We start from the raw sequence: 60,948 nt of genomic DNA, 5'->3' as shown, positions 1-60,948 counted from the left end.
TGGAGAGGTGTGTTCTAGACATTCTGTGAGTTATGTAGGCTGTAACATGTTATGTGTTACACAGTAAGACACTACAAAGAATGATAGTTATTCAGGATTTTGGGAGAAAATAACGGCTGAACACAAAGCACAGGACAAACGGGGTTCAAAACCAAAAAGATTTTTGTAATATATCGCTCCTTTGCCTCTGTTACTACATTCTGTTTATTTGGGCATTTGTCTTTTATGCGTATTTTTTTACATTTCCGATGATGAAAGATTGACAGCGACAGATAATGACAGATCGTACTCCGTCCTCTAAAAATGGCGGATGATGCTCCGCCAGTCCCTTTCACGACAAAACGTTTCATGTTCAGTCTGGGGCTACGTCGGTTTTATGAAATCCTGTGGATAAGTGCATAAGACGCTCCAGTCCGTTTTAAGCCCAGGATAACATTAGCGTAACGTCCATACAAATACATCATTGAATGAACACACAAATCAAAAGAAATGTACCTTGAAAACACAATAAACATTACATTAATAACACACCGGCGTGTCAGTCGCTGATTACCTGTGAGGCTGAGGGGGCGGGGCAGGGTCTGCCCTGCCCATACAACTTTACGTCAGCCGCGTTGGCAGCTTTTAAGCGTGGCACCAACGTGCGTGCACGCGCTGCACGGTGACGCAATGACACGCCCTTCTTTTATGGGTTCCTCATGTTTCAGGCCCGGAAGCTCCGTCCACTCATTACGATGTCAGTGTAGGCGTTACCCCAACATTAAAACAGCTCTCTAACGATACTTTTTTTTTCTTGACGACACTTCGTCTCATTTGCTGTGTTTTCTAACATCACTGTGTACAAGGTAACTACTCTGGTTCTGTTTGGAAAACTGTACTGTACTGTGTACTGTTTTTCAGTGCTGTTGTCTGTCTGCCTGGCTCTGCTGTTACTTTACCTTGTAAGATATGTTTGTAGACAGTTTTCAAAATGGAGAAGTACAGCTCACAACCCTGTAATTAACAGACATGAATGCAGGCAACATGCCCGCAGAGCGTCACGCTGACAGTTTATGTCTTCTCTCAACAGTTGTTTACACAATGGACAAAGACGCTGTGCTGGCTCACATCTGGAAGTCAAAAGGCATGTCGACACTTCTTGGTGGAGAGCTGCCAGTCAGTGTGATACACAACAACAAGTACATATCCCCGCTGACTTCTGAAGCTCAGGTGACAGACAGAAATGCGGAGGAGAACTTGCGCTCCCTTGATCATGCCGTCCACACCGCTCTGTCTGGTGGAATCAAAAATGTGATACTGGTTGGTCCTGAAGGATCGGGTAAAACCACCGCTTTGGAGAAGCTTGTTGTGGACTGGGCCAAAGGAGACCACCTTGAAAACTTCTCTTACGTTTTCCATTTCCAGATCAGGGAGTTAAATTCTCTCAATGGGGCACTCTCCTTGGAGACACTCTTGCTACTCCATCACGGTCTTATCCCTCCTGAGGCCATGCCCCTTGTTATGCAGAAGCCTGAGGGTGTGTTGTTTGTTTTTGATGATTTGGATCACTGCAAACAGAGCGTGGACCCCTCCGTCCACACGCTTTGCTCTGACCCCAACCAGGCGGCCTCACTGTCCTGCATAGTGGCCAGCTTGCTTCATGGATCTCTGCTGAAAGGAGCTAGCTTTGTGGTGACCACCAGGTCGACAGCATGTGTGAAGTCTCTGAGTGGCACCCAGGTGGAAGTGTTGGGGTTTCAGAAGCCACAAAGAGAGGCCTACTTTAATGGGTTCTTTCCTGACCCAGCTGTTGCCAACAAAGCACTAATACACATGGAAAGGACTCTTGGCTTTTATAATATCAGCACCTCCCCAAGGTTTTGTTGGACGGTTTGTTCTATGTACAAGTCTCTGATGGATGCTGGAACAAAGCTTCCTGAGACGTTATCCCAGCTGTATGTAAACATCCTGGTCCACCTGATTCAGACGCTCTCCCTGAACGAGGCCTTCAACAGAGACCTAGTGTTGGCCTTCGGCAAGTTGGCATCTCACTGCTTCCTTGACCAGCGTTCGAGCTGCACTAAGGAGGAAATTGATTCCTTTGGTTTCCAACAGTTTCTTACCTCTCTCAGTGTTTTCTTGCAAGTAGACGGTGACCAGTCAGAAAGATGCGTCTTCTCCTTCCACTCCCAAATGATGCAGGAGTTCCTCTTGGCCGTGTCTTTCTTTTTGGACAAGTCGACGTCTGAGGGTGTGGAGAAGATGTTGGAAAAGCACAAAGACCATGCAGAGTTTGTAGATGTCTTCTTGTCAGCCCTCTCAGAGCCAGTTCAGCGCAGACCACTGGAGACCCTGCTGGGGGAGTTGAACTCGGGACGAATTGCAGATTTTAAGCGCTGGTTTAAAAGCACTTCAGAGACTGCAATGAAGGGACACTACAAAGAGAAGCACTTCCACTGCTACCATTTGCTTCAGCAAGCTCAAAATGAGAGTTTGGTGAGAGAGATCATCAACCCCTCAGCACGAATAGGCATCAGCTACGGAGCCCTGAGCCACAAGGACAGTGTAGCTCTGAATTATGTTTTCAGTCTCCTCGGAGAGATTGAGCAGTTGAATCTGTACAATTCAAACAATTTTTCTGAGGAGAAAGCAGAGGCGCTGCTTCCAACTATGAGCTTGTCACATAAGATAATGTAAGTCACGGTAAAAATCCATATGCCCTGCTATCTTTCAATTTGTCTTCAGTATGCTGTCAAATCTAAGATTACTCTCTTATGTCCACCAGCTTGTCAAGCAGTTTCTTGAGTACTGGTGCTGTTCTACATCTGGCTTCAGCCCTTAGAAGAGGATTCACCAAGGAGCTGGATCTTTATCACACGTACCTCGGAGATGACAAGTTAAAAATCCTCTGCACTGGACTCAGAGAGTCCAAGGTGTTGGACATAAAGTAAGATAAGCTCAAGCAATCTAGATTTAAAATCACTGAGTTCCATAAATTAGTCCTTGATATTTTGCTTTTGATTTACCCAGCCTTCGAGTATGCAAACTGACAGAGGCAAGCTGTGAAGAGCTGGTGTCTGTCCTGACCTCAGGCACCTCTCAGCTGCGTGTCTTACACATGAGCAGCAATGAGATCGGGGACCAGGGCTTCATTAAACTGTGCAAAGCACTGCACAGTCCTCATTGCAAACTACAGGAGCTCAAGTACGTACTTTATACAGAGTAGTATTGTTTTTTGTCAGAGCTGTTTATGTAAGTCTAAATAACTGTCTAAAAAATGACCTTATTTTGATTATCAACAGCCTTCGAGGCACCAAGTTGACTGCGCAATCCATGGAGGCTTTATCAGCAGCTTTGTGTTCTGGCCAATCAGAGCTGAGAAAAGTGGATCTGACACAAAACGTGATTGGTAACAGTGGAATGGAGGCTTTGTGTAAATCCCTAAAACACCCACTTTGTAAAATGCAGAGCCTCACGTAAGTGTGTGTTTCAAGATGATAAAACTGCTGTCAATGTTTTTCCTCTGACGTTCTGCAAGAGTGATTAGAGCATGTGAAAAGGATGCTCAGACGTCCCCATCTGAATGTCTCCCTTAACACTCAAAAACATGAACAGTGTCTGTGATGGCATATCTTTTATATTAGTGTTTTTCTGCCATCGGTGACCTTTTGTTTGTCTTTTATTTTAGTGTGTTTGACAATGAACTGACAGGTGACTGCTGTCCTCATTTGATGGAGGCCTTGATGTCAGAGCACTGTTCTCTGTCCGAGTTAGATCTGTCAGTAAATGAGTTGGGCCAGAAGGGGGCGCTGCTGCTCTGCCAAGCCCTCGCTCGACCTGGATGTCCAATAGAAACACTCCGGTAGGATCACCTGTTTTAGTCCTGCTTTGACTTTCCAGTGATAAAGTACCACCTTTCACAGATATCTGGTGAAATTCAGATAACTGTATTCTGCTCCACCCCACAGCATGAATCGATGCGAGTTAACGCAGCCAGTCTTCAAGGAACTGGGCTCATTGCTGAGAAGTGGGACCTCTAAACTCAAGTCGCTGTCTGTAGGTTTAAGTGAAGTTGGTGACCAAGGGGTTAAACATCTTTGGGATGCTATTGCACATCCAAACTGTCTGTTGGAGGAACTGGAGTGAGTTGAACACTCTCCCTATGCTTTTTTTAAATAACCACATTGTCGTGTGCACTTCATTTAAAATCATGTGCCTCTTTGTTATCATAGTGTTGAAATGACTCAGCTGACAGATGCCAGTGTTGACGACTTGTGTGCTGCCATAAAAGCCAGTAAGACCCTGAAGAGCCTGGAACTGAGAAACAATTTAATGACTGATGCCGCCGTCCCTGCCCTCGTCCAGGTCATGCAGGACAGCGAAACCATGCTGGAGATGAAGTGAGCCTGATCTCAGTTTATAATAAACTATCTTGAACCAGCGGACTACAGTTTAATCAAACATGTCACTTCTGCTTGTTTCTCAAACTCTTTCAGTCTGAAGTACAACGACTTCAGTGAGGATGTTTTTGAACTGCTGGAAGAGTGCGACAGAATAAGATACTGAAGAGGACAGAGGAGTCTATCATTTCACAGACCGCTCGAGGATCACCTACAGCACTGTATATACCGCTGCCATGTAATCATTAGTGGATCAGTCCGCTTGTTGCTTAACAGAAAATTAACACACTTTTAATACTCAGTTCATTGTTTAAGTCATTTTTCCAAAAAAAAAAAAAAATCTCAAAAATATGTTGCTTTTCTTACATGAGAGAAAATAAATATCTTTGGTTTTGGGCTGTTGGTCTGGTAAAACAAGCAATATGATAAGTTCACCTTTTAGGAAATTATGATTGTTATGTTTTTGCTATTTTCTGACATTTTATTGCTCAAACAGTTCATCAATGATTGCATCCTTACTCATTATCCAGTAAAGTTCACCATCATCACTGGATTTGACACAATGTTTAATTAAGAAACCTTTGGCATTTTAAGGGAGATCTTTGCAATATATTCAATAAGGCAGATGCAGTGACTTGTTTTACAGCTGTATCATATATTACCAGTTTCACTAATAAAGTCTATTTACATGCATAAAATGAGTTGTGACAGCAGTGTAGACACGCACTGCTATGCACTTGCTGCAATTTGTAACATTGAGAACCGACACACACACACACACACACACATACACACACACACAGCGTGGTGCAGACAGACCACACACACATTTCTCTGTCAGCTCCTGTAAGCAAAAAGCAGGTGTAAACCTTAAAGAGTAAACCTGACTCAGTAAGACAATGCCAAGTCTGTATTCCACATATGGACTCGCCCTGTATCCAAGTCCTCTCTCCATTTGAACAAGTCAGCACATCTAAGTGTAAAAAAAAAAAAAAAAGGTTTAAAGTCTCCTCAGTTGGTCAAAGTGACAAGGTGGGTCACACAGGCACAGGCGGTGAGTAAAAGCCACACTGGAGGTAAACACTCCTCATGGTACTCAGTGGTCATGAGTTTCTCCATTAAGGTTACCAGTGTGACTGTTCTTTGGTTTTAGGGTCTGACTGGGATTTTTACTGCTATTTGAATAAATCTCCTCGTCTGAGCTGCTTTCGATGTCACTGCGGTCATCTTTCGACACCTGTAAAATGAAAGCAAACAGAGATGGTTCAGTGGATCAGGTGATGAGAGACAGAGATAAGCCTTGTTAGCAAAATGACCAACATAACCCCCCCCCCCCCCCTTGTTAACCTGCTATCCCTCCCTCCCCCTCCAGTAGTATCACAGAGAGTCCAGGGGCAGAGGGGTAGTCTGACTGACTCATTGATCACACTGAGGTTTGTACAAGTTAGAATCTCTGGCACCGACCTTGGCTCTGAAATTTCAGTGGCCTAACTGGGCTGTGTATTGATAAATCCATGGCGCTGTCTGTGGTGCTGAAGAAGCAGGTGGTTTTGTAATTGCACCTTTTCGCTCAGTCCCTTTTAGCAGTTTCATCTTGGATCTACAATATTCTATGAACCATATACTATAAATACTCTATATTGTAGCCTATATACTCTACAGAGCACTGTCACCTTCGTGGCAAGACAGAGGGTCAGAGAGACACACTGCTGCTTGTAGGATTCTTAAAATATTTCTGAGATTATTCAGCAGCATCTGTGCTGCTGAAAATACACCCCCAGACCCACGAGGGTTAATGTTAACACAAAACCTATCCCTAACCTTCCCATTGGGTCATCACCACTGTAACAAATTAACAAATCACCAACAGGTGCTAGATGAAAAGTCAGCCTTTATCCCCTGGGAACCACTAATATCAAAATGTCACAGCAGCGTCTAATAGCTGTCAAATGTCAACCTTGGGGTGATGGCAGCAGAGAAAAAGTCAGAGGATCACAAAGGTCAGTCACAGACATTTTGTGGGGACCATGAACTTCATGGCAATCCATCCAGTAGTTGTTGAAATATTTCAGTTTAGACAAAACTGACGGAACAAACTGACCGACGTTGTCACCTGTAAATCGTTTGTGGTAGCGAGGCTAAAAATTGTACAACACAAGAGACAGCCAGACTAACCTTTCCCTTGAATATGGCTTTGATAGCAATGCGAGCGATGAGGTAGAACCAGATGATGTGAAGAGCCTGCAGCACCAACAGCAACCCATTGAACAACCACCACGCCTGGTATGGCCCAACGATCTCCCAGCTCTCAAACAGAACACTGTTAACAATCCTGCAACACAGACACACATGCAGAGGTTACTGGAGCTCTAAATACATTATTATTGCAACTTTTAGTTACACTTTGTGTAAAAATGTCTCCTAATAGTTGGCAACAAATTGGCAAAGGTAAGTAATTGTGTGTGACTTGTACATAAACCCTTAGTAGTCTCACCAGAAAGGATAGATGACAAGTCGAGTGATGAAAAAGCTTAGGCTGAACACCACAAACAGGCCATCACATAGCCTCTGGTACTTGGCATAGTTGGCCAACTTGGCAGCCTTTGGGAATAAATAAGGCATTAGTGAGTCAAAGTAAGAAAATATCACACCAGTATCTCTGTTTTAATTTCTAGCAATGATATCTTGAAATGCTAATAAGAAATGTGTTTTTTCTGTCAGTCTGTCATACCTACTTAACATACCTTATGCTTAAAAGGTATACTATTCAGGAACTGTTGGTTACTATGTGTAAACAGTGTTCAGCGCTGTGTCTGCCACTTTTGTAGCTTTCACTTGGATGTGTGCTGCTTGTGGTCTGAGAGGGAGTACTATATATGAGTATACATTATTCTTTTTTTTTTAGGAAAATCCTCCATAGCATACCTTTAAATAACTACTTTTCTATGGTATCTTGTCACTGAAATGTTATAACGAAATGTGTTTTTTGTTCCTGTCAGACAGGTAGCACAAGCAGCTCACAGCACAAGGCAGCTCCTGCTTGCCAACATTTTGCATCTAAGTGTTTGCTGAGTTACATTCCGCCCTCTCCAGTTTGCTTCTCGGAACAGGTGCTGCAAGTTCTTTACCTCAAGGAAGATGTCGGATGCATCGTGCACACACATGACCAGAGTGCCAGCTCTTAGCATGTTGTTGGCATAGGAGAGTGTGATGAGTGTTATGGTGACCAGGTGGTGGACAAGCATGATCATGAAATCCTGCCATCAAAGAAATGAAGAGATGACAGGAAGAGCGAGTTGTAAAATGGTAAATACGATGCTCAAGCACCTGCAGCTCAATAATTAGATCAAGTTGTTGGTTGCAGAATAATCCTGCTGGTCTTCGTGCATGAAGACTGTCAGTTACAACAACAATTGAAAAGCTTTGTGTAAATACTGGGCTGACAGGCTGACGTGAGGCTATAAATAAAACACAGTGTAAATCTTTGTGGTTAGCTGTGTTTCATTGTGTAACCTGTTCTGCCGGAGCACACAATGATATGTTAATCCTAATACACTGGTGACACTGACTGGTGTTAAAAGGAGCAATATGTAAGAAATGGCCACCTGTTGAACTCCTACAGTAAACAAATAGGAGGCAGCTATCATCAGAGTAACTGATGTTAACTATCAGTGCCATCAGCTCGTCAGCCACACAGCCGACTCTGGCTGGACTGGCAGTGCAAAGCACCTGGGGAAGTGTTTGCGTTTACACCACTAGCCCAGCGGTTTTTGACTGCTGGGAGGAGGAGGTTTTCAGGCCCGGGGTGAGGGCGTCCCGGCGGGGAATGCGGCAGGACGGGCCGCAGCTAGCTGATTAGCATTCTAACTTTACAAGAGTAAAACAGAGTAAAATTCTTGCATATTACTCCTTTAAAGTTAAGCCTGTGAACACACCACCAAAAAAAAAAAAAAAAGAAAAGAAAAGAAAAATGGACAATGTTTAGGGCTTAACAACATGCAAAAAATAAAGAAATTTTAGTGGGATTGGTCATTTCAAGATTCAAGATTCAAGATCTTGAATCTTGATCTTGAATCTTTTTGCATTTCATTTTCACTGAAAGCATTTCTTCTTATGTCTGGAGAATAGGATTTGTTTCTAATGGTATGTTGTGACACATTTTACCTATGCATCTCCTGCAATTTGGATTTTGCACTCAGACATAGTGTGACTTCAATAATATTTCAATTAATTGTTAAGCTCTAGATATGATATGAAGGGACTATCCAAAGCAGTTCTGATAAAAAGGACATTAAGTGTTCGGGTGGGGTGTTAATTAGGAGGCAGCATAACAGTGTTAGTTAAGCAGCTGCTGACTCACCTTACGTTTAATGTCTGTGAACTGGGAAAACATCAGAGACCAATAGAAAGCCAGCTCAGCTACATAGTAGTTGTACTGTCCAGGACTTAGAGGCTTTGGGAGGGAGTGAAACAGAAACACCTTTGACAAATAAGTTGGGCCAACCAACATTCTGGTTCTGAACAGATTACTTATAATATAGGCAGATGGATATGATGATTAGGCAGTTCATGAAAAAAAATTATTAACCTGAAAAGGATAGTTGTGCCAACACTGTCTGGTGTCCCACATCCATGGCGACTGACAGAAACAGATCAAATGTGTGAATGATTAAGCCGACAACAAAAACACACAATAGCCCTGCTCACATTTTCAAAAAAACACTCAAGCTACACAACTTCAATGCTACAATATCAGTATTATCCAAAAGCATGTAGTATGCTAATTCAACTCACCACCCACAAATGTTGAATGGCATAGATAAAAATCCCCAAGTAAAATGTAAATCGCCACCTGAAGTGAAAGAAAAATAGTAGAATTGGGAAAACAGAGCAATGTCACTTATTCTCTTCTTGAAAATCAAGACTGAGTCACGCTAACAGCAGCAGTGCTTTAAGATACATGCTAAGGTCAGCATGCTAAAATACTCACAATGAAAATGCTGACATTTACTATCTTCACCATCTTTATTCAGTATGTTAGCATGCTAACGTAAGCCACTAAGCACTAATTAGACTGATTTGAATGTTGTGAGCTGTGTAGGAAACAAAGAAATTTTGACCTGATGCCAATGAAATGTTACGAGAAGTTATTCAAATTCATCCTGAGGGGAACATGAATGTCTGAACCAAACCTCATGGCAAACAAAGGTTATCAAGAGATTTCACTCAAAACCACACGTCAACCTCGTGGTGGTCAATCCAGCAGTGGCTGAGATAGTTCAGTGTGCACGCTATACAGCAGTTTAGTAGGAACCTACATGCTCTCACAGAACTTTTTCTGCATACTAGGCCTGTCTTGGTTCCGACGGACTCGAAACCATCTCTGTATTTTCCGCACATCCCAGTCCAGCTGCTTGGAGAGCCCGTCCAGTTGCCTTGTGTCTGGACACTAAAGAGGACAGTACAGGGCAAACAGAAATCGCTCCTTAGAAATCCCAGTAGGTATGACTTTCACACCACATGACGTATTTATTGAACATATCATTACGCCTGCGGTGGTGTATTCCAGTGCAGGAACATCTGTATTCCAATGTGCAGAGGAACATTTAATGGACTACAGAACAAACATGGGCCTTATGTACCATTTTGGACTGATACACCCTCTCCAGGACATCGTTGGGCTGAGCTTGCCGAGGCACTCCCGCCTGAATCTGAAGTATGTGGGCACAGGGCTTGGCCACTAGCCTGTATACACACAGACCAAGGCAAAAAAAAAAAAAAAAAAAGAAGAAGAAGAAGAAGAGGGTGGGGGCAGGGAGGGGACACAGAGATGGTGTGGTATTCAGAGACACATTCAGACAAGGAGAGAATCAGAGAGAGAGAAGTTAAACACTTTTTACAGGCTACAGAACTGATGAAGTACTAAGACTGGCCTAGGGCTGCCCTCACTGACACAAACAGCTGAACTTGTGCAGCTTTCCCATGTAATAATGTGTGCCGTGCATGGATGTCTTCAGAGGGAGGTTAAGAGAGTACAATAGGGCCTGCAGGGGAGAGACGGGCAAGCGTTCGAGGGAATCCTGGGGAATGTTGCACCTAGTCTAAACAGAGCGTGATGGCCCATCATGTGAGAGGGTGGGACACAGAGAGGGGACAGCAGCCTCTAACCAGAATACTGATGTGTGTCACAAGATCATTTTGGTTCATCTGGTTGAGCTGACCGGTGTTCACGTTGAAGCCATTTATTATGTCACAGTCTCACAACACTTAGCACTTATCTGGAGTAGTTTCCACCAACATGGAAAAAAAGACTGAATGAATAGAAGCACAGACTGGACTTTGGGCTGCCCTTTCATAGATGATTTTGCTCTAAATGAAGCTCAGAAAGTTTGCGAAACTTCTAATTCAGCTGTACTTTGCCTTTCTGCATGTGACATCCACTGCACAGACTGGTTTTAAAAGCCACAACCCCAGGCACGAAATGCACAGTTCTAAGGAATCACATAAGTCTTTGGACTATGTGATAATGACATGCTATTTCTGTTCCCCCCTCCCTAAACCATCCCTTGAAAACCATCGTTGCTGAGCAAGGTAAACTGGTGTCTCAAGCCAGTGGAGTTACTTTGCGTGTTGTCACAGACTGTGGACTATAATTATCTGTCACAGGAAGAGGCTAAGGCTGGTCTAACTATGAATCAAAGGGAATTTGTTGAATGCAACAGAGAGTTGGTCTTCTCCAGTTTCCGGATAGTTTGTGTGCAGAGTGACTCATGTCTTAAGACTGCTGCAAGAAGTGACATTTGCATTGTGATGTTCCTATTTTTGTAGCTGTTTCTTGTTTTTTTTCCTAATGGCTGCCCCATAAGACTATGCACTCACACATAACAGACACCAAAACTGAGAAATTTCGCCACAGATCTGAGCAAACAAGGCTGTCATTTACCTTTCAAACAGCAGCCTTAGAAGAAAAACTCCGACAGCCAGAGGCAACGCGTACAGTACGTGTCTCATTCGGGGATACTCCGCACCAGGTGGCGGACGCTCCAGGTCCGCCCATGTAACATTTTCGGGAAGCCAAAATCTCTCACTCCAAATCCAAGCTGAGATTGAGGAAGTCATCGGGGATCAGAAAATACTCGAGATCAGCAGTTGCAAATGAGGTAAACTACTTGTCGGACATCTGGTGGCTGAAGTCAACTAACTGAAGCGTCTTGCAGTGATGTTCCCACCTCCTGCCTCGCTTCACTCGCTAAGTTATCACTTCTGGTTCACTCCCGTGTGAGTGAAACTGCTGCACGGACCGCTAGGTTGACACGTAAGGCTGAAAGGCAACACCCACCACACTGATGAAGCAACTTTCAATGAAGTGGTGAAGGAAGGATGAACACACAATTGTTTCCTGAATTTGCGCTTTGCGGCGTGCTTTTTAAGCAGGGACGTGATGTGGAGTTAATGGCAGCTAACGTGAGTTGACGTCAACTGACGCCGAACCACACCTCCCGTTTGCAATTAGCGTAAACCCTCATTTGATTAGTGAAGGCTAAGTTAGCCATTATAAGAAATTAATGCTAACTTGTCTCATATGTTGGAGCTGTTGGGTGGTAAGTGACGGCAGCTGAACTACTTCTAGTCACATTTACCTATGTAGCTCAAAATTTAAGGCGATAGCAGTTAACAAACAAAACAAGTAGCTATCAATAAAGTTTAAATCAAGTAGCGTTTTTTTTTTTTTAAACTTAGCTAGCTAAATGAGAAGTAGCATTCTGATTAAGCCTTAGCGTTAGCTTAGCTAGCTAAATATAACTTAAGATGAGACATAAAATTAACCTGGTTGATTTAATGTTAGTTGTATAGAATGTGAGTTAAAATATTTTATAGTATGAGAACGCCATTTAACGCAAACGTAAGTCATCCAGTTGAGTGTGCAACCTGCTTAAATTATTTTTTTCTGGGATGAGTAAAGGTAAGTGAGCGTTAAACTCGGAGGATTTTCAGGGGATAACTATCGCAAAAAATGGCTAATTTAATTCCTTTACCCTTAAAATATATTAATATTTAATATTTCCACTGCCATCAGTTTACAAAGAAATTAATTTAATATATTTAACATATTAAATACTACCTTAATGAACTTTACAACCTTCATGAAGGTAGGATTCATTCCATGGCTGTTGTATTAGACTGCATTAGTTTTAGCTAAATACAACTTTTTGCTGCAGAGCTTTATTAAAGGTGATTGAATCTCACACCCATAAAATGTGGTTCAGATCTGTCTATGTTCAGATCTATGTGGGTACCACTTATTGTAGAACACTTATTGTGTGCTCTTTAAGGCTCTTAATCCCTTTAACTGGAGAGAGGCTCTTTATAGTTCCCTAGAGTAGAAAAGCGCCTTCGTAGGATGCCAGGATAGGGTTTGTAAAGATTGTAAATTTCATTTGAAACAGAGTAACGGGCTGGAATGGTTGATTATTGACAACCATTCCAGCTTTAATTTGTAAACCTTTACCTCATTATGAACTTACCCTCCTAACCAAGGTTAAGGTCTCATGCTGGAATCTGGCCACACAGCAAAATTCATTCAGTCATGATAAGGAGGTTAAAACATGTTAAATTAACTGATGTCAGTGTTTTCTAAAACGTGACCCACCATTTTCAACCTGCATGTTTGTGTGTGGACTTCATACATTATTCAGAGAATTTTTGATGTGATGCTATAAGTTCTAAAAGCCTGCAGAGGTCCACATTTATTTGCTTCTATCACTGTGTGACATGCTTTTTCAAATCTGTCTTTCATTATGTTGATTTAACCTCAGCCACACAAACATTTCAAAGCATGCTCTGAGTAACTATAGTCCAGAGCAACACAGATTAGCTAAACAATACATACAATTTGTCCCTGTAATAGTTGCAGCACATCTTCACCCTTCATTATGACATGTAGCTCTAACCCTAAAGGCCAATAATTTATGAATTTAAAGTGACACGAGTGGCCCACAGAGTTGAACAAGAGACACACTGGCCTCTCCTGTTTCTGTGTCATCCTGTAGATTTTTACATCAGTACCAACTGTCCAGAGAGCAGCTCAGCTCCCTGAACAAAACCCCTCTGTGTCAGTATGCAGCTGCAGCTTCCGAGATGCCCTACTCGGATGCATGACCTAGTGTGGAGGGGCTGGGGACCTCAGCCACAAACTAGAGGGGGGTCGTGTTTTTGAGGACACAAATCAGACATAGCTCTAGAGTAGCATTTTAATCACACTCAAGGTATTTGTTCACTTACTTCAACCATACGTTGCCTTCACTGGCTTCAGTCCAGCAATAGCAGGGAGGTCCGGTACACAGTGTCCGTCATTCCCTCGGTGTCCCCTCCCCCCCCTCACTGCTTGGACTGTTCCATTTCGCATCTGAAAAAATCTGATAGTTGGAGAAGAGTTCTTCATGTCAGGGACTGCTGTAGCCTCAGCTCATAGAGTCCTGTAGCTCCTGGATCACTTAAGGTAATATATTCCTGCCAAATTATCCTTCTTAACCTTTTTATTTGTGTGTTCGGTGACCTAGTCTTCCAAGGGAATTTATCAGCAACTATTGCAGCTGCCTTTTCCACATATACTTATGTGTTCATAGATGAGCATGCAGTTTGTGTTTACCTTTTAAAACTACTCAAATCTTTTACCACAACCACATCAACCATAGTCTCAGTAATTTAGTTAAGATGCTTATTTAAAATTATCCACATTGTCAGGTGCTATATATCTATTTGTGTATATAATATGTAGTAATACCTTTTTTCATTTTTTTTTTACAGATAAGCAAATGGATGAGAAAGAGCTGAGTGATCCCTTGAATAATGTATCACTTATCAAAGGTAACCCATTTGTATTTTTCTAAAAACATACACAGAATTGAAGTGTCTTGGCATTGTTTTGCTGTTCGTGGCTCTTACCTGACACAGCATATCTTACCAATGTGGAGAGAGAGAAAAGCATGAGTCACGCTTAAGAAGAGTGTCTGTAGCTGTAAGGGCAGTTGGTTGGCTTGAGAGCGCACAGTGCTGTAGATGGCCTCGTTTTACAGGCTGATTTCTCTAGTGTCAACATCTTATTAGAAAATGGGAGTCTCTTTGCACAGAGGACACATCACCTGACTAATATGTGTTGGTGACATTTAGGGTGGCTTATTAAAAGAGAACGCAGTGGATAATGCCATGCAATGTGCAAGCATATCAGTGAGTGAATCAATTTTGCATGATGAATGAATTTGTAATGCTACACTGCACAGCATATAGGCAGCACAAAACCAACGCTGTCCTCACGACAGCACTATCTCAGTCTTTTCAAAAATGATGAGGACATCTCTCAGTTTCAGTGATATACAGCACATTTTGTGGCTGTAAATTAAAACCTCTCCTGGCGGTTTGGTCAGCAGATATTCAGCATTTAGTGCGAGCAGTGCTAACCCTCTGACTCTGTTAAAGAACACCGTCACATTCACTGGGAAGGAAACGGACAGCGGGGAAAGATAGAGCATGATGGCTCTAGCCTTCAGCACTTGAGCTAAAAAAAGACTTCTCCTACATTTTTTTTTTTCTGTCGTCACTTGAGGCAGTGTGATGCTCAGTATCCCCAACTAGTCAGAGAGGTATTTTTACACGCAGACTAATCCCTTTATTACATTGTCAGGTGTCAGTCTCTGACATTAAGACATAATGCCTCTAATAACTAATGTTACTAAAGATATCGCATGGCACGCTCTGATCTGAAATACTCTGGTTATCTCGTGCTCTCTAGAGGACATTCATCTTTCGCACAAACTGAACACTGAGGCCACCCTACTTACAGGGAGCCCACTCACATTCTGACTCTCACTCATACATATGCATGTGTGAAGGAACACACAACCTCATACACACATTGCACTGACCACCCATCCTTTGTCTGGCACACAGCAGGGTGGTCATGTGCTTGAGACAGAGAGTGCCATCAGCCCAGAGCAGTCTCTTCATACGCTTTCATTTTAGGGACATTTATCAATGCCATCTGGTAGCACTATTAACATTATGTGTGTGTATTTGTGTAGTGTGTTTGTGTAGCCATGCATGCCAGACACAGTGAAATCACAGTTTTCATGACAAATGCGGCATTTCATGGCAGTCTCGGTCCTCTGATGTGTCCATTTATGGTGCACATGCTTGACCTGTCCTGACTCTTGTTGTCCCCTCTGCCAAATGCTCAGCGTGAGATGAGGTCATCTCTTTTCCTAGCCATGGTAGATTAGGGGATCAAAATATTCACTGGGCATTGCAAAGCCCAAGTATTTGTGGGGTTTGTTTCCACCTCTAGGAAACACAACAGACCCATGACAACCTTGGCTTGGTCCATTCCCTTTGTGTATTGTTTACAGTAACGTGGATGTGACAGAGACTCATGTGTTGCTGGTTTAATGGACAATTGGAAATGAAAGCTTGGATAGAAAATGCAGATAATGCAGTTGTGTCTATTTCTGGGTTAGCAATTAGTTTATGTAATAGTCCCATTTTAATATCTTGGGAAATCATCTAGTACATCAGCCCTGGTTAAATATTTGGGACTGAGGCAAAATTAACATAGTGCAACTTTGAGTTATCCTTCTATTTTTACCACGTTGAATTGCCGTCTATACTGCGTCTGTCATTGTGGCTTAAACGTTATAGTCTAATCTCTTTGTATGCACACCAGTGACTTTCCAGGAAGATAAAAAGCTCTACCCTTACAGCTATATACACTCATGTTTGGAGAAAGGATCTTATTTGGATAATCATTTCTTTTGTCTATGTCATTATCAGATGACTTGACAAGGTCAAACATGGGATCTTCTGGTGACTCAGAAAAGATTATCCAGCGCTTGAATGATGAACTTCGAGAGGCTCAGAAGCAGGTTAATACCGAGAAGCACAAATGCATGGAGCTACAAGGTAAAAATGTTAATTTTGATGTCAGATACACACCAGTGTCTTTACATTATACTCTACGCACAGAGACATCCGCAAACACATGAAGTAATGCAGTTATATTTCATAGGTATCCTGGAGGAAGAGAGAAAAGAAAACAAACAACAAGCTGACAAATCTGCAAAACAGATAAAACTTCTTCAGGGTATGTTTGTGTTTGTTGATTGGAAAGTTTTTTTCTCCACCCTCATGAAAATATTTACTAATCTAAAGGGTGAACATGGTTTGGACAGGCCAGCTGCAGCAGCTCCAAGATGAAATGGGCGTTCTCAGAGAGCAGATAGACGTATCCTCCAGTTCACACGGTGAGCTGCAAAGTGCACGCGATGAGGTGAAGGCACTGAAACGTGCCCTGGAGGCAGCCGCTGCTGAGCGGGACCGTGACGTTGCTGCTATCCAGACTAGCCTGTCAGCGGCCTCAAAGGACTTGGACAAATGGCGTCAGACTGCCAACAAATATGAGCATGAGATTGACGACCTACAGCGTGACCTTCAGCAACAGAGCAAGCAGTGGCAGAAAACTGCAGAAATCCAAGGTGCTGTATTGTGCAAATACACTTAATACAAAATATGACGATGGTAGCTGGTAAAAAGGACACGTATACATAGCAGACACAATAATTGCAGTCATCTAGTACATAGTTTTTACTTTAGTCATACATACATGACTGGAAACTCAGTATTCCTGAGCTGCTGGGTTACTGCATTGAACGTGAACAAGACGGTTTCCTAGTAGAACAGTTTCAAATGACTAAATTAAATTTCAGGTAGTGTCTCTTCTTCTCAAATCTTTACATTGATCAGTACTCAAGAACATGTTACTTAAGGACCTTTTGATTGGCTCTTTTGTTTATTACACTGAGAGACTTGTCCACAGTATATCCTCAGGTGTACACTACCATGTCCAAGCTTACAGAAAGTATTACACATATTATTAGAAATTAGTTTTCATTTAATCTGTAAGCCAATTAAGAAAAAAGCATCTGCTCCGCACTGTTGCATTACTTTAAAACATTTTTTTCACAGCCAGTGAGCTGCAGTCCATGCAGGTGGAGTGTAACAGCCTTCAGAAGGAGTGTTCTGTCCTCCGATCTGAAAAACAAGACATTGTCAATAAGCACCAGAAGGAAAGGAGCAGCCTGCAAAGTGAGTGTTCTTCCCTCAGGGCTGAGAAAGACGAACTCCTCAAGACTCTCCAGAAAGAGAAGGGCAACCTGCAGAATGAATGTGCAGCACTGCGCTCTGAGAAGGAGGCAGTGCTGCAGAAACAGAAGCACTTGGAGAAGGACCTTGCCAGGTCAGTGCACTGAGCCACATTATCCAGACCCCCACCTTTGTGCTGCCTCTGTCTCATTTGCTTGACTGTGTTCCAACACGTTTTGCTCCCGAGTATACCACACACCTCTCTTTGTATGATCCTTCACCTATTGAACTCTGTGTTATTTTGTTTCTGGTAGTTCGCGTGCCCAGAATGCTGAGCTGAGCAATAGCCTCAAAGCCCTGGAGAGATCCCAGCAGGAGTTGGAGAAGAGACTCTCAGCACTGCAGCTCCAGCATCAGCAGGATAGCGCCAATCTGCAAACCCAGCTGGATGAAGCGGACACCCGCAGCAAGACTCTGCAGAGAGAGGTATGTTCTCAAGACTAAAAATTCATCAACCAAGCGTCAAACATCCCAGAATCCCTCCCAGGAATTACTTCTAAGGCTAAGAATACTTCTCCCCTCAAGCCTGACAGTTACACCTTGTCCACACTTGTTGCTGTTCAGTCACATTTTTCAGTCTTGCCACTGATGTAACAGACGTAGGTCCATTGTAACCAGTTCAGCTGTCGACACTGGCCACATAATGGCTCACACACAAATGCAGCCCTTTGTGTCATTTTAGGCTCCAAGTCAAGTTTATTCCACTTATACACACAAGTACATGATTGTGCATTGATCTGTCTAGCCAGTACGCTTGTATATTTTTTTGTTTCTGTACTGATTATGGTAATAATATTGTCAAAATCTTGACACAGTCCTTGGTCCATTGTCATGGTCAAGCTGTGACACCAAACATCAAATATGCTTAACCAGTATGTTTTAGTACTATGGTATATCTCCATTTAGAGTTCATCCTCCTTTCTTGAGCAAGGCTCTAACAAATCCAAAGACATCACCAAATGGTGTTCAGTCCTATTTCCTAAAATGGATTTTACTGTGGTTAATGCTGGCTTCATGGTCACTTTTCCAGTTAAGAAAGTTGATAAGTTTGCCTCATAGGACTTTCATGCTTTGACATGCTTGAGGCAGGCCCTGACCGCATGTAATGTGTTATGTTGTTTTAGTAATTTACTTGCCTGTATACATAATTTGACACTGTAGCCTAGCTTACAGTCTATTAATACCATAATGGTGGCAATTCAGGACATTAGGATATGTTGTGATGCATTCACAAGACGATCAGCCAGACAGCGCCTCGCTGTAGTCATCTAATCCTAATGTTTATTTGCTCTGGTCATCAGACTGTGCTTAACACCTGGAGAATAGGACGCTTTTCCAAGGGTAAAAAGAGCTCTCTCCCCCATGCCTAACAGAAGTTGAGCTTGCTGCTGACCATGGCATATTACTGTACGCTCCCAGTCGGACTGAGCAGACTGGATGGGAATGAGCCATTGCTGTGACACCCAGACAGGAGGGGCTCTGTTGAATAGCAGAAAGCAGAGATGAAGTCATCCTTAACCACAAGTCATTCACCCCAGTGTGGTGTTGCTGTTTCAGTCACTGAATGAAAGTGGAAACTGAGTGCTCTCACAGTGTCCCTTTAGATTGAGCTCGTCCTGTGAAGCCCTGCGAGACGACAAAGCCTTTGAGAAACACTTAGCATCTTAAATCAACCAGCAATACTCACATCAGCAACTTTTTTGGCCCAGCACGCTCACTCGTTAGCCAAATTTGCCATGAAAATATAATGAAAGTAATTTGTCTTGTGATTACTTGGAGTAAAAGATGATAATGTGCTTTGTGCAGTGTGAGGAGGCTAAGACGGAGCTGTCAGACCTAAAGGAGAAATATGAGAAGACTGAGCAGGAAAAACAATCGCTCACAGATGAACTCGAGGAGTGCAAAGCCAACATGAAGGAATTACAGGAGAAAGGAACAAAGGTGAGTGCTGGTCTGTCCCACATTCAACAGAAAGGCGAAGGCACGCTTTTGTCTTAATCAAAGCCTGTAGAACTGTTTGACAAATGTTTGACAAATAATATATTAAGAGGTGCATGAAGGTTAGAAATAATGATAAATGGCACCATATCTTTTATTTGCATAAGAGGCACACACCTTGAGTTGGGCTTTGCTTTGAATTTCGCAACAACAGTGCATTTAACATCTGTTTATTTTGTGAAATATCTCCAGCATAAAAGGTGAATCTTTTGTAAGATTCACAATAAGTATATATACATATTTTTTTTTTTTCTCAGCACAACTGCTCCCCTCTACTCATCCACTGTCTTTAATGATGCTTTTAGACACTGACAGCCGTGTGTGAGATTTGTATAAACACCAGTTACAGACACAGACTTTTGACTGAGGGGTTTATTAATAAAGCTACACCCAACTAAAGTATGTCCCGTTGCAGTTGATTACTATAATATCCCTTCCATTCTGTAGACATCCCTATTGCTGCCTGTTCAAGCCATAGTCATCGGCCTTATCCTGGCTTTGCTGTATTGGTGCTTCGGCGCATTGTGGTAGTAAGGTACACGTTACTCCTGTCAAGTCGGCCTACATCTTTCATTCTCATCAGTGTCTTTAGATCATTGCATGATTTAATCTGGCTTTCCTAATTCCCCAGAATGCCTTCCTCGGGGGGGATAAACTCCAAATATTGACGTCTCAGAAACTCTAACCTCTCTAATCATACAGTTCAAACATCTGACATCTGTTTGTCTTGTCTGGATGGCTAATGCTTAACAACTGTTTCTCTCAGTTGGCTTATGATGGGCTTATCTTTATCTGAAAGAGCTAACTCGTGTTCTCTGTGCCCTGCATTGATCTCAATGGCAAGCTCCCTCTGTCAAAGCTTTGGCGGTCTTTGGATGGGCGGTTTTCATGTGGTGACGCTCATGTTTCCATTTCTGTGTCTCCACTTCTTCTTTTTTTTCAGAAGCCATGGATGATCTGGGGGCCGGTGGTTGCTGTGGCTCTAACAGCTGTGACTGCTGCTGTGCTCTTCAGGACCTGAGGGCGACACGCACACACACACACACACACACACACACACACACACACACACACACAAACATACACACACTACATGTGAATCCATATTTGTCATCAGATTTCTCCGCACTTGCCCCCTTATCATATCTGCACTATTAATTAGGAGGGCTCATACTTAACACTGTTTAATTTTAAGATGCTCTATTTTAGATGACAGAGGTTAATAAAAGAATGTCAGTTTTGTGTGCAAATGAGTAAGTTTGTACGTCTGTTATTTGAAGGAAGTCTATCTGGGTTTTGTTTTTGTTTACTATATGACTTACAGGATTATCCGTTAATGAATGTAAAGATAATCTGCACACTTAATTCATTCTAAATCTATATGATGATATTTTAGATGGATCACCTGGAGATTGAACCTCCCTAAATGTAACACATCTCTGTAACTGTCAGAATAATAAATATTGTCACAGTAATGTAGCCCCTGATTGAGTGTATGATGAATGCCCCGGACACAAAACATGAGTGGATGGTTGTTTTCAGGACATTTTGAATACTTGTGAGCAACCTGGGGAGGGTATTTGAGGAGGAATTTATTTTGCAGTTTTTCTGCCAAACGTGATTAATAGTCCTGAAAGCTGCAATAATTGAAATGAGAGAAATATGTAAACTCTGGAAAGATGGTTTTCCTTCATTGTCAGAACCAAGTTGAGGGTTGTAAGTACCCAACTCCTGTGTGACAGTTTGCTTTTAATTCAAGATAAGCTTCCATAGACAGTAATGGAAATGATAAAGTTAAATTAGCTTTTTTTATTTCAACTTTTTCTGCTCCTGCGCCAGCTACTGTTCATGTTATTACTTAATCTGCCACCCAGACATCCTAGCATCACCCATTAACTATGTCAGTAGTCAGTCAGGAGCCAGTATTATGTAACACAACACAATATAATTTAAATGCATGCTGTTTGATTTAGTTATATTGTATCACATCGTACCATTAGTCAAAACAAGAAACTGGTGTCATACTTGAAATGTCATGTTTTTTTAAACTGGAATAACACTAATCTGAATTTGTAAATAAGCTCAGACCTAAATTTGGTATTCAGGATTTTCTGATGATTATATATTTGCATGCATGATATGATTTTGTGGAAAATCTCAATGTCTATTATTAATTAATTTGCTGTATTTCTGAAAGTTTGTCAAGTACAAAATCTATGTATTTTGTAAAGAGATGGGAAGTAATATATTTTCTTGGGTTCAAAGTTCATGAATAACAGCTCTAAAATGTAAGCGTGACTTCAATTAAAGATCTTAACCTCATAATTGCACCTTACAGTCATTACATAAGCAGGTAGTCACTGAAGCCACCAGGCTTTATGGAGATGAGGTCAGACCTGCTACTGTAGGTTTTGTGTCCTCTGAATCATCTGAACCTTTGTGCAGCTGAGCTCATTGCAGCTGCACACAGTATATCTGAAGTAAGTTTTCAACATTAGGAGAGGGGAAATGTGTTTTGATGGATGTTTTATCATCTACCCTACAACAACAGAATTTGTTAGGTTCGATCTTCTCATATCCCGTACTGCCTGCCTTCCTCTAAAAGCTCTGTTTTGCAGATGACATTTAAAGAAGCTGATTGATGCTGACAGCCGGGAGCACAGTGTTCTCCTTGAAGAAAGGTTTTCTCAGGTGAGCGCAGCGCTTATGTCAGCTGATCAGCAATGCACCACAGAAAAAGACCAAGCGTACCCACAGAATACATAGCGGTACAATGAATACACGCAACGTTGGGATAGACGTGATTGTGGCCTGCAGTTTGACCTTGTCAATATATGCCTTGTCATGGTCAGGATCCAGCCAATGACAGCAGGGATCACATCTGATTCTTGTCAAACAGCACCCCCCTATGCTGTTTCAACCCTCCTCTCTCTTGTTTTAAGGCTGCTTAGACTACAAGTGTTTGATCAGAGTTGGATAATCTGAGTTAATGTGACTACTGACTGCGGGGGCCTTAACATCTGCTGGAAGATTATAGGGTTAAGCACTAAGCGCAGATATGCCCTTTAAGCAGGCTGACCACACTGATGGTAGGCCTCTGGGAGAGGATGCAGTTTATTTCTCAACAGGATGTCTGTTTCTAAATGTTCACACTTTGCCAAGTCTGTCAGGTCGTAGCTCCGGAGGAAATCACTGACTCTGTGGATGAGTCGCCCATCGTGACGCATCTGACCCTGTTTTGTTGTTGTGCTACATTGGCTCTGTCGCATCCATCCTGCAGGCTCTGCTGTGCCAATGATGCCTCTCTGCCTACGATGTGACGACCAGAATGATGTGGCTAATGTGATGTGCGGCCGTAGCTCGAACAACCTGGGGAATGCACTGTGTATGTTCGCAGATTGAGGACATCCTCTTCGTCCTATATAAACCCAAATGTGAGAATCATTCCCACGCATGGCGAGCCTCTCTGCAGAGTTGCCGTGTCCATTTGTTCTGCTCTACTTTGTATGTAGGTCATCTGTAGTGGACTAGAGATGCAGCAGAATGGCAGCTGGTATGGTATTTTCACTGTGTAGTCTTGGCCGCATATTAGCTCTAATTTACATGTGGATTTTATGATGCTGTACAGTATTTAGTAGTAGTATTTAGTAAATATAACTTACTATCTGTTCAAAGTTGTGATGCAATGTAAAATTGTATGTATTAAATACACAGGCCAGCACATGTAAAACACTGCTATGGACCTTTAAATAACCTCATTTTAAGGCATTCTGCGACACAGGACATCCTGGGATGTATCATGTCGGTATGACCTCAGGGGCAGTATGTTCATGATGAGGCTCTGAGAGTTCATCAGTTCTGTGTCCTCCCTTCAGTCAAGAAAAAGTGTTTAAGACAGAGGTCAAAATCTGGAGTCCACAGCTGGATCAGAAGTCTGTACCCAAATCCCTCAAAGCTTCACTGTCAACTGAAGCGGAGCTGATGACGCTTCATCCTCTGTGGATGTCATGACACCCAGTGGTCTGTGCACAAAGCCCTCAGATCCTCACTCCTGACTGCAAACCGGAGACACTCCACAGTCTGCCTCTATCATGACACCCAGTGGTAAGTGTAGGACTCAAGGGCACCATGAAATAAAGCATTTTAATTTACAACTACATGCATATATTTACACTAACTCATTTGGCAAATGAAGAGTGTTTATTTTTACAGCGTTAGTCTCTAAGTTCTGCTCATCAGTAACGTTTCTACGGCAGGACTGGTGTTTATTTCTCTGAGTTACAGACCCTGGAGCAGTAACACTAGTAACAGCAGGAGGTTCTGGAAAGAACCTAAAAAAAGCCGGGTCTCTATGATTCTTACATTGATGCAGCAATGTTGCAGAATTCTGCTGTACTCACTAATAATTCACAGCAAAACAAAATGAGCTCCTAATTATTCTTAATGCATCACACATTTACAGTAAGGACCCAAAACTGTCTTCAGTGGCAGGAAAATACCACATTTTCCTGTTAATAATTCAACATCAAACACTTCTTCAGTTTGAGATTTGTACTCCGAAGCAAAAGCCGATGGTCATACAGCAGCAGCCGGGGCCTGAGAACCACCTTCATCGAGACGAACTGAAATAAAGCTTGTGGAAATGTGCTGTGAGGAATATTGTTAGATAAATATCACGCATTTGCTATTTTAATCTTGAATAGCTGTGAAATGACAAAAATGTAATCCTGCCACTGAAAGGAGGGCATGTTTGTATACCTTGTTTCCACAGCAGTTGGTTAATAATCAGTTGTTACACACAATGTCTTTATTGCAGATTTATTCTATTCACTTTAGCTGCTTATAGTGTAAAAGGCTGCTGTAGATATTTTGTGTAACTCACAGTGGCTATCCTTCATTGTTGTACAAAATGTATTTTTGTATTGTCTTGTAACTTTCTTTATTGCAGCTATAGATGTACAGAATGCTGTGTGTAATTTATTGCTGAGAGTTTTGACCTGGACTCAGTCAGGAGCGAAGTCTGGCCTGTACGTTCACTTTAAAGGATTGACCGAATAATGTGGTGGCCCGGTTTCCCCGATGATGACTAATAATCAATGAGTTTATCCAGGGCAAAGATAATCTGCTGGGACCAACTGCACTCCACAGGGACATGTTTTTTTTATTTCAACTTTCAGGAAGATAAGTTGCCTATTTCTGCTTTCAACACACAAACAATACCTCCAGATAAACTAAAGCATCTGCAAGCTGATCAGCAGAATCGCAGGTAAACCAGCGGTCACATGTGTCTGCCAGTGACAAAACCAGGAGGATAAAAACCTGAGAAGTAAGTTTTTACATTTTTTTGAAAAGGCATGTTGTGGCATGGCAGGATGTTTTGTGTGTTATTTTGAAGAGTAATGTACCACCTCCATAAAACATTGTATAGATGTTAGATGTCTCCACCCTCAGGTGACATGCTTATGAGATACTGCGTGTGTGTGTGTGTGTGTGTGTGTGTGTGTGTGTAATGTATGTGTTTCTATAGGTGAGCCATGGCAGCCGATCTAGATGTGGTGAACTTGTTTATCATTGCGGGGGGAACGCTGGCTATTCCTATCCTGGCCTTTGTTGCTTCTGTCCTTCTCTGCCCCGCCGCACTTATTAAAGTGTATTACTGGTGAGGTTGATCACTGTGTTCTCCTCCTTTCACTTTATATGTTTATTAACTGATGTGAATGCCACCTATTAACCAGTTTCTTCATTTATTCCTTTATATTTTCCATTATCAGCCTTTTCCAGGCCATAATTGAAGTTTTATGTTGTTTACATTGAGATAAATATTCAAACCAAAGACCCCCATGTTTTTTATGGCCGCATGATGACCTGTGAGTGTTGGATTAAATGCCAAAATTTGCCTCAGCATGAAACCCTTACTCTAACTGATCAGTAACATGAAGGAAATGGCAATGCCAGCAACACATGCTCATAAAAATTTGAATCCAAGCTCATTATCTTGTGGCTAAAATTTGAATTCCAGTGCAGCACGTCTCTGTGTATGAGCTCAGACATACCTGCTCCTCTTCAGGTACTGGAGGAGGACTCTGGGCCTGCAGGTGCGCTACGCTGACTGCGGCGGCTATCGCTTCTGTTACGCCTACAGAGGAAAACCTGGGACGAGACCTTCCATTTTAATGCTGCACGGCTTCTCTGCTCACAAAGACACATGGCTCAGTGTGGTCAAGGTCAGATCTGCAACACTAACTGTAACAGTTTGTTGCCATGAAAAAATAGTTTACTCTGAAAAAATATCCATTTGACTTTATCTGATTTGAATCCCCCTCTTTGACATTTCCAGGTCATTTAAGAAAAAAAACAAAAAAAAACAAAAAACATTTTAAGCTTGTTAGATAAAGATACTGTAGTGAGTGAATTTTTGAACTCAGAATTCAAAACATATAAATTCAGAAATGCCAATACTATAAGTTATGTGATATTTAAATTCTAACATGGAATTTCACAACTAGGTGCATGTTCAGTTGATTATGAAAGTCACATTATTACGGCCTTTCTTGGCTTCAGTGCATACGGTAATAGTTTTAAGATGTACTTTCTCTCTACTGTTGCAGTATCTACCTAAACATCTGCACATTGTGTGTGTGGACATGCCTGGCCATGAGGGAACAACACGCACCAACACAGAGGATTATTCCATTCAGGGACAGGTCAGAAGGATCCATCAGGTACACTGAAGAGAGAACAATGAGTTATATGGATGTATTTGTCAGGTACCAAAATCATTCCACTGAAAATCTGCTTTTGTCCCTCGTCCTTCTCAGTTTGTGGAAACCATTCGCTTAAACAGGAAGCCTTTCCATCTGGTTGGAACCTCCATGGGAGGAAATGTAGCCGGGGTTTATGCAGCGTGCTACCCCTCAGAGATCTGTAGCATAACGCTCATTTGTCCAGACGGTCAGTCACTGTGTGTGTGTGTGTGTGTGTGTGTGTGTGTGTGTGTGTGTGTGTGTGTGTGTGTGTGTGTGCGTGTGTGTGTGTGTGTCCACTCATGTTGTGGGGACATAAATCTTTGTACAAAATGGACAAAATACAGGTCCCCATAATGTAAATCATCAGACTTGAGTTGATGTTAGGGTAAGGGTTATGGTTAGGCAAGTAGTGGTCATGGTTATGGTAAGTAAATGAATAAAAATGAATGTAAATCTGTGTAATGTCCCCAAAAATGATGGAAATATGACTGGTTATCTCTGCCTTTGCTTCTTCAATTGTGTCCTTTTTTCAATTTTCCTCTTTCAAGTCCCCCAATTTTTTGTATGTGCAACACTAAATAGCTGGAGTGCCCCTTTACAAGCAAATTAATTCATACAGAGCATGGATTATTTTCATGCCCACGGTCATTTGCTGCTTCTGACATTTCATTTAATTACCTGTATTTATGGTTCCAAACAAAATGTGACTGTACATCATCAGTTTCTAATCAAAACACACTCATTTTATCCCGCAGGTATAAGACACCCATGTGAGACCAAATTTGACAATCATCTGCAGGACCTGGAGCACAGCAATTACACGTTAAACATCCCGTTAATCCCTACAACCCCCGAGGAGATGGAGGACATGTTCAGACTTTGTTCTCATGTTCGCTTCAAAATCCCTCAGCAGGTCAGGTCTCCACTTGAAAATATATGCATTATAGATTTCACTCTGTTTGCACACAGAAATAGTTAAAGATTAATCCTCACCTCACTGCATTTGTCAAAAGCAACCATGTTTAAACATGTTTGCTTTGTTTAGATTCTTCAAGGATTGGTAGATGTTCGGCAGCCTCACAACAATTTTTACCAAGAAGGTTAGTTCACTTTGGTGTGAGACATTTTAGGATTTCCCATGTAAGTGCACTGTATAGTCCATGTGACCAACCAGTAACTTTGTGTCTCTTTTGTTAGTATTTATGGAGATTGTTGGTGAGAAATCAAGATATGCCTTACAAGAGCACTTACATCTGATCACTGCACCTTTACAAGTGATATGGGGCAAACAAGACCAGGTAATCTATGATAATACAGTGATCCAGCAGTCTTTTGTTTCCAAATTCATTGTAAAATGCATGTGGCTGTAACGAAACTTCAGGTTATAGTGTTAACTGTCTTGTATTTGTATAGGTAGTGGATGTCTCAGGCGCTACAGTCATTACAGAGGTCTTGCCTGGATGCAGGGTGGACCTGCTGGAGAACTGTGGACACTCTGTGGTGATGGAGAGGCCTTGTCGGACAGCTAAACTCATCCTGGAGTTCATCATTTTGCAGCAAGACGCCAGAGGTGGCGCAAAGAAATCTTGCTGAATCCAAACGCTATTAATTATCACTTTGCACTGCAATGCTTCACATGTCCCTTGTACGTGATATGCATACGTATACTGATATCCAAGCTTCAAAATCTTACAATAAGACCGTGAGCGAGGTCTATAAGTGCTAGTGCATTTCTTAGCGATGTAAATCATGATAATAAAAGCTTAGTGCGTGTATCTGTGTGGCTGTGTTCAGATGTGTGAGTGTATTCATGCAGAGGTGCCTGTGCTTGCAGCAGGACCTCCTCCCCTCCTTCACCCTCCTTGTGTGCGCAGTTTTGCTGCAGCCTCGAGCCGAGCACAGCTGCTCGATGCGACCAGCGGCAAACATCAATGAATGTGTGGCTGAGCCGTTAAATGCCAACCACAGGCTGCTGTTTTTGTACAATAGAAGAGGAGTAGGCGGGAAAGGCGAGCTGGTAAGGCTGTGTTTTAACGTCTATGTTACTTCCAGACAGTCTTAATTAAGACCCCGGCGTTAACCCCAGTAGTAACAGCGGCTAACGTCAATGGTTCGCGGGCTGCTAGCTATGTTAGCTCTCTAGCTAGCAGTTAGCTAGCAGGCTACATATCCAGTGTGGTACTCGCTTTGTATGAAGTGCTGCATAGCTCAGTGCATCCAACTTAATACGATAATTGTTATAATTTAAGAATTGTTACTTGCGATGTCATCTCGTTTGCCAGCTTCTTTCATTGTCACAGCAGAGAGAGTGGAAAGAGGTTGGATGGCTACTTTTAACACCAGCTGCCTCTTAGACAAACGTTACCGTTAGCTCGCTTCCTTAGCATTTACCACGTCATTAACGTTCGATAGTAAACTCCCAAACTTGCTGTTTAACTGGGAAACGTACAAAATCTTAATTAATGGGTTTATGTTCATTCAGCAGCGATAAGTTTCACTTTCAATTCGCTCGGGAGGCATTGTGACATATGATGATGAATCACCTCTGCTCCTGAGTCCTGACCAATATGAGGAGGTGCTGGGGTGCTGGTGCTAGCTCTCACATCACATTATCTTCATCAGCAGATGTTCAGAATCCCTTGTTTTCTGAGCACTTCACAGCCTCGTTCGCTTAAGGTTGAACGTTTTAATTCCATCTTCTGATGATGGAATATGATCAAAAGCTCCCAGACAGCCACTATACTGACCTTACAATGGGACTGTTGAGTCAAAACCAGCATGCACACTGGAAAAGTTGTGAAGTTTAAGTGTATCCAGTCAACTCTGCTTGTGTGACTGCAAAGAACGCAACTCACAAGTGCTTGAATGCAGTGTGTTCTTTTAATCCACAAAGCAAGCAGTAATCAGGCTCTCAGAGAGAACATGTACTGTACTCATGTAATCCAACACACACACACACACACACACACACACACACAATGAATGATATGATTTGACTGAGTCTAGAGCTGCAACAAGTAACTGATTAGTTGTCAACTATTAAATTAACCAACTATTCAGATAATGGATTAATCAGAGTAATTTCTAAGAAGAAAAAAAGTCACAATCAAACTGATTCCAGCTTCCTAATTGTTGATGTTTTTTGGTTTCTTTACTTGTCTCTGACAGTAAGATTAATGTCTTTTGGTGGACATGTTAGGACATAATCTTGGGCTTTGAGGAACACTGATCAACATTTTTCAGTTTTCTGATATTTTATAGACCAAACAACTAAACGATTAGTCGAGAAAATAATCGGTAGATTAATCCACAATGGACCTGGTTGTTAGTTGCAGCCCTGACTGAGTTTATGATCGTGTCCCTCATTTTCTGCACACTATGTCACAGCTCATGTTAATGTGACTTTTTTTTCCACAGGTGAAATTGAAGTAAGCCAAAACCATATCTGTTACCTCTATATTTTGGTTCTGACCAAGTGGGTATTGTTCTACAAATGGATAATGGAGACTGGGGCCATAGGGTAAGAGATGGAAGTCAGACTAGAAATAAGAGCGATGTGAGATGTTTGTTTCTGATAAACATGAGATTCTTATCTTCCTCTCTGTGCATTTTTGCCCTAGATGACTACTCCTGTTACCTTGAACGTGGGAGGCCACCTGTACACCACCAGTTTATCCACCCTGCAGCGATACCCAGACTCTATGCTGGGTGCCATGTTCCGGGGAGATTTCCCCACAACTCGTGATTCCCAAGGGAATTATTTCATCGATCGAGATGGAACACTTTTCCGGTACATCCTGAACTTCCTGCGGACATCTGAGCTTACCCTCCCGGTGGACTTCACAGAGACAGACCTCCTAAGGAAAGAGGCCGACTTCTACCAGATCGAACCTCTGATCCAGTGCCTTAATGATCCGAAGCCACTGTACCCTCCCGACATCTTCGAGCAGGTTGTGGAGCTCTCTAGCACTCGGAAACTTTCAAAATATTCAAACCCAGTTGCTGTCATCATCACACAGCTGACCATAACTACGAAGGTTCACGGCCTGCTGGAAGGTATTTCCAACAACTTCACTAAGTGGAACAAACACATGATGGACACCAGAGACTGCCAGGTGTCGTTCACCTTTGGACCATGTGACTACCATCAAGAGGTGTCCCTAAGGGTTCACCTCATGGACTACATAATGAAACAAGGCTTCACAATCCGCAACACTCGTGTGCATCATATGAGTGAGCGCGCAAACGAGAACACGGTGGAACATCACTGGACTTTCTGCAGACCCGCTCACAAAGTTGAAGACTGAGTTATGGCACGGGTGTTGTAGGTGACGTTACTGTTTGATTTGTCTTCATTTTACACAAATCGTGACAGAAAAGAACAAAATTGAGCCCTGCGTCAGTAATGTATCATTGATAAGGATTTTCCCTCAGTGTGGTACAGTGCAAAAGTCCAGACAGATAGCATAAAAACAATGAAAATGTAAATTCTTGATTTATTCACCTATTTCAATTGCAACAGTGTTATCTTATTAGAACACTTTCTTATCTGTGCTGCCGCTGCATATTTAACATTTCTCGAAAAATGAATACTTTGCTGAGATGAAGGCCTATAAAAGAAGGACAGCATTCCTTATGAAGCTGAAAGACCCCATAGCAATGATTTTATCCACGTAGGGCACTATATTATAACCAAATGATGCTAAAAATATGGGTACAATGTTTTGTATAAGCGTAATTGTGATTTATTATGGTTCCAGTACCTGCATCTGTTTATTCTGAAGTCAGTAATAAAGTGACTGTAAACAGGTAGCCCTGATTTTAGACTTTATGCCTACATATAGCATCAAACCTAACATATTAATGTAAATTTAGGTCACAATTTGAGGGAAAAGACAGACTGAAAAGGTTTGTATCCACCGCACAAGCTGTCTTGGTCGTGTTTTGAGCAAGACAGAGACACAGAACATTTTTTCTTGGATCCCAAGCTGTCAGGAGGATACCTTTTTGTTTTATGATGATAATAAATTCTGATTAGCCCAGTTTCTTAATGATGAGTTTACAGTAGATCTTAAAATTAGTCTCCTAGTTCTCTATAATCTCCTTGTATGGTACTATTTCTTAAGACCCAAGTCGTTGTTGCATGTGTCTGAGTGTCTTGTGTATGTATACGTATTTGCTGTGTGCGCTTCGTGGTATTATGCCATACTGTTACACTTTAGAGCTCATATCAAAAGTGATGTGTTTGGTCATCCCAGCCAAAATAAACCCATTTGTGTATTTGTCAATCATTATTTTTTTATGGTTGAACTTTTCACCCTAACTCAATTAACATTTGCACTACAGGTCTTACTGTAAGTCAGCAGAAGGATGTGACAAATTGTGTCATAAATCCACTATCTGTACTTGAGCAATGTGGCATCAATTAAAAAAAAAAAAAAAATCTATAAAATGTTTCCTGGCAGAGATGTAGGTCTTATATATGCAAAGCTTTCATCTGGACTTTTTATACTTTCACTCATTTCCTGTTGCAAAGTACAAATTATAGATGGCAGCTAAAAATGTTCCCTGTCCAAAAACGAATTTGAGTAATTTGAATGCAATGAACAAAATGTTTCAGTAACTGAAGCTACTACAATAAGTGGAAAATAATTTTTCCAATGTTGAAACAAACATTTTTTATTTTTGTTTTGTTTGCCAGTCCAGTGAGATTATATGACTTCCTCCCAGTGACCTATTTTCACATTATTTATTGAATCCCAACAGAAGAAGCTTTAGAAAACTGGAAACACACTGAAACTTTCATGAATTAGTCAATTTAATAAAGCAGACCAAACAATACTGACTGTCACACTTTAATAATCTGCCTAACTCTATATCATTAAACCAAAGCGACATTGCTGTTATTGTCTGCACAACAATTACACGATAAACAACTAGCTGCCCCCAAGTTAAAGACATTCAGCACAGACCATAAAGACAATTTTTCACTGTCAGTACTGACCCAGTGGTCCTTTATTTTTTCTAAAACTACAAAGGCAAACAACATGTGACCAACATGTGACACCACAGTGACCACACTTTTGTCTCATTTGAACACCTATTTAAATGTTGTGGACAGAAGAAAAACAAAGTTATTAACGTTTTGTGACATTTAAACCTTTATTGGGCTATTCAATTTTTAACTCCATTTTATTACATTACTTGACCCAACGTACAGGCGCATACACAACCGGATGTTACGACTCTTGTTGGGTGCGTTCGTTTTAAATTCCAGCGTCAGAACTACCGTAGGCTCCAGGAAATTCCAGGCAACGCCGCTCATTTGCTTGGTACCAGGCAGCAAAACAAGCGCCTACACGTCCATTGCTTCCATAATGTTTGTAAAGGACATGTAAAAGGTCCATGCTGAACAGCTTAGGGCAGGAGCCTCACCCCTGCAGTACCGACTGTTTATCGACACACGACTTGTGTATTTGAGTTCGCCAGGATGTTTGGTAGGAGTAAAAACGTGGCCTATCTTCTGGACCTCGTCCCGGGTAAACGTACTCTTGGGACATACAGGTTCCTTCCCATCTTTTTTTGCATCGGAGGCGTCATGGAGTGGGTCATGATCAACGTTAGGATAGGAAGAGAGACTTTTTGTGAGTGTGAAATGATGACTTGTGTTCGTTTTAGTAAAGCTTTGGTTTAAGTTGGTATTTAGCGGACGTTAGCATGATGGGGACGGCTATTAGCCGCTGTTAGCCTACGTATGTAAGTCACCTCTTGAGAATTTGTCAACGGCAGCTAAAAACCAATAACAGACCAAAACTTTCAAAGTGAGAGCTGTTCCTTGTCTGATTTGCATTTAGTGCAGTCTGACTTGCTAGACTGTATTAAGTTCTTCACTCCGTTTAAATGGCCCTGTTACATGTTTCAGTAGCTTGCACTCCACGATGCAGGGGACATGCTGTTTGGACTGTATTAGTCTAGAGATATGGGACATAACACCCTCGCTGACCTTCAGATGTGTCCCCACACTGTCCTGTACTCCAGCCTTTCTCCTCTCTGCTTCACTGTCTTTAGAAAATGTGGTAAAAGTGACTGAAAGATGGAAAAAGGAACTACAGTACAGGCAGTCTAATGAGTTAGACTGCTAACACAGACAGATAAACAGCATAGTATTTTTTGATATAGTACCTCAGTATAAGTAATGATATTTTTGGTGTCACATAAGTTACATATGCAGACAGCAGGATATGACAACATAATGTACATCAAGACAATGTGGCAGCCATAATATGCGATAATATTATAATAAATATCACCAGTGGTTATCACATTCTTAAGAAGTACCACAATACCAGAAAATCACTGCTTGCAAAATTGCATTCAAGTGCAGAAGTATGTGCTTAATGTACTTAACATTTTAAAGATAAGTGACATAAATGACACATCTATCTATCTATCTATCTATCTATCTATCTATCTATCTATCTATCTATCTATCCCTTATTAGTGGTTCATGTTTTATAAACTGATCAAATTCTTCATATAACAGCTGGAGTAGAGTAGAAGTACTGAGTAGAATATGAAGAAAAAGACTCAAGTATAAGTACCTTTAGTTCTTTAGAGCATGACTTGAATAAATGCACTTTCCAGCAGTGCACATCACATTATTGATATTCACTGGTATGTCTGTAGCTGCACCTGTGGAGAGTAGATGTACTAATGGATCAGTCAAAAGATTTAAGAAGAACCATAATGTGTTTCCACTCTCTCTGAACCCACATCCCTTCATTCCCATTGTTTTCAAATGTGCCATTTCAGGAGAGCTAAAAGGATTAAAATCCTCGTGTTAAAAAATAAAATAAAAAAGCTGCCCTTCATATTTTATCCTGTAGTATTCTGAGGCCATGCAGGGATAGAGAAAAATGTTTTCCTGTGCAGAGAACAGACTCCCATCCTGAGTTTTTTTCCTCAGCTTGTCATTACTTTCCTTATTACATATTTGCTGCAGTCACAAACTCTTCTTTTTCTAACTTTGCAAAAATTCTGCAGGATAACTTAAGGTCCTTTTCACAGGAACTAATTGACTATGTGAAACTAATTCTTTCATTAAAGATGGATCAGTTCCATTAAGTGTTCCAGACAGCCATGCCAGCATCCAGGAACTGGCTCACCTAAATGGAACGCAGTCACCATTAGTGTATTAATTACATCTGTGCTTTCCCAGCTACGACAAGCCAAATTGTCTGCTATATTGTTAATAAGGCATGGGTGGCAAGCATGAACCGCTCACAATGTAGCCTCAGTAGTCCACCATCAAAACTGCCTATATTACAGCTGTCTCATTTTAGTCTCTTAATTCTGTTTTTGTTTTTCCAGACGACGTCTACCGAAGGAAAAAATCAGAACGGGAGTACCAGCAGAAGATAGCAGATGGTTTGATCGTTCACAGTGAGCCTGCAGCCAAGTGAATGACGGTCGGATTTATTGTGGACTTCACTTGTGTCGTCTAAGGACACATTCTTGGACTCTTGCTCCCTTCCTTGTTTCCAACGGGCCGGGATGGACGTCATAGCATGTTACTGAGTTACAACAACTGTATCACAGTTATGAATGTCATTAAGGAGTCGAGAGTGAAAGGCTGAAAAATCACTTCCAACATGCAGGTTTTATTGTTAATATGGTATTCACTTTAAGAAACATGAGCAGTAATAATATTACTGGTGCAAAATCAAGTGAAAAAATCTCAGCATTGGTCTTATATTGATTTTACAGAGTCTATGTTGATGTGTTATGTCTAAAACATCTGCCAAGACAAACAGTCTCAGCCAAATTGTTATGAAAGAAAGGAATGCAAAGGTTCTTTGTATTTGGGCATCTTGGATGATTTGGCACAGGTACTGGCAGATAGCATTTGATAAGACACACAATTTCTGTAAGAGGTCTTGAACTGTATGGTAGATTGTTAATATAAAATGCAACGTAAGAACTGTATTTTGCAAATATTATTTGTATTATCTATGTATGTGCATCCTTCATTTTACACAGTACTTTCCCTACAAGGTTTACCAAAAGCATGCTTTGGTTATTTCAGTTGTACCATCCAATAGGGAGAGAGTGTAGACAGATGAAGCTGTTAGGGTGCTTGGACAGCATGACGGGGTTCCCATCCAGTCTCACCTCATCCATGTTGCTCCGGATGTAGTAACTGGTGTTACCTTTGCAGAATGTCTCATCTGTTATTGTTGAGATCTTGTTGTTCTGCAGAACAGACACAAGAGACCAATCTAATGACACAAAATCGGCCCGCTGTGTAGCTACCACTGACTGGCAGACAGAAATCTAATTGCTTCTACAGAGCTTCCTTGATTAATTGTTATGATTGCAGTGAATTACAGATGAACTTACATGCAGGTGCACAACGTGAAGAGACTCTGGGAGATGGGGCACTGCTGTCAGTTCATTGTTTCCGAGCCAAAGATATGCCAGCCTCGTGAGTTTCTGCAATAACAGAAAAACACTCAACCAGTCATCCAAACGCATGCAAAGTACATGATGTCTGCAACATTTAAAATGAGATCTTGCTTGCAAACTTACTTTAAAAGCAGTTGCCTTTACACCCTGGGTTTTAAGCTTGTTGAAATTTGCATTGAGTGATATTAGTGTGGTGGGCAGAATGGGAAGTTTAGTCAGTCTGTTTTCTGCAAGAATGAGCTCCTCAAGATTGGGAAGCTTTGAAAAAGCTCCATCGTCTATTTCAGCGATGAGATTCCCAGTTAGGTCAATTCTTCTTAATGGGGCTGGGTAAAAAACAAAAAACAGAGCTTGAAAGATGACATTCTTAATAGTTATTATTCATTATAGTTGATCATTATAATGACTTTTATTTACCCATGTCTGCAAAGTCTCTGTTGCTTATTTTTGTGATTTTGTTAAAACGTGCATAGAGATACGCAGTTTCCTTTGGCAGCGCAGGGACAGTTGACATTTCAGGGGACACCTCCTCACAGTAAACAGATCCACTCAGGCAAACGCACAGCAGACATGTCGGCAGCTCTGAAAAGATCACAGTGTCGTTCCATCACCTTGTTTTTACAGAAAATCATTTGATCTCATTTGTCTTTGGGACGTGACTGTGCAGCTTAAAATGCACTACACACGGTTTAGATGAGGACACTTGATCAGCCCCATTATTACATAATATGGGCTTTAGCTACATTCACAAAAATGTGGAAGAATGCCTCAGCACGTGTTGCATAATCGCCTTTGAAACAGTTGTTGAAAACTGTCGAAAACAACCCTTACCAATGGCTTTAGGAGCTACTGCTTGGTCAGTGTCTCGGTCTTGAGGGGTATCATAGTCTGGAAAGTTTACAATGTCTTTCTGTAAAAAAAAATATCATCATAATAGCTATACTTTTCCTCACAACTCAAGACTATTATGCATTTCTTCCACCCGCTCATTTACACACTGTATAAACCCAAAAAGATATTTTTACCTTTGGTTTTCTTACTTCCATGTATTCATCTTTTGCCGCAGAAGACAGTATCCATGGGAGCATAACAGACGTGAAAATTAAAGTCCTTAATTGCATCATTGTGTCTTAGTTGCTGGTGAGAGACGAGAGCACTGTCTGCAAGGCTGGGACCTGAGGTACATGTGAGCAGGAAAACTTTCCATCCAGTTTTTATTAAGCTGCCAGTATACTGCTGAGTAAGAAAAGGAAACTAGCTTTAACTCAATACGTGCTGTGTTTATGTTGCTCTCAGTGGTCAGGATGATCCTAAAGACTACATAGATGCACTGTATGTTTTGAGAAAGTGATGATGGTGAGCTGAACATATGGAGCACAAAGCGATGATTAAAAAATTGATCACAGGCAAATCATTAAGTGAACCTAAGCGACGCTGCTTTTAAATTTTACTTTGAGTGACAAAAGAATGTTCCTGGAAAAACAGAGTGGTTTGGGTTCCAGTAATTCATGGGGAAAAATTGAGTGATTTCTAAAGAAGAAATTGCCAAAGCAAGCACTGGACTGCAGAGAGAAAAACATTTTGAATGTGTCCGTTTTTCAACTTAACACTTAAGCTCAAATACCAACTTAATAACTAAAATAACTATTCCTGAAAGAGCAGCCATCTCTGAGGATGATGGAGTATTTTTCTTTTGTTGCTTTAATCATGTTTCCATTGAAGAGTTCTGGTAGCTTACTTTGAGAATATATGATGAAAAGTTCAGCTGGACATTTACAAGATGTCTTCAACAGTAATGCAGTTTTCCATGAGACGATCTAGCTTTGAGTCTTAAATCTGAATTGAATATAGGTACTGTAACCGTAATAGATATGGATTATATGTGAGGTGTCCAAACTTCCCACCTGGAAAATCTACATGCTTCCTCACTGCAAGGAATTAATATGACTCTGTCTGCGTACAGTCAAATATGGCAATTCATTCTGGAAATTGTCATATAGGGATGAAACGATTGGTCGATTAATTGATTGACAGGAAATGAATAGGCAACAAGCGTGATTAACAGTTAATCTTCTCACTCTTTTATTGTGTGAAAATGCCAAACACCACTGGTTTCACCTTATCAAATGCGAGGATTACCTGTTTGTTTCTGTTTTATTTGACTTGCAAATTTAATATCTTTGGGTTTTGGACTATTGCTCAAACAAAATAAGCAACTTGTAGATGCCTCTTTAGGTCCTGGGGATTTTTCACTATATTCTAACGTTTTAAAAACTAAATGATAATAACAACTATAATAACAAGTAAAAAAAAAGGGCAGATGAAGCAATAATGCAAATGACTGTTAGTTGCAACACTATTTTCATATGGAACCTGCACAACAAGACAGATATTTTACTCTCCTATCGATTGTGCTGCAGACAGATTTATTGATTACAGAAATCGCTCATCACCTGGAGTATCAGGTTCAAGCCCCTGCAGTGACAAACATCTGCACTGCTGAAATGTCCTTGAGCAAAACACTGAAGCCCTTCTGGTTCCAGAGGTGCTACACTGCCTCTGACCTTGACCTTTGACCTTGCTGTGCAGAATGGAAAGCAAAAGTAACTTTTTTACACATTTAACTATCACACTTACCGATGAAATATATTCATACAATGATGACCATTGTCAGTCTGCCTATTTCCTGCCTCAGTTGTTTATTATGTGGACGGCTCTAATGTTAAAGAGCAGAAGTAGGTTGTCCACTACTGGTGTGCTTGGTGTTTTAGAAACGTCGGGATGCTGTTAATATTGCGTGAGTAACTAAAACAGGAAGCCATTGCCGTCAAGACTGCCAGAAATGAATCAGTAGCTTCGTCATTATGAATCAAGTTTGAATAAAGACTCCTCATGAAACGTTAACCATCTAAATGCGATTATAGCCTGTAGTGAAAATGGTGGTATGGTCCTTTTAAAAGCCCTTAGATTATGAAGACGTGATGTAAACGTACATACGAAGCGCGTTTCTGTTTTTGATCAACCTAATTTTAAGTTTGGCTATATGAATTATCGCATTTAGCATATGAGCAGTGGCCGCATTACGTAAGGCAGATGTGTGTTGAAAAAAAGAGGAAACACAAGTGCCAGTGTAGCGGAAGTGGTACTGCCCTGAACGCTGAGCGAGACGGAGGACGGAGGCTGAATCGTCCAGAGAGAGAAAAAAAGCAGGAATAAAAGTCGCCAATATTGTAAGTGTAATAATCTCACATTGATCAACAGCGCACTGTAGTATTAGATTTTCATTCGTAGCTCAATGTTAGAATGGCTGTTTCATCGTGTCCGGTTGAATCCTGTTCAGAATCCATCAAGCTAACGAAGCAGGCTAGCTGGGTTTGTGAAAGGCTAGGCGTTTAGCTCGCTGGCTAATGCGAGATAACGGTACAGCTAATGCTAGCTAGCGAGCTAACCGACGGTCGGATTCCATGACACTTTGTTCTGACAGGCTCGTCAGCCTGGGCGGGCCGTGGTATAGCTGTTGAAAATGAATTAAATTCTAAAGTAATACCTCGCAGTGCAAGATTTTGTTTTCTGTTGATTATATAAAACGGCAAATGTTAATTGCCAATACCTTAAATGTGGTTTTCAGTCGAAAGCCAATCATTGCTTTTGCTGGCCTAGCTAACGAACGTTACCGTTAGATAGCGGTAACGGTACATTAGCTAGATGACGGTAGCTAGCTAACTGTTAGCCACTCCACTCGCTTTGCAATATCATGAATACGACAGATTAGCCGCCGTGCCGTTACCTAATCGAGTTAGATCGCCAGCGTAAATAGTAACAAAACACAGGATGAAACAGATTGGTCACATTTAACAAGTGAGCATTAACATCGGTTAGCGAAATGGATCATCGCGCTAGCGTTGCTCGCAACATTAGGGGAGGGCATTAAACCTGACCCGGGAAGACTTCGGCTGGTGTAGCAAGTATCGGTAAAAAAAAACATTAAACAAGCCAGTAAAACCTCTCTGCGTATTAAATTTTACATTGTGTCAGTTGCTAAGACTGTGGGCGAAGTGGATTCAGTTCTATTTTGTCGAGAAGATAAAGACGAGACAGGATTGGAGAACGAGCTAGCAGCTAACCTTAGCCAGTGATGTGTATGGTTGACCCACTTGCCAAGGGGCCCAGTTCGCAATGCCTATTTCACTTTGAATCCAGTGATTTGCTCACTTAAAAGACATCGCCTTTCAAAGCGAAATAAAAACAATTCACAACGTAGAGTCCAGAACACAGTTATGCCGATTAGGTGAATGGATAATGTGATGAATATTTTGAAACATTTTTTTTTCTTTTTTAAGTCAATTACAAGTACCTACCTCTGATACTTAATTTTCTTTTCCTCAGACTAGAAAATGGATAAGAACGACCTGGTACAGAAGGCCAAGCTTGCTGAGCAGGCTGAGCGCTATGATGACATGGCCGCAGCCATGAAGTCGGTGACGGAGCAAGGTGTGGAGCTGTCAAATGAGGAGCGCAACCTTCTCTCTGTTGCCTACAAGAATGTGGTAGGCGCACGCCGCTCATCCTGGCGCGTCATCTCCAGCATTGAGCAGAAGACTGAGGGCAATGACAAAAAACAGCAGATGGCACGTGAATACCGGGAGAAGATTGAACTGGAGTTGCAGGAAATCTGCCATGATGTGCTTGTAAGGGTCTCTCTCTTTCTTTTGTGTTTAAAAACTGTACTAATTCATACACTTATGAACACAGTGCTTGTGTGAAATTTAGCCTGATTATCACAATATTGACAAACTCAACTATTGTCTACAGGGGCTACTGGATAACTATCTCATTACCAACGCAAGTGCTGCTGAAAGCAAGGTGTTCTATCTGAAAATGAAAGGCGACTATTATAGATACCTGTCTGAGGTTGCATCTGGGGATGCTAAGAAGGGTAAGTGAGGACATGATATACATTATAATGTTGTGTTGTAATGTAAACATGAATTTCCCCCAAGTGGTTTAGTAAAGGCTTAAAACTGCATTAATAATGAATATTTTTATGGTAAAAGTGTGCCAAATAAGTATTTCAAATGAGAATGGTTTGCTCAAAGTGACAAGCCTGTAGTGCATCATCCAAGTTTACAGTTCCACTCAGCTCGGTGTAGCATCTTTCAGCTCTTAGTTGGTGAACACAGTGGAACTTCTAGTTCCTAAAGAGCAAGATATCTCTCACAGGACTTAGTGGAGACTAAAGCAGAGCCAGTGGGAATCATGGACTTAGACATTAACGAGGCGGATACAAACATGTCTCCAAATGCTAGTCTTGAACCATGTCTGTTCAATATGCAATGATCAACTGTGTGCCAATACATCTGCCATTTCAAATATATGGTGAAAATGCAGTATGTCGTTTGCTTGTTCTGCTGCCCCCAAGTGGTCTAGAAAAACAATTAATACTGCTTTAAAATGTATTATAGATAGTGTTGGTAATGTTTTTTTTGTTCTGTTTCTGCCTAAAGATACAGTGGAAAACTCCCAGCAGGCGTACCAGCAAGCTTTTGACATTAGCAAGGGTGAGATGCAGCCGACACACCCTATCCGGCTTGGCCTGGCCCTCAACTTCTCAGTCTTCTACTATGAAATCCTCAACAACCCGGACAAGGCCTGCAGCCTGGCTAAGACGGTATGAACTGAGGCCTTAAGGCATAGTTTTGAAATCTTTTTACAGGTTAATTGTATTATTAAAAGTTTGAAGACTGTAGACACCAAAAATAGCCAGAAATCATGGACACATTTAAGTACTTACATACATTGTAAGGAAATTTTGAGCATTTATTTTTTCAGTGCTCACAGTTCAAAGAAACTTCACTTTTGCTCAGTTACTGCTAAACAGTGTTGAGAAGATGTGGCTAGATAATTCAAGTTTAAATAACAAGTTGAATGTTTGCATTTCAGGCATTTGATGAAGCCATTGCTGAACTTGACACTTTGAACGAGGATTCTTACAAAGACAGCACCCTGATCATGCAACTACTAAGGGACAACCTGACTGTGAGTTTCAAGCGCCGCCTCTGCCTTTGATTGATCCTGATGTAGTTTTCACAGCAGATCATAACATCATTTTTTTTCTCTGTTCCCAGCTGTGGACATCAGAAAACCAGGCAGATGAGGGAGAGACCGGAGACGGGGAAAACTAATGGAATTGCACTGTTATCCACCTACACTCTTATCTTAAACACAGACAGCTTATATACATCCCCCTCCACTCCATCAGCTCCTCCCTCTTCTGTATGACAAGCAGCCTGAATTGCTCCTGACCAACTAGTTTACCCCTCTCAGTTCACTGTGAGGTGACAGGGTAATTTTCAGTTAGCAGATTCAGTCACTTTGTGGAAACATGTTGTATTGATTAGTGAGTCCATGTTGCTGTTGTTTTTGTCAGCTTTGTGTGTATGTCTGTATGTAGTGAGTGAGCATGTGTGAAAGGAAGCGAAAGATTGTGTGTATGGTCTGGGGGGGAGGGGGGTGTTGTGAATTTTAATCGTCCTTCCAAATCCCTTTGTCCCAGCTAGTTTGTTGTGCATTTTTCATCCCTTTTTTTTTTTTGTTACTTTCTTATTTGTGATTCCTCATGATATTTGCAGGCTTTATTGTATGGTAATGAAACTGGCAGTTGATTTCCACCAAACACTGTGATGGTAGGCGTTACATTTGCTTCACAACCCAAAACAGTTTTTGTGTTTGAACTTCCAGACACGTACAATCCTGTATTCAACTAACTGCAATTCTGCTGTGGGCTCATACAGAAAGGAGGCAGGCTGTATTGTGACACTGACATCTTGGTGTAATGATCCTTGATCATGTTCACAAATTCACAGTTTCAAAGATTTACTGGACCCCTTAAATTGTCATGTTAGATTTGTTGAGTCATCCGACATTCCACATTAGGCTTTGGGAAAGGCAGTTCTTTTCATTTCTTCTTTTTTTTTTTTGTTTTTAACTAGGTATGAATTGTCATCGTAGTTTTACTCACTGTTCAGGTGCTGCTTGATCTCAGTACAATGGAAATTGTATGTGCGTAAATGTGGTTCCTTGTATTTTACAAGATTGACTATCATCTGTATGTAAAACCTAAAGTAACCTTTTATTGATGTTAATTGAAAATGTTTTACCACACTGTATCGACCCTGCTTGCAAAGTATTCCTCTTAAAGCGGTTGTTTCCCCTACCCAAAAAAGAAAAAAAAACAAAACAAAACAAAAAAAAAATCTCTGCCTGGCTTTCTCTTGCAGCCTCGGTTTTCATTAAGTTGGCAGCATCTGCTTGTTGTTTTAAGATATTTAAAAAAAAAACAAAAACAAAAAAAAAACGAGTTAGCCCAGACAAATTTAAAAAGCTAAATCCTAACCTCAGTTTTTACCCAGGTGCATCCCTCTGCTGTTAAAGATGGCTAGTGTGAATGATCGCCTCAAAAATCAGGTCTATTCAGAAGGTGCAATTTTGGGGGAAGACCATCCCATCACTTTGGAAAGAAGCTCAGTGTCACAATACCATGTATCACCACTACATTCCACATATTGTAGTTGAAGACACCATTCCACATTATAGCTGACAGTCTGTTTATTCTGACAATGCTCCAATGAATTGAAATAATCTTATGTTGAAAAAAAAAAAGTCATGTCAGTTTATTATTATGCTTGATGAAAATGCAGTTAGTGAATGTGGAACGAAGCCTGTCTGTATATCAGGTATCTACTTGCTTTGTTTTTACTGACAAGTCTTATGGCTAAAATTTGCTTCTGTAACAGTCTATTACCCAGTGCACACACGTGGTTGTGAAAATTTAGAATAGCTCTAAAAAGCAATGACGAAATGGAGATAAACAATGGTTGGTGTAATTCTAGCTTTGTGTTTATGTATCTTAAAACCATTCTAGTTTCACTATACATGTAAGAAATAGGAAAGTGTCAAAGACCATTCAGTGAAATAAAGTTTCGTTTAAGATAACAGGCAAATTACGTCTTCGTTTTTGTTCACAAGGAATATTTTCTCAAAAATGGTTTAGATGTGATAAGAAATTTCGATTTGAAGAGCTCGTATAAAATCACGGAGAATTGGTGACATGTCTTCACCGCCAGAGGGCGAAATACATCGAATTTTGTCCTGTCAGGTGCGGGAACTAATTTTCATCGCGGAGTGTCACGTTAGTTAATTTCTGCCCTGTCACGGTTTAGAATTGAGATAGCGACGCGCGGAGGACGATGCAGGTGTTCCACGGCCGCAATTAAACAAAAACAACTAACAGTCCGTGCGGAAAGTGACCTGCGCTCACAAGCTATCGCTGAAAAATCACACACCAGACTTACGACTAGCTTAAAGCTGTAAGTAACTTGAATTTGAAGACATTTTCGCCGGTTTTCATTGAGATTTATTAGCTTCACTTGCGTCAGATATCAACTAATTCTGATTTGAAGTTCATGAAGACGAGGTGTAAATTTAGCTAGCTTCAGGTAACGCGTAATCGTGTTTTTGGCAACAAGTCAGTCAATTTTTGTTAACCGATTTTTAAAACTCTGGATTTCTCGCTCACTTTTCTGAAGGTCCTAGCGCAACAAGTTTATTGAAGCTACGCTATAACGTGAATTAGGTGATAAAACTTTGGTAAATTTGAATTAATGTTTCTTTTCTCTCTTGACGTGAGGCTGTGGTTTTATATAAAGATCTAATATTAGGGCCGAACAATGAGCGAGCATGCTCGTGTGCTACAGACCCCAGCAAAGATCACTTTCATATAGATTTTTCAAAAGTGAAAATTAAATGCAAAAATGACCATTCCCACTAAAAGTGTGACACATTATCTGTCAGAAATAATTTCAGTATGATTTTTTTTATGCATATCGTTATTAAGATCCCCACATACTCTGCTGTGGATCAGGGACACCCAGCTTAAACTAATGCAGTCCATTTCATCCTGCAAAACTTCATGCTGAAGCTGATTTAGTTTAACTATATGAAGAGTTTGTAGGATGCAGTTAGTTTATGGTGCTGTTGAATCACATTGCACTGTACAGAGTATGGATTTAAATTAATGTGGACATAAACATAGCTCCTTAAATCACAGGCCACAATTTATGAATTACAAAAAACAAAACAAACATAACCATATGCACAATCATAGACTTTTAATTGATTGAGTTTTCTTTACAAAACTTCTTCCAAGCAGGGACCAATTTTCTTTTTCCCTCCTCATCTTTGTAAATGGATGAATGCACATTTAATCTGCTGATACTGTGTTTTTATAGCTGACCTGAATCAGTTTAATGAATTTCAGAGCTTAATTGGCCAAATACATACAAAGAATTTGACTCCAGTTTAAAGTTGCTCTCAGTGTGTTTGAACACAGTACAAAAATTGAGTTTTATAATATTTAATATTTTTAGATAGAAATAGCTAAAAAGCACAGACAAGACTGATGAAGCATAGTGTGTGTGGTAGAAGATCATGTGTTGGATGCAAAGATTATCTGCAAATTAAAATGAAATGTCTTATTAAAAGGAATAGAGACACGATCCAATGCAGTCTAATACGACACTCCTGCAGTGAATCCTGCCTTCATTCATGAAGGTTTTTGTTGTTGTATTTGAACGGTGTCGATTCAACTTTGTGGCCTTTGGTACCATTCAATTATGTTTCTATTATTTTGTCTATCCTATTTTGTTGTGGTATATGTGATTGTTTCAATGAATCATATAACTCAAGAGACTTCTGGTTTAATTAAGGTGTGAAAGTGAAATCTATAAAAACGGGGTGGACACAATGAGACCATAACCTTTGAGTAGAGCTGTGTCCTGTTCAGGATGTACCCCGCCTGTCACCCGATGCATGCATGTATGGATGGGCACAGTTTACCCAAAATCTTTTAAACTTTTTTAAACTAGCAGTACTATTTAACTGTAAACTAATCTGCACAAGCCAGCAGCATCAGACTGGTGAGCACAGTGATACAGTTGGTGGGTGCAGTTTGGTAGAGAAAAAATAGTTCCTACATGAAACTGCTCACAACAAGGTCTGTGGATTATCTTGGTTATTATAATTGTAATTTTTATTTTTATTTCTTTTTATTACTGTGAAAAAAAATCTCATCAATTTCTTCTTTCTTGAACCAGCTGTTAGCTAAGATGAACAGCAGCGGACCAGCGTATCCCCTCGCTTCTTTGTATGTTGGAGACCTGCACCCTGATGTCACAGAGGCCATGCTCTTTCAGAAATTCTCTCCTGCTGGGCCCATCATGTCAATCCGTGTGTGCCGGGACATCATCACCCGCAGATCTCTGGGATATGCCTACATTAACTTCCAGCAACCAGCTGATGGTATGTTACTGGTTCTGGCCAAATCTTCCCAAATTCAGAACTTTACAAATTTTTATCACTGGAAAATGAAGTCCAGTGGAACTTTACATGAATCAATGTACTGGAATGTGTCTCAAGCCACTGTGCAACATCATGTCACCACGACAGGTCTACAGCAGAGATATAGAATTACAGACACAAGCAACAGCTTCAGAATGTGATATAAAACAAGACTTTTTACAAGATTTTTTACAAAGCAAGTACTTGCCACACATGAAAAATTGTGTGAAATCTTAACGAATGTCGCTCAACCAATCTGATGATTGTGTCTTAAAAGGAAAGAACGTCTTCTTATTGTACCATGGTGCTGTATGACTGTTATAATATGGAAAATAGATAGATTTGCATCACTAAAATGAGTTCTTGGTGATGTTTCTGTGTTTAGCGGAGTGCGCCCTGGATACAATGAACTACGACGTTATCAAGGGCCGGCCTATCCGAATAATGTGGTCTCAGCGAGACCCGGGACTCAGGAAGTCTGGTGTGGGAAACATCTTTATCAAGAACATGGATGAGTCTATTGATAACAAAGCACTGTATGACACCTTCTCAGCCTTCGGCAATATTTTGTCCTGCAAGGTAAGTGGTCCAGGTCGCTTTGACCGCTGCATGATAGCCACACCTGTTTGTTTGTACAGTGTGTATTAAGCTAATGTTGCACAATCTTAGAATATTTAATTTGGACCATTGAAACTTTAAAAACAGTAACATGAAATGCAAGGTGCTGTTTTGCAGCAGAAACTGTGTCATTTGCATGATTTGAAGGCTTTTGTCTCTGCAGGTTGTTTGTGATGAGAAGGGATCCAAAGGCTATGGCTTCGTCCACTTTGAGACTCATGAGGCTGCAAACCGGGCCATTGAGACCATGAATGGGATGCTGCTGAATGATCGGAAAGTGTGAGTAAACTTAAACCTTTTGAAAAATTAAACTGGTGAAATCAAACAATGGCAAGAGTGTAATGTGATAGTAAGCTGAGGCAGAGAGCAGAGCAGAAATATCAATATGTGTGTTAACGATATAAACTGTTAATGACTGCTGATGACTCCTGGGGATGTTGCAGACTTTGCAGATGACATTTCCATGTGAATTTTTCTGTTTGTTTTTGCTCAGTCGAGAGACACATAATCATTCGGAATCTGGCATTGTCAACGCAAAGGCCCATTTCCTGGGGGGAAATTGTCAGTTTTCCCTGTGTAGGTCAGTGAATAAGTAGGATGTATGTTTAGATTCGTTCTCATTGTGTGTCTGGTAGCTTTAAACAGGCAAAGCAGGATGATCAGAAAGCTATCATGTTTCTACAGTGTGGAAGAAGTAAAGACTGATATCTGTTACCAAATGTTGGATCTGCTGTAAATATTTACTGAAATGTTTTTGTGAGTCTTACGTCTTTTTTTCTGATTGTGATGCTGCCTGCTGAAGCCAAAGGCAAAGTTCCACACAAGTTCTTAACTAACTTTACTTATTTCATCATCACTGTTCCCTTGGTGATGGGTTCGGGTCTGTCTGCAGCTTCGTCGGCCACTTTAAGTCCCGCAAGGACAGAGAGGTGGAGCTTGGCACCAAAGCCATGAAGTTCACCAACGTCTACATCAAAAACTTTGGCGAAGACTACACTGACGAGAAACTCAAGGAAGTCTTCTCTGCATTTGGTAAGAAAGCAAGTTCTTTGCATTGCTCCCGCGCAGTCAGGGGCCTCTCCTCGATGAATCGATTGCCGCTGTGGGTGCAGTATTGAATTTGTTTAACGATCACTTTGCATATCAGATAGTGACAGACTGGCTTGTGCTCAAACTCGCAGGGAGGACTCTGAGCGTGCGGGTGATGAAGGACGAGAGGGGCCGTTCACGAGGATTTGGCTTTGTAAACTATGCGAACCACGAGGATGCTCAGAAGGTTAGTGTGCGCTAAGGTTGCATGTCCACTCAGATTGGATGCCTGCAATAGAAATGGGGCCCTGTGACCTCTGAGATGCAGAGAACAGGGACGGAATCAACTAAGATGTGGAAAATCGCAGAAATTGCCAAAATGTGGAGGCAATTTTTAAAAATCTGATTGTGTTTTTTCACATCACCTGAGCCAAATGAACCCTGAAGAATACTTTGCTGCTACACACACATGCAAACACACATGCATTCTTGTGGAAGAGTTCAAATGGAAGCTGTCCTGCACGAGATCTGTTTGATTAAAAAATCATGCAATGTTGTGTTGCATCAAATTCATTCATATTTGTTCCATTTTTAATATTTTATTATTGAATTGTTGAAGATTTATTCACCCACCACGTGATTAGACACTGAGCACAAAACACACTTAAATCAGAAAACACAGAATTCAGAATTTGGTTAAAAGCTAAAGTGGAATATGGAAATCATTAAAGGGATTTCGTCAGGCCTTACAGAAGCAGTTAACTTTTTATTAACATTAAGGTTGAACCTGCAGCGTTGACTTATTATTTCACAGTTTGCTTATGTCTCCTCATTAATATCACCACTGTGTTTGCACACAATCAAGAGTGTTTAAAGAATTAAAGTGGCATTAAGTGATATTTTATATTCTTTTAGTTTCTTTTGGTGATCATGGGGCGGTAAGGATCCTATTTTCCCATGTTTTTCTCTCTAAGTGACTGATGGAAGCAGCAGTTCTGGACGTTTTTTTTAATATTGAGCGAGAGCGCTGCAGCCAGCGGCCACGAAACGGCCTGTGATGTATTTCCGTCAATGTGCGGCCACTAAAAGTGTTTTTGGGTTCAGATTGTTCTTCTAAATGTGTGACAACATTATAGAAAGGATCTCTACAGAGATACCCTTCTGTTAGAGTATTTTTACTGGAAACAGCTGTTCTGTCGCTCTCTCCAAAGCCACCAGACTCCATTTACGGAAACAGTAATTTTATCCTCGTAAAACAGACTTCATTCAAACACAACAGGAACAAAAGGTTCTGCTGCTTTTTTTCCCCACAATTGAGTATTAATTTTCACAAATGAATGTCTGGATTTTTTTCCTATTTGAACATACGTTTGAATTTAGGGTGTTAATGAGAGCCACACAGCCCATGTAGGAAAACACAAAGTGTGAGTTAAAAGATGCTAAAAGCTCTGTACGAGGAACTACCCTATCAAGTTTTCTCATGTAAAGGTAACGCGTCGATGCTCCTCCTGTTTTTCCAGGCAGTCGAAGAAATGAACGGAAAGGAGATCAATGGAAAACTCATCTATGTCGGTCGGGCTCAGAAGCGGCTGGAGCGCCAAGGAGAGCTCAAGCGCAAGTTTGACCAGATCAAACAGGACCGAATCCAACGCTATCAGGTGCTGCTGCATGGAAGACTTATTAATGACTCTCAGTGTGAATGATTGTGCATTTACCTCTTCAGAGTTGATATTGTAAGTGTTTGCAAAGAAATGTAGTAGATTAGCTGTGCACACGTGTTCTTTCACAGCATTGCATTTGATGCTGTACTCGTTCATGTTTCAGCTTCACACAGATAAAATAATTAGGATGGTGAAACATGCTTTGCTCTTTCTGATTCCAGGGGGTGAATCTGTACGTGAAGAACCTGGATGATAGCATAAACGACGAAAGACTCAGGAAGGAGTTTGCCCCTTATGGCACCATCACCAGTGCCAAGGTATTTTAATGAGATACAAGTTCACACATGTAGTGTCAGCTGTTTGCCCTCAAGTCACGTCTTCAGGCATTCAGGTCTGAAGTAAGTCGAGTCTCAAGTCTGCAGCTCTGATGGGAAGCGACTCAAACATTTCTGAACGCGGGCTCCTTTGTTTGCTGCAGATCATGACAGATGGCTCCCAAAGCAAGGGCTTTGGCTTCGTCTGTTTCTCTTCACCCGAGGAGGCAACAAAGGCCGTCACCGAGATGAACGGCAGAATTGTTGCAACCAAACCGCTGTATGTGGCTCTGGCTCAGCGGAGGGAGGAGCGTAAAGCCATCCTCACCAACAAATACATGCAGAGACTGGCTACTTTGAGGACCATGACCAGTCCCATCATTGACTCGTACCAGCAGGCCGGATACTACATGACTGTACCGCAGGTATGAACAGTGACAGGCGGAACAGAGAAGAAAGAGTTTTTCATTGTGTTTCAATAATCCTTAGAGATTGGCCACCAAAATGTGGCAGCAACTTCCTGATTTTTAGTTTTATGTGTTTTTTTTCCCTCAGCCATAAACCCCATTTGGGTGGGATTAAGAATAAAAGTAAAAAATGAAGTTTTCACTGAACTCCTCAGTAATTTAACTCACCGTTCAGGGTGGCATTTTAGCAGCATACACACGCTGACTCCCCTCCAGAAATACATCCAGTATGAGTGGTGGTGGGTTGCTTCTTGCTGGCAAGTGTAGATGTGATCCTGCTTGAGAGTCACATGTTGTGTAGCGTGACAAGTCTAATATCTAAAATCAGTTCCTTCGTCATCAAAGTTCAGTGAGGTTGACCTGCAGTCTGTCTGATATTAATATTTCTTTTGCAGCCTCCCACTCGCTCCTTCTACAACCACAGCATGAGACCAGTCCCACGCTGGACAGGACAACCACCCAGACTTCAGGGTGAGCGGGTCTTTATCTTTATGTTCACATCTGTTCATATGCAGTGGTTTTTAAATGCCGTCTGCCATGTTTTTAGGCCCCTACACAACCCAGTTTGTCGGCAGTTCTGGTCCCCGACGTGGATCCACCACCATCGCTACAGTCAGACAGGCTTCCACCCAGGCACCGCGCATCGTCAGCTCCACACAAAAGACAAGCAAGTGTCCGATCTGTGGCAACACGAGGAGCTCCACCCGTCTGAAATGTGCCATTTACATGCATGGTAGCATCTGACACGTGTAATGTCTTTATTTAGATAACGTTGGGACCCAGACTGTGGGAGGGCGTACCGACATGCCTGGTGTGACCAGAAGCAGCCAGTACAAGTACTCATCTGCAGTGAGAAATGCCCAGCAGGTCATTACTTTACCTGCACCCATGGCAAGACTCCAGGTACCCTCGCCTGCACTGTTCTCTAATTGTAATGCACACCCAGGACCAGAAATGACTGAAAGTCAAACAGCGGTGATCACTGGTTGGTGGTTGTCATTGTCAGGTGTCATTTAAAGCATTTTTGAGATAAACCATAATTTCTTAAAGATCAGGGCACAGTCATGACTCACGGTGCAGTCACTCCTTTCAGGAAGCTGCAGCTTAAAAGCAGTATGATTGTTGGAGTTTTGGCCTTGTGGCTGAAATTAAATGTATTAAGGAGCTTCAGCTGTAGTTAGCATGCTGGGAAAAACTGGGAAAATGAACACAGTAATCCTCAAATTGCAGCGTTTTTATGTTCTGTGTGCTTGATGCTTAAAGATCACTTTAATAGTACAGATAGTACAGAAACAGCAGTCCCTGGAGCAATGCTGTTCTTCTCTGCGTCTTCAGGTCGTTCCTGCACCTGTGATGGAGCCACCGCTGCACAACCAAGGCCAAGAGCCGCTCACTGCCTCGATGTTGGCTGCGGCTCCGCTCATGGATCAGAAGCAGCTTCTTGGTGTGGCATCATTCAGCTCTGCCCTTTTTTTTGTGTGAATTGAAACAACTTGTGTATTTGCTCGTTAATCCCCTCTCTCTGCTATGACACGCAGGGGAGCGATTGTACCCACTGATCCACGCCCTTCACCCAAGCTTGGCTGGAAAAATCACTGGGATGCTGCTGGAGATCGACAACTCGGAGCTTCTGCACATGCTGGAGTCGTCCGAGTCGCTGCACTCTAAGGTTTAATCCGTGTTCTGCTGCCTTACTGCTGCACAGTTGTTGTTAAGAGCGCGTGAAGATTCATCTGCCGCAGACAAAGAGACTAAAACCCTGAAGTGTTATTTCCATTCTGTACCTTTTTTTTTTTGTTGTTGTTTTTTTTTTTACAGTACACCTGGTCTCAGATCAGTTGTGTCGTGTGCTAACCATGTCCTGTCTGTAGCTTCATAGTTACCATACAGACGTGAGCGATGATAAAACGAGTGTTGCTGACTGACCTCTTTCCTCTCCTTCGGTCAGGTGGACGAGGCAATCGCCGTCCTGCAGGCTCACCAGGTGAAGGAATGCTCTCCTAAGAAGTAAAGAGCCCTTTCAGGTCAGAAACGACAGCGTTGAGACGTTCACCTGTTGCTAAACCCTCCACAATCCCAAATTGTTCTGCAAATATGTTAATGTCTGCTTATTCGGTTAAATGAAGGAGTTGTTAGTCTTTACTTGCTTGTTCGAAACATCAGGAAGTCAGAACTCTGTTGTAATATTTAGTTTGACAGTTCAAGGAGACTCCTGCACAGCGGTCTTTCAGTTCAAACGTTTTAACCGTGTCGTGTTTTTTTCCAGATCTCAGCAACTTTCTGGAGGAGAGAAAAAATGAAAAAAAAAAAAAAAAGAAGTAACATTTTGAAAAAATTAGAAAAAAAATGAAGAGAAAATGGTCTATGTGGATTAACAGTGAAGAGATTTATGAAATTAAAACCATTTTGTTGTTGCAGTACCTTTTGTTAGAAAATAAAGTTTACAGTGTGTGCATTAAGCCCCTCTTATCATTTCTTACACACAAAGGGTCAATGCAGCAGCATGTCTACTTCACGTTAACTCATTCTCATCACTATTCATTGTCCACATCTCTGAAACAAACCTCGGCAAGCAACACAGAGGTGAGATCTTTGATTTAGTTTTGGGAGTTTTCAGTTTTTCTGTGACCATCCAGCACGAGTAAAGGGGAATCAAAAAGCTGGCTAACTTTGTATTGTCAGTTTTCGTGCAGTATATAAAGTAAGCAAGCATTAGCCAATACTGGCCACTCTCAGCTGCTGGTCATGCTGTACCAGACCAGAATATGCCGCAGTAGCAATTGAGGAAGGGTGTGGTTTTGTTTTTTGGCTCATGAACTCAGCTTTTTATTTGTAAGAGGAACCATGTGACATTTCATCTAAGTTCCACAATTGCAGCCTAAAATTGTTGAATGACATCATGTCAGTCTTGGTTCCCTTGTGCAGTTTCTGAAACGTTTTCATCCAATCACAGGACACGTTGGCCCCTGTGGTGGATGAAATGCCAATCAATAACATGGCAGCGAAGAGATGAGCTCAAATAACTCCAACAAACCAAATGTTTAGTAGTAATGCTGTTGGTGCTTCTTTCTGACTGCGTGGGTTGAAGTGTTAGATCAGTTTGTCTGCAGCAGAACACACCGTGTATATTTAATAGGCTTTGTCCCAGTGGGCCTCAGTGTGTATGATGTCACAAAATCTGGCCTTAAATTTAAAAGTGCAAGAAATTAAAGTACCGACAGAAGCATGAGGTCTAATTCTGTAATTAAGACTTTAATCACAGACATTTTTAAATTTGGGGTGACAAACTCCCAAAAAGGGGACAAAAACATAAATTGAATTGTCAAATTTGCCAAAGTTTATTGGGAGCCTTCATACAAAAAATGAAATTATGGCTGTAAAAAGTTACAAAGGATTATTGTTGACATTGATATACTTTTGGCATTTAAGGCCCATTAACTCAACACATTTCTGTAACTCTTTGCAATTTATTTTAAATCTAAAACTGTTGATTTAAACAAGCAGATAAGACAGTAATATTTAAAAACATACGGACCAATAGATACCTGCAGATTACTTCTCAGTGGTAGTTTACAACACAAACCCACAAAATCTGAAAAGCAACTCAAAAGAAAACTGTCTAATTTTCAATGGTGAACACATGAACTTGAGGCAACTTTTATTACACACAGCCAACTAATTTCAATGTGTCTGTCTCAACGACATTTCCATGAATGCAAACAAATGTATTTACACTGACTTTCATAAGCATGTCTCAGACTATCGACGTGTCGGCATTAGAAGCTGCTTCGCTGTTACTGAATCGGGGAAAAGGTTGTGGTAGGTTGGTAAAGGAACGTAGGCAGCTGTTATCATTTTGCCTGCAAAGAAAAGAAAAGTTAAAACCTGGACACTTCTTTCACACTCTGTATTTAACGTTTGAAGGATTAAAAAAAGAAACTGGCATTACATACCTGCAAACCAGCGTCCATGAAGTGCATTTACGGTTGCCATCGCCGCTGGTATTGAGGGACACTTCACATACACATTACCCTGTCAAACAGAGACAAAATACTCCTTTCAGACTATTTTCTACCAAACGTCCACAGTGAGGTCTGTGGAGTGAAGTGTAATCTGCTATAATACATCTGTCAGCGTGAACTTACTTGAGCAGAGTTCTTATCAACATAAATGTGAACAATTCCTCCATGTTTGTTGCACTCCTCAATAACATCATCTTGGATCTCGATGGCCCAGCTGGGATCGTTTTCTCTGGAAAAAAAATGTTCGGTAATGTCAAAAATCGTGTTCGATTGTTAGCATTCTTGAAGCAAAAACGAGATGTAAAAGAACAGATTCACATATTTTGTTGTTTGTTATGAGGTCACTGTAACTGGACCATGTGGGGACAAAATCCACAGTGGTCTTTCTGTCTAAAAGTGACTTAAAGAGGTATTTCACAGCTGGAAATATGGTCTTAAAACTGGGCGGTGTGCAGCAAAGAGGCACATACTGTTAGATCTGCTGCTATACGACCAGAGAAAACAGAAAAGGGGCTATGCTATTCCTATCATAGCATTTGAGGCGTGAAATAGGCAATGCAGGAACAGAATCTTGATTCAGATTCGATCAATACTGCATCATGTGACCGTTTCATCTGAGATCCAACAGAGGACAGCTTGTTCTGTCTCAATCCGACTTCTATACTCTTTGGAAGTACAATCTGCAGTTCAAACAGCAGCATGTCTGTGGGACATGTGAGTGTTGCTTTGATAATGTCCTTACGCTTGTGGGTTGAAGAGGTTGGACAGCTGAAGGCAGTGTGTGGCCAGCGGCTGTGATGGGAGGTTCAGGGCTTGACTTGGAGCTGGAGTTGGAACAGCTGAAACAGAAAGAATAATCTGTCACTGAATGTTCTAAAAATGTTAAATGCACACAGGTTGCTTTCTATCTTCAAGAGCGTCACCTGCTGGCGCGGCGATGTTTCCGAAGGGGATGGAGCCAGTCATCTGAAGGGCCTGCTGAGCAGCAGGAGGGATCTTCAGACCAGTTCCTGTGGATAAAAACAGAAAATGAATATTTACACGCTGTGTTTTGTTTCTCATGCAGAGAAACTCTGGTTTGGGCATCAAATCTAAATGTATTCATTAACTGATTTTCTTGATCATTTGGCCTTCAAAATGTCAAAAAAAAAAAAAAAATAGTGAGAAGGAGCCAAAGGTAACATTCTCAAATTTCTTGGACTGACTTGTAAGGGGAATTTTTTGAGTTGTTACAAAAACAATACAGATCTTCACAAACCTTCTGCTAGTCTAGCCATGAGCTGTAAGCGCCCTGTGGTGCCGAGGTCGATGCCGGTCCGCTCCAGTTCGTCATTGTCCAGGAACGAGCTCGCTGTTGATGAGTCTGAGCGCTCTGTAACATGCCCCACCTTCATCGGACGTCCGGCCAGCTCGAAGCCATTCAGTTGCTCCAGGGCCTTTTTTGCACATTCAGCATCTGCAAACTTTAAAACGAAAAACAAGGTTAGCGTCAAACAAGCTGAAAACCTTAATGCACTGACAATGAAATCCATGTTAACGAATTACCGATATGAAGCCATATCCTTTGGATCGCCCGGTCTCACTGTCCATCATGAGCTGGATTCCCTCAATCTTTGGAAACCAAACACACCAAAACAAAGAACTGTAATGAATGCACTGACAAAAATCTGGTAAAAAATAAAAATAAATAAATAACAATTTGTAAAACTTCTTCCTGACCTTCCCAAAAGGCTCAAAGATCCCTCGAAGCATTTCTTCAGTGATGTTGAAGTGCAGTGAGCCCACGTACAGCCTCATTGGTCCTGAACTGCCCTTCTGTAGATTATTCGCAGCAGCTGCAGCTCTGTTCTTCTCTGCCTGCAATTACATTAATGTATTTATGTCCATTTAGTAAATCAAATTGGAAGTGCCTAATTTATTCCAGCAAGTTTACAAACATTTCATCACATCATGTGTTGACAATGAGACTATTCGATGTGTGTGCCGTTTGTCCATTAATGTGCTCAGTCACATCAGATAGAAGATGAGTTACAGCATGTATTTAGATGAAGTTACCATAACCTGAGAAGCCTGGACAATGATGGGAACTCCCAACAGTCTCTGGCCAGTCAATCCAATTGCCAGTGGTACAGAAGAAGCCTCCACAAACTCAATGTATGCAATGCCCTTTGATCTCCTGGAGTTTCTGTCCGAGATCATTCTCACATCTCTCACCTGTAGAGAGAAACGGACATGATTTAAGAGTCATTCCTACATACTGATTTAATGGATTATATCCAACAATAACTTGAAACCTGACTGACTTTTCCGACAGCTGAGAAGAAATCTTCCAGGTCTCGAGCTCTGATTCTCGCAGCAAGCTGCATGCAGAAAACAGTGCGGGCATCCCTCTCCTCTGGTGTTAGATTGTCAATTGGTTGCCTTGAAAAAACAAAAACACCCAATGTTAAATAATGTTAGAGTGCCTCTGGAAACACTGAAACAAGCCATTTAATGAATAATGGGTGAAATAAACATCACTAAAAAATCACAGACATATTCTGTGAGCCTAAAAAGTATTAATATAAAACTTCATCTCACCTGATGGGACTCTTTTCTTTTTTGAAGGGGCTCCGACTTTTGGAACGTTTTCGGCTAAAATAACAAGAAGAATTACACTTTCAATGTTAAATAAAGCCTTGTGTGTGTATGTGTGAGAGAGAGCAAGGCATTCGAACGGTTCAACATCGCCTTTGACCAACTGAGTATATGTCATCAAGGCTGAAAAGGTCACATACACAGGGCTCCTGCGTGCTTTGTATCGGCCGGAACGTTCCTTGCTCCGGGAGCCGCTGCGATGGCGCTCTCTGCTGCGGCTTCGTTTTCTTTCTCGGCTCTTGCTCCTCTTCTTACCCTTCTTTTTGTCTCTGCTTTTGCTTCTTCTTTTCCTAGAGCCTGGGCTTCGGCTCCGGCTCCTCCTTTTCCTGATACATGTTATAACATTGTTACTGCTGTGCAAAGTGAGCACATTTTTAATCAAATGAATAACCAAATGTAGTTCAGAGACTTCGAGCTAATAGTAATAATAAATACCATACATTCAAAACTTACTTCTTGTTCTGGTCGTCATGGCCATTTGCATGAGAGGACTTGAGCTCATCCTAAGCAAGGTTGATAGAAGAACATCATGAGGACGTAGATGAAACATTTCAAGTCGTCAAGGTAAAGGGGGTGGGGTGGGACAAGAGAAAATGCAAAATATATTCAATTAATAATAATACTTCAAACTTGCTACTGTCATGTCTGGACAGTGTCCTTCCACCACCCCAATAGCTTCCCATCCCACTCCTGTTTTTTTTTCTTTTTCTTTCTTTCTTTTTTTTTTTTTTTAAACAAGGCTGCTCAGTACTTAATGCAACAAAGCAAAGTTAAGGGAGATTGTCCAACAATTAGCTGAGTTCAGGAAGCTTTGACAGTAGTGAGATGATCTCCACCATTCCCCTTCTAATAGGTCGTACCAATGCCACTGCCACTATTTGTGCCTAATCATGTGACCACGCGTGGCCCACGACCACTAAAAGAGATCCTGTGTGGTTGGTGTCAGTCCAGTGATCTTCACCCATTTTCGTTCTTGGACTGTAAGAGCTCGATGCCACCTCTGTCACACATCTTGCCCTGAAGCAAACAGGGATTCACACTTCTTAGTAATATTGACGCCCAAGAAAATAAATGAATAAATTAAAATAAATAAATAAATCCATTAATTCAGCCACGTGTTACACTTCCATTATCTGTATTTTACATAATATATATATATGTAATATTTCCAACCTCTGGTTTAAGGTATTACTACTGAGAACTCACTGTATAATACAATGATGATAGAAGTATCTATTTTACAGTCATTCTACTAATAGCTCAATATCTGTGGTATTGTGTAGCATGCAAAATCAAGATGCTGATTCACATTACAGTTGACTAAGGCAAAGAGGCAATATTCATATTTACACACAAGTAATTATTCACCTGTATTTTGCCTTAAAATCCTGACATGGATCATGTGTTTGCTGATGAAGCCCCACAACTGCAGTATCAAAATTTTCAAATACACTGATGTCAAACTACAACTTTTCTTTGTTTAGAACAGTTATAGCTTGACACAAACACGATTCAGTGTCTGTTATTAATTTCGGGAATCATTTTTCTAACACAATTTAATACATGCTGAGTCTTACTTGAAATCAGTTTGGTGGAGGAATTTCTTCAAGGTGACAGAGTGCTACACCTTTGAAAAAGCCCCCCAGTGTAGCAGGGGTTCAAATCTGATTATATAGGACTGCACAATCAGAAGCAGTGATGGCATGCAGATTGTAAATCTGAATACTGCCTCCTTTGCTGGACAGGTAAGGATGGCCTTATCAACCATTGGCATTCACCTTGTTGCAACCGAACACGGATTGGATGTTCTAGGTTGAATCTCTTTTAGTCCTAAGGTGAACCACAGTACATCAGTATATGCACAATAACTACCTTCCTTTTTTTCACAGTTCACAGTGGAATCAAAGATGAATTCATGGGAGTAGAGGTGAGATATCATTAGGGAAGTCTATAAAGAGAGATAGATGTGGATTTATTTATAATTCCGTATTGCTTTTTAAATACTCAATCACACCACACAACATTCAAGTAAACTGTCACAGTAGCAAAAAATATAAAGGACTCAAGAGTAAATCATAACAGTGAAACAGGCCTCATCTCTGTAATCTGCAACCCACCTTTCTGTAAGGGGCCTCCAGCATGGCCTCTACGTCAAAATCATCAGCCATGATGAGCCTGTGGACAGAAGACAACAGGGATTACTTTTACAAGTTTACAAAAATATTATTGCTGTGAATAATCACTACTGTGTCTAAGTCGTATACCTGCAGCCAAGTAAAAGTTTCAGAAGACTGAGGATTTACGCGGCCAAACAACGTTTCGTCAACACAAATTTAAGCTAGTGTGAAATAGCTTTCACATAGTTAACCTCATCAAGAGAGACCTGATTTTCCGTTTGCGCGGTTTCTCTAACAAGTCAGAGACGAAAACAGTGACTGCTTACGTAAATTAAATGTATGAAGATCAAGTGAATGAAAGATGGATTGAAATTTGGTAAAAAGATCAAGTTATATGGCAACGATGTGTGTTAAGGACTTTGTCGTAACTTCCTGTATATTTCCCTCTAACGTTATCCCACAATATTGACCTTGAATGCGATAAGCTTACATACAAATGGTCTTACCGTCTTACCCATTTCAATGTCAAAGATTCCATGTAACTAAAAGCCCGGCATATATTCTGCATTAGGCGTAACATAAAGGATAAACATGCGTTTCAGTCAACACGAAGCTAACGCTAACTAGCCACCTCGTCTCGGTCGTTTCAACGTTAGCTTACTTTGATAATCAGTTATAAATATAGCGCTGTGTTTGACTTGACTGAAGATATAGACACAATTAGAGGTAAATATGTTCAGTAAGAATCGATTTTTTAAAGCTCAATACTCGAAAGCAGTGGCCCACATTGTGTTTACATTGAAAAAACAAGCGGCAACTTAACAGTAACGTTGGAGTACCAATATGGCCAGCTAACTGCGTTTCCGCGGCAGCGAGCTAACATTAGCTTTTATTAGCAAACATCGACGTTACCGTTTTGAAATTGATGAAATGACGTCGAACTCAAAATATCACGGAAAATGTGCTGTTGAAGAGACTCGCCTCGACGCCTCCCTCTCGGTGGATCACACAATGCTAAGTTGAAATCACAATTTTCGAAGTTATGTAACCTTTTTTTTTAATGTTAGCAACTATCCGCTGCAGGTCGTGGCCTGGTAACAAAATGCTCGCCTTGCTTCTTCTTCGTCTTCTTCCTCTACTTTGACATTTAATGGTAGCGGCAACATTTCGTGTTGCCTTACTGCCACCTAGTGGAGATGACTAGCACTTCACCGCTCTTACCCTGAAACTGAGGTCTTCCCGTCTCACTCTCCACACCCATAGGAAAACTATCAGTAATGAGACGTAACTAATTACGTCTACACAAATATTATACTTAATTTGAAGTATCTGTACCATTTCATGACACTTTGTGGTTCTAATCCGATACATTTCAGTGGGCAATATTGTGCTTTTAAGTCCATGCTTTACAAATATTTAACAACTTTAACTACTAGATAAATAGTACATAAATGAGGAACTTTTCAACACGATGCATTGTAATAATAAACAATAGAAAAATTTAGCTACGATTCGGAAGTTTGGATGATTGGTTGGACAAAACCAGGCATTTGAGTGTGTCTATATGAGTATGTCATGTCTATCACTAGGTATACTGTTTGCACTCACAGGCTAAATTTCTCTGCCTTGACTACTTTTGCTTTGATACTTTCTTGATAATACAATTACACTTTCTGTAGACATTGTACATGTTGCATAATATATTTTACCTTTTTGCTTGTGTATTGTCTATTTGTATCTTACTGCTAACATTGTTTTTTGTTACCTGCCTAGGGACAACGAATGCAAATTTTCATTCTTGCTAAAATCCAGCAGATTTACATCTTGCAGTTGGATATTGAGTTTCATTAACGTGCCCTATCCCTGTCAAACAAACACACAAGCAATGAATAAATAAATGAAGATATTT

The 60,948-nt window shown here is 41.1% G+C and overlaps 10 protein-coding genes and 1 long non-coding RNA gene across 16 annotated transcripts; 7 read left to right on the top strand and 4 right to left on the bottom strand.

Annotated features, from left to right (window-relative positions):
• Positions 1–673: 673 nt before the first annotated feature.
• Positions 674–4,968, top strand: LOC143326641 (NACHT, LRR and PYD domains-containing protein 3). The gene is made up of 9 exons (XM_076740390.1): positions 674–845; positions 1,070–2,672; positions 2,765–2,926; positions 3,010–3,183; positions 3,282–3,455; positions 3,668–3,841; positions 3,948–4,121; positions 4,212–4,379; positions 4,476–4,968. Exons 2-9 carry the CDS (start codon positions 1,081–1,083, stop codon positions 4,543–4,545), a joined length of 2,688 nt encoding a protein of 895 aa, XP_076596505.1. The 5' UTR covers positions 674–845; positions 1,070–1,080; the 3' UTR covers positions 4,546–4,968.
• A 507-nt stretch (positions 4,969–5,475) lies between these two features.
• Positions 5,476–11,640, bottom strand: LOC143326644 (ceramide synthase 5-like). The gene is made up of 10 exons (XM_076740394.1): positions 11,323–11,640; positions 10,022–10,124; positions 9,698–9,828; positions 9,174–9,231; positions 8,968–9,018; positions 8,740–8,832; positions 7,508–7,636; positions 6,874–6,980; positions 6,555–6,711; positions 5,476–5,616 (listed from the first exon to the last, which is right to left on the bottom strand). Exons 1-10 carry the CDS (start codon positions 11,496–11,498, stop codon positions 5,476–5,478), a joined length of 1,146 nt encoding a protein of 381 aa, XP_076596509.1. The 5' UTR covers positions 11,499–11,640.
• Positions 11,641–13,800: 2,160 nt separating this feature from the next.
• slmapb (sarcolemma associated protein b) lies at positions 13,801–21,898 on the top strand. 2 transcript variants are annotated; one of them, XM_076740154.1, is made up of 10 exons: positions 13,811–13,878; positions 14,187–14,246; positions 16,203–16,331; positions 16,438–16,512; positions 16,601–16,903; positions 17,394–17,664; positions 17,825–17,996; positions 19,377–19,511; positions 20,016–20,103; positions 20,512–21,898. In XM_076740154.1, the coding sequence occupies exons 2-9, from the start codon at positions 14,195–14,197 to the stop codon at positions 20,097–20,099; spliced, it is 1,221 nt and encodes a 406-aa protein (XP_076596269.1). In that variant the 5' UTR covers positions 13,811–13,878; positions 14,187–14,194; the 3' UTR covers positions 20,100–20,103; positions 20,512–21,898. The 2 variants fall into 2 exon arrangements, with proteins under 2 accessions (XP_076596270.1, XP_076596269.1); XM_076740155.1 differs by lacking the exon at positions 20,016–20,103 and having other exon boundaries at positions 13,801–13,878.
• On the bottom strand, positions 19,923–28,683 carry LOC143326547 (uncharacterized). Its single transcript, XR_013077687.1, has 4 exons — positions 28,573–28,683; positions 26,242–26,295; positions 25,622–25,757; positions 19,923–20,585 (listed from the first exon to the last, which is right to left on the bottom strand). It is a non-coding gene; the product is annotated as an uncharacterized LOC143326547 (long non-coding RNA).
• abhd6b (abhydrolase domain containing 6, acylglycerol lipase b) lies at positions 24,692–28,087 on the top strand. Its single transcript, XM_076740156.1, has 9 exons — positions 24,692–24,894; positions 25,096–25,227; positions 25,636–25,792; positions 26,177–26,290; positions 26,387–26,519; positions 27,070–27,227; positions 27,360–27,414; positions 27,512–27,612; positions 27,728–28,087. The coding sequence occupies exons 2-9, from the start codon at positions 25,103–25,105 to the stop codon at positions 27,905–27,907; spliced, it is 1,023 nt and encodes a 340-aa protein (XP_076596271.1). The 5' UTR covers positions 24,692–24,894; positions 25,096–25,102; the 3' UTR covers positions 27,908–28,087.
• kctd6b (potassium channel tetramerization domain containing 6b) lies at positions 28,080–31,751 on the top strand. 2 transcript variants are annotated; one of them, XM_076740158.1, is made up of 3 exons: positions 28,080–28,331; positions 29,732–29,834; positions 29,935–31,751. In XM_076740158.1, exons 2-3 carry the CDS (start codon positions 29,808–29,810, stop codon positions 30,619–30,621), a joined length of 714 nt encoding a protein of 237 aa, XP_076596273.1. In that variant the 5' UTR covers positions 28,080–28,331; positions 29,732–29,807; the 3' UTR covers positions 30,622–31,751. The 2 variants fall into 2 exon arrangements, with proteins under 2 accessions (XP_076596273.1, XP_076596272.1); XM_076740157.1 differs by lacking the exon at positions 29,732–29,834 and having other exon boundaries at positions 28,128–28,331.
• Positions 31,752–32,674: 923 nt separating this feature from the next.
• On the top strand, positions 32,675–36,899 carry uqcc5 (ubiquinol-cytochrome c reductase complex assembly factor 5). Its single transcript, XM_076741954.1, has 2 exons — positions 32,675–32,958; positions 34,685–36,899. Exons 1-2 carry the CDS (start codon positions 32,805–32,807, stop codon positions 34,774–34,776), a joined length of 246 nt encoding a protein of 81 aa, XP_076598069.1. The 5' UTR covers positions 32,675–32,804; the 3' UTR covers positions 34,777–36,899.
• Positions 35,396–36,975, bottom strand: ognb (osteoglycin, paralog b). The gene is made up of 6 exons (XM_076741953.1): positions 36,805–36,975; positions 36,611–36,689; positions 36,197–36,361; positions 35,903–36,105; positions 35,714–35,806; positions 35,396–35,566 (listed from the first exon to the last, which is right to left on the bottom strand). Exons 1-6 carry the CDS (start codon positions 36,901–36,903, stop codon positions 35,396–35,398), a joined length of 810 nt encoding a protein of 269 aa, XP_076598068.1. The 5' UTR covers positions 36,904–36,975.
• A 1,750-nt stretch (positions 36,976–38,725) lies between these two features.
• On the top strand, positions 38,726–43,771 carry LOC143326621 (14-3-3 protein beta/alpha-1-like). Its single transcript, XM_076740340.1, has 6 exons — positions 38,726–39,009; positions 40,166–40,467; positions 40,592–40,715; positions 41,284–41,447; positions 41,720–41,815; positions 41,905–43,771. Exons 2-6 carry the CDS (start codon positions 40,174–40,176, stop codon positions 41,959–41,961), a joined length of 735 nt encoding a protein of 244 aa, XP_076596455.1. The 5' UTR covers positions 38,726–39,009; positions 40,166–40,173; the 3' UTR covers positions 41,962–43,771.
• A 2,171-nt stretch (positions 43,772–45,942) lies between these two features.
• Positions 45,943–52,702, top strand: pabpc1l (poly(A) binding protein, cytoplasmic 1-like). The gene is made up of 15 exons (XM_076741280.1): positions 45,943–46,135; positions 46,560–46,753; positions 46,956–47,071; positions 47,286–47,372; positions 47,685–47,824; positions 47,974–48,068; positions 49,342–49,479; positions 49,704–49,799; positions 49,961–50,221; positions 50,659–50,734; positions 50,811–50,930; positions 51,030–51,166; positions 51,599–51,707; positions 51,802–51,932; positions 52,212–52,702. Exons 1-15 carry the CDS (start codon positions 45,943–45,945, stop codon positions 52,272–52,274), a joined length of 1,956 nt encoding a protein of 651 aa, XP_076597395.1. The 3' UTR covers positions 52,275–52,702.
• An 875-nt stretch (positions 52,703–53,577) lies between these two features.
• rbm39b (RNA binding motif protein 39b) lies at positions 53,578–60,181 on the bottom strand. Of its 4 annotated transcripts, none has more exons than XM_076740531.1 (15): positions 59,952–60,181; positions 59,040–59,097; positions 57,376–57,425; positions 57,063–57,248; positions 56,866–56,919; positions 56,589–56,706; positions 56,341–56,499; positions 56,005–56,142; positions 55,831–55,896; positions 55,544–55,748; positions 55,209–55,295; positions 55,028–55,124; positions 54,409–54,514; positions 54,217–54,295; positions 53,578–54,123 (listed from the first exon to the last, which is right to left on the bottom strand). In XM_076740531.1, the coding sequence occupies exons 2-15, from the start codon at positions 59,088–59,090 to the stop codon at positions 54,023–54,025; spliced, it is 1,497 nt and encodes a 498-aa protein (XP_076596646.1). In that variant the 5' UTR covers positions 59,091–59,097; positions 59,952–60,181; the 3' UTR covers positions 53,578–54,022. The 4 variants fall into 4 exon arrangements, with proteins under 4 accessions (XP_076596646.1, XP_076596648.1, XP_076596650.1 ...); XM_076740533.1 differs by having other exon boundaries at positions 56,347–56,499; XM_076740535.1 differs by lacking the exons at positions 59,040–59,097; positions 59,952–60,181 and adding an exon at positions 58,795–58,808 and having other exon boundaries at positions 56,347–56,499.
• Between the last annotated feature and the right edge of the window lie 767 nt (positions 60,182–60,948).

Source organism: Chaetodon auriga, chromosome 10 (genome assembly GCF_051107435.1).
Source record: "Chaetodon auriga isolate fChaAug3 chromosome 10, fChaAug3.hap1, whole genome shotgun sequence".
Taxonomy (NCBI): Eukaryota; Metazoa; Chordata; class Actinopteri; order Chaetodontiformes; family Chaetodontidae; genus Chaetodon; species Chaetodon auriga.
Note: the sequence above shows the minus strand (reverse complement) of the source record. Positions and strands in the feature narration are given on the sequence as shown.

Coding starts and splice junctions, on each gene's coding strand:
- kctd6b (XM_076740157.1), top strand. CDS start 28,224: ATGCGACCAGCGGCAAACATCAATGAATGTGTGGCTGAGCCGTTAAAT. Junction 28,332..29,934: donor TAGGCGGGAAAGGCGAGCTG/GTAAGGCTGTGT, acceptor TTTTTGCCCTAG/ATGACTACTCCTGTTACCTT.
- LOC143326644 (XM_076740394.1), bottom strand. CDS start 11,498: ATGACTTCCTCAATCTCAGCTTGGATTTGGAGTGAGAGATTTTGGCTT. Junction 9,829..10,021: donor GGGTGTATCAGTCCAAAATG/GTACATAAGGCC, acceptor TGTCCTCTTTAG/TGTCCAGACACAAGGCAACT. Junction 9,019..9,173: donor CCATTCAACATTTGTGGGTG/GTGAGTTGAATT, acceptor TGTTTCTGTCAG/TCGCCATGGATGTGGGACAC.
- LOC143326621 (XM_076740340.1), top strand. CDS start 40,174: ATGGATAAGAACGACCTGGTACAGAAGGCCAAGCTTGCTGAGCAGGCT. Junction 40,468..40,591: donor AAATCTGCCATGATGTGCTT/GTAAGGGTCTCT, acceptor TATTGTCTACAG/GGGCTACTGGATAACTATCT. Junction 41,816..41,904: donor TACTAAGGGACAACCTGACT/GTGAGTTTCAAG, acceptor CTCTGTTCCCAG/CTGTGGACATCAGAAAACCA.
- ognb (XM_076741953.1), bottom strand. CDS start 36,903: ATGATGCAATTAAGGACTTTAATTTTCACGTCTGTTATGCTCCCATGG. Junction 36,362..36,610: donor AGTAGCTCCTAAAGCCATTG/GTAAGGGTTGTT, acceptor TGATCTTTTCAG/AGCTGCCGACATGTCTGCTG. Junction 35,567..35,713: donor TTCACGTTGTGCACCTGCAT/GTAAGTTCATCT, acceptor TCTGTTCTGCAG/AACAACAAGATCTCAACAAT.
- LOC143326641 (XM_076740390.1), top strand. CDS start 1,081: ATGGACAAAGACGCTGTGCTGGCTCACATCTGGAAGTCAAAAGGCATG. Junction 2,673..2,764: donor AGCTTGTCACATAAGATAAT/GTAAGTCACGGT, acceptor TATGTCCACCAG/CTTGTCAAGCAGTTTCTTGA. Junction 3,184..3,281: donor TGCAAACTACAGGAGCTCAA/GTACGTACTTTA, acceptor GATTATCAACAG/CCTTCGAGGCACCAAGTTGA.
- pabpc1l (XM_076741280.1), top strand. CDS start 45,943: ATGAACAGCAGCGGACCAGCGTATCCCCTCGCTTCTTTGTATGTTGGA. Junction 47,373..47,684: donor TGTCAGTTTTCCCTGTGTAG/GTCAGTGAATAA, acceptor GTCTGTCTGCAG/CTTCGTCGGCCACTTTAAGT. Junction 47,825..47,973: donor GGAAGTCTTCTCTGCATTTG/GTAAGAAAGCAA, acceptor TCAAACTCGCAG/GGAGGACTCTGAGCGTGCGG.
- abhd6b (XM_076740156.1), top strand. CDS start 25,103: ATGGCAGCCGATCTAGATGTGGTGAACTTGTTTATCATTGCGGGGGGA. Junction 26,520..27,069: donor AACGCTCATTTGTCCAGACG/GTCAGTCACTGT, acceptor TTTATCCCGCAG/GTATAAGACACCCATGTGAG. Junction 27,415..27,511: donor CAACAATTTTTACCAAGAAG/GTTAGTTCACTT, acceptor CTCTTTTGTTAG/TATTTATGGAGATTGTTGGT.
- slmapb (XM_076740154.1), top strand. CDS start 14,195: ATGGATGAGAAAGAGCTGAGTGATCCCTTGAATAATGTATCACTTATC. Junction 17,997..19,376: donor GCAAGACTCTGCAGAGAGAG/GTATGTTCTCAA, acceptor TGCTTTGTGCAG/TGTGAGGAGGCTAAGACGGA. Junction 19,512..20,015: donor TACAGGAGAAAGGAACAAAG/GTGAGTGCTGGT, acceptor TCCATTCTGTAG/ACATCCCTATTGCTGCCTGT.
- rbm39b (XM_076740531.1), bottom strand. CDS start 59,090: ATGGCTGATGATTTTGACGTAGAGGCCATGCTGGAGGCCCCTTACAGA. Junction 56,143..56,340: donor TCCAGGCTTCTCAGGTTATG/GTAACTTCATCT, acceptor ATGTAATTGCAG/GCAGAGAAGAACAGAGCTGC. Junction 54,124..54,216: donor TCATGGACGCTGGTTTGCAG/GTATGTAATGCC, acceptor TTTTCTTTGCAG/GCAAAATGATAACAGCTGCC.
- uqcc5 (XM_076741954.1), top strand. CDS start 32,805: ATGTTTGGTAGGAGTAAAAACGTGGCCTATCTTCTGGACCTCGTCCCG. Junction 32,959..34,684: donor GATAGGAAGAGAGACTTTTT/GTGAGTGTGAAA, acceptor TTGTTTTTCCAG/ACGACGTCTACCGAAGGAAA.